Source organism: Pteropus vampyrus, unplaced genomic scaffold, assembly GCF_000151845.1.
Source record: "Pteropus vampyrus isolate Shadow unplaced genomic scaffold, Pvam_2.0 Scaffold1052, whole genome shotgun sequence".
NCBI classification, from domain to species: Eukaryota; Metazoa; Chordata; class Mammalia; order Chiroptera; family Pteropodidae; genus Pteropus; species Pteropus vampyrus.
The window spans coordinates 1-56335 of record NW_011889833.1 but is presented as its reverse complement, the minus strand read 5'-3'; the positions used below and the strand labels follow the sequence as shown (position 1 = coordinate 56335).

General features: G+C 36.1%; 2 protein-coding genes and 2 pseudogenes across 2 annotated transcripts; all 4 read right to left on the bottom strand.

Moving 5' to 3' along the window:
- Positions 1-5144: 5144 nt before the first annotated feature.
- LOC105310078 (cytochrome c oxidase assembly protein COX16 homolog, mitochondrial) lies at positions 5145-20850 on the bottom strand. The gene is made up of 4 exons (XM_011386297.2): positions 20637-20850; positions 18548-18619; positions 8214-8276; positions 5145-5557 (listed from the first exon to the last, which is right to left on the bottom strand). Exons 1-4 carry the CDS (start codon positions 20703-20705, stop codon positions 5441-5443), a joined length of 321 nt encoding a protein of 106 aa, XP_011384599.1. The 5' UTR covers positions 20706-20850; the 3' UTR covers positions 5145-5440.
- On the bottom strand, positions 9552-10187 carry LOC105310080 (annotated as a pseudogene).
- A 7826-nt stretch (positions 20851-28676) lies between the features above and the next one.
- SYNJ2BP (synaptojanin 2 binding protein) lies at positions 28677-45202 on the bottom strand. The gene is made up of 3 exons (XM_011386298.2): positions 44935-45202; positions 35575-35670; positions 28677-34231 (listed from the first exon to the last, which is right to left on the bottom strand). The coding sequence occupies exons 1-3, from the start codon at positions 45082-45084 to the stop codon at positions 34091-34093; spliced, it is 387 nt and encodes a 128-aa protein (XP_011384600.1). The 5' UTR covers positions 45085-45202; the 3' UTR covers positions 28677-34090.
- Positions 37515-37633, bottom strand: LOC111734383 (annotated as a pseudogene).
- Positions 45203-56335: the final 11133 nt, after the last annotated feature.

The window sequence follows — 56335 nt, the reverse complement described above, 5'->3', positions numbered from 1 at the left end:
GACAGTGGGGTATTTAGGTCCCCTACTATGATAGTGTTTTGATCTGTTTTCTTTTAGTTCTGCTAGTAATTGCTTTATATATTTCATGGTTCCCTGACTGGGAGCAAAGATATTAATAATTGTTATGTCTTCTTTGTACATGATTCCCTTTATCGTTATAAAGTGTCCCTCAGTGTCTTTCTTTCCATTTTTTTGGTTTGAAGTCTATTTCGACTGATATTAGTACCGCTACTCTCGCTTTTCTCCGAATGCCATTTGCTTGAAATATCATTTTCCACTCTTTTGCTTTGAGTCTATATTTGTCTTTGGAGCTGAGGTGTGTCTCCTGGAGGCAGCATATGTTTGGGTTTTGTTTTTTGATCCATTCTGAAACTCTGCGCCTTTTTCTTGGTGAGTTCAATCCATTTACATAGAGTGATTATTGAAATATGAGTTATTTTTATAGCTATTGTATCTTTTGCTTTCTGGTAGCTCGGTGTTTCCCTTGCTTCCTTGTCCCTGTGTTTCCGTTTTCTTTATTTTGATTGGCACTTGTGGGTTTTCCCTCTGGTCCTTCTTATTTTATGTTATATACTTCAGTTCTGAATCTTTAGTATATGGTTAACATCATGAATATGTAAAGGATAGTTATATATAGTCGTCCATTTTCTTCTGCGCGTGCCTTATCTCCATTCCCCTTTGCAAATTTGGATCTTTGAATCCTCTTGTTTTCAGTCATTGTTATCTCAATTTGTCCCTATGTATGCTGAACGTTCATTACTATCTTGTTATAATAATTCTCTTATTATTTAAGCTTATAATGCCCTTATAATGTTCTTAGTAAGAGCTGCACTCTTCTGCTTCTATTTGCCTCATAGTCCCTTTACTTCTAATTATGTATTTTTATTTTCATTTTGTTTTAGGTGAACTGACCCCATTCAGTATTTCCTGTAGTGCAGGCCTCGTAGTGGAGAATTCCCTCAATTTTTGTATGTCTGGAAAAGTCTTAATTTCTCCTTCATATGTAAAGAAGAGCTTAGCTGGATACATTATTCTAGGCTGGTAGTTCCTTTCGCTTAATAGTCTAAATATTTCATTCCGTTCCTTTCTGGCTTGGAAGGTTTGCGCTGAGAAGTCCGAGGATAATCTAACGGGTTTACCTTTGTAACTTACCGTTTTCTTCTCCCTGGTTGCCCTGAGAATTCTGTCTTTGTCGTTGATTTTTGATAATTTTAATACAATGTGTCTTGGTGAAGGCCTTTATGGGTTGAGATAATTGGGTGTTCTATTGACTTCTTGAATCCAAGCTCCAGCTCATTCCTTAGATTTGGGAAATTCTCGTCAACTATTTGTCTGAAAATGCTTTCTAGTCCCTGCTCCTTTTCTTCGCCTTCGATAATGCCCATTATTCTTATGTTTCCTCTCCTGATGGTATCAGCTAGTTCTTGAATTTCTCTTTCAGTATCTTTCATTCTTCGGTTTCTCTCTTCTTCCTTCTGATTTATTTCTAGATTTATGTCTTCAATATTACTGATCCTTTCCTCCATTTGGTCGACCACATTTCTCAAACTTGCTATTTCATTTTACAACTCTTGCAGTGTTTTTTTGTTTTTGTTTTTGTTTTTTAATTCCAGATCTATTCTGTTCTTTTTGAGGGTTTCAATCTCTTTGCTCTGCTCATCTAGTTGTTTTTCAATTCCTGAAATCGTTGATATGACGCGTTCCGGAACTCACTGAGTTTTTTCAGAAGTACCATCCTGAATTTTCTATCATTTAAGTTGCATATTTCTATGTCTGTAAACTTATTTTCTGGAGCTTTTTCTCTTTCTTTCTGAGATGCCTTGTCATCTAGTTGGTCATGGTGTTTAATGGACAATTTCTCCGCCTGGGCATTAATGGAAGTATATTCCACTGTTTTTCTAGAAAGATTTTTTTATATAAAGGTCTCTCTTTAGCCTGTTGCAAAGAAGACACTTTTCTTTTGGTTTCCAGTAGGTGGCGTCTAAGCCTCTTGGATCCCTACTTTATACAAAGCCTTAAAAATGCTTTATATATTCTGATATTTAATCACACTTGCTACCCTCAGTTTCAGTCCCTGTCAGTGTTAGCAACAGTTTCGGTAGCGTTTTCTCAGATTCCCCTGGAGTTCTGCGGTGTTCAGCCTTGGAGGGTATGGCGGTACTGGCCCTCTGGGTTGGTGGTTGGGTGTTGGGGGCTGCGATTAAGCCTGTTTTGCAAACACAGTCTGTAAAATTCAATTGTTTCTCTGCCAGCCTCACCTCTGCTTTCTGTCCTAATGACTGGGCCCTGCCACCAGCTGGCCACAGAGAGCTCACAGCTTTCCCAGGCAGGGCTATTCAGGGAACTAGCCACTCTTTCACCCCTCCCCCTCCCCCTGCAGGGAGCTCCAGTGGCTGTAAGAGGCAGCTTCTTTATTTCTCCCAGTCTCCCAATCCACTGCCCGACACCCAGGGTTCTGACCTGTGGTAGCTCTTATGCGCAGATCCCATGCTCAGACGGGCTGGTGTGCAGTTTGGCTGTTTTTTGTTGAGTTTTAGATGTTCAACTTATTGTTGTTTCAAGAAGAGAGATCTGGGTATGTCTCTCACTCTGCCATGTTTCAAAGATCTATAATCTTCAGTAAATTTTACAATGATTACTAATACTTTGTGTCAGATAGCTGAGTTTTCTTTAGGGTGGGGAACTTAAAGGCGATGACAAAACACTACTAATCAACTGCATTGTAAACTGATAGGCTCCCATGGATTCTCAAAGGCAAAAGATATCAATGACTTAGGTAGATATATTCATTTCTTACCAGGAAAGACCAGGAAAAAAACTTTCCACATTAGGTCTGCTCAGAAAGCATTGTCCTTGGTGTGGGGAGAAGAAAGAGAGATTGTGCAGGATAATTAAAAGAAACATTTTCTGCCCTTGAGGCTTATAGTATAACCAAATCCCAAAACCATCCCTGTGTCTCATACACTCATAAGTGCTGAACTCATTTATTATAATAGCTTTAGCGGATTCATAGAATTTTCCATACACAGGATCATGTCATCTACAAATTCAGATAGTTTTACTTAACCTTTTCCAGTCTGGATACTAGCCTTAAAGAATGAGTTGGGAAGTGTTCCATCCTCTTTTATTTTTTGGAAAAGTTTGGGAAAAATTGGTATCAATTCTTCTTTTGAATATTTGATAGATATCACCAATGAAGCCATCTGAATCTGGCTTTTCTTCTGGGTATTTTTTAAATATTAATTTAATTGTTATAGGTCTATTCAGATTTATAGTCCTTATTGAATCAGTTTTGATAGGTTGTGTCTTTCCAGGAATTTATTTCATCTAAATTATCTAATTTATTAGAATACACATGTTCGTAGCATTCTTTTATAGTTATTTCTATAAGGTTGTTACTATCTTTTTCATTTCTGATTTTAGTAATATATTTTTTTTAATTTTGGTAAACCGAGCTAAAGCCTTGTCGATTCTGTTGATCTCTTTAAATAAAAAAACAAGTTTTCATTTCATTGCTTCATGTATTTTGCTACTGTCATTAGATACAAACACATTAAAGACTGTTCTGTCTACTTGGAGAATTGACTCTTTTATCCCTCCTTTATCCCTCTTTATCCCTGACAGTTTCCCTTGCTCTGAAGTCTGCTTTGCCTGAAATAGCTACTCCTTTCTCCCCCTCTCTTTTATTCCTTCTTCCCTTTCCTTCCCTTATTTCCTTTGTCATGTCTACTCTAGTGATGACTCCATCAAAAGCATTCTTCATTTGTGTTTTTGACTTCTAGAATTTCCTTTTGATTCTTAAAAATTCCATCACTCTGCTTACATTACCCACGTGTTCTTTCATGTTGTGTACTTTTCCCATTAGAGCTCTAAGTATATTGATCTAAGCATATTAGTTATTTTAAATTGTTTGATAATTCCAAAATCCATGCCATATATGAATCTGATTCTGATGCCTGCTTTGTCTTTTCAAACTGTTGTCTTTTAGTATGCTTTGTAGTTGTTTAAAGTTGGACATGATACCCAGGTGGACTGGGTAAAAGAAACTCCAGTGAATAGGCCTTAAGGTTTGTGGCAGTATTGGGGGGTGGGGGGCGGGGGACAAGGTTCTGTAGTCTTATGATTGATTAGGTCTCAGCCTTAGTGATCATGGGCCCCTGAGATGTGACCTTCAGAACCGCTTCTGTCGTCCTCCTCCCAACCCCATTCAGTTGAGACACAAAGGCTAGAGGGGGCTGGAATTGGCTATTTCCCTTACCCTATTTGGTTAGGTTCTGGTAAAACTCAGTATGATTTGGCTCTAGCAAAATACTTTCTTTTGAGGCCAGGCTTTTGTTAAGGAGAACAAAATTTGGAGGGCATAGTTCTAAATGGTTACTTTCTCTTTCCCCTGTTGAAAACACAAGAAATTTTCTGATACTCACTGTGAGAATCTGGTTGGGCTCCAGAAAGTAAAACTCAAAAAAGTGTGCTCCCAGCCTGGTCTCTAGTTTTTAACTCTGAAGTCAGTGCTCAGTATCTAGAAATTAGTCAATTACTCTTTAAGTATTTCCACTTGATGCTGGTTCCAGTGGTGGTGTCTAGGTGGTTTTTCTTCCATGTAAACTGTGATTTCCTGTATTTGCTTCATGTTCAGGATGGTGGTTTTGTCTTGTGACCCTCAATTCTCTCATGGATCAAAGAATAGTCATGGATTTTCAGTTTTTCAGCATTTAATTATGCTAAGGCATAAAGCATACTTTAAATCACTGTTTCCCAAACTGAAGTCATCTGTGGATTACCTGAACTAATTTGCCATATCTGTGTATAATGTGTAATGTTTCATGACTTTTGCTTTAACCAGAAACAATATAATTTTCTTAACATGTTTTAATGGTATCAGTACAATCATTAGGTGGTGCTTTGGAGACTGATTAGCATACCATGTGAGATATCAAGATTCTTATTAGACTGTGATCAATATTAGTTTCCTACATAGATTTGACATAAAATCGCTGCTTGATGTTACTGTGGAATTTGGATCCAGAATTTGGATCCAGACCTACTATTCTCATCAAGCATCGGACTGAAGTATCAAAATGTTACCCCATGGCTGGTGGAAAAGGAATATGGGTGGGTAGTTGCTAGTGGAATAAATGACACTCTTTGAGTAGCAGTGTTCCCATTTTTATTGAGTGTGTACGACATATGTGGTCAATACTGTTACTTTCATTTGCAGATGGAAGAAAATATAAAAACCTGTTACTTTCATTTGCAGATGGAAGAAAATATAAAAACCTGTACTTGACATTTTATCAAGATTATCTGTCATCAAAATACTCACATCCAGGCTTCTGCAGGTCTAGAATTTTCTTTCCACTGCATAAGAGTATGTAGTGGGAATTCCAGTTGATAACATGTTATGAACGGAGGGAGGGAGGGAGGAAAAGAATCAACATAGTCAAGTTGTCTTAGTCTTCAGGAATTCTGGATTTCGTCCTTGGAGGAGGTCAGGATCTTCCCATGGCCTGGGTCCTCGAATATTCTTCCAGTTATCAAAAGTAGAGTCCTTTATTTTCTATAGAGCCATAAAAATTAAAGTATATATATTAGTGTAGGAGTCCTGTGGCTTTGATTACGACATCTTTGAATGAATGACTAAACGAGTAGAAAGAATCCAGTAGGTCCTCAATTATAATTTTAACAAATAAATCAACCGTATATCAAGCATAATAATTGAAGCAATGACATATTTCTTAGGATTTGGAATTTTTCTTGCTTGCTATTGATGTTAATACCTATCTTTTCCTCCATTAGAATAAAACTATAAAAATATAAAAAAAGAGTCTACATGCTTTGTTTTTCAGAGCACAGAGAAGGGAAGAAGCTGGAAAATTAAAAGTTCAACTCTGAAGGTTGACCTAGCATGATACTGACTAGCATAGGTTAGCATAGGCAATGGCAGTAAATGAGAGAAAAAGAACAAAGGTGGAGACCTTAAAGTCTACTAGAGGGAAATAAGATGATTTTTCTGTCACTTGAAAAATGAGCCTGAGCTTAAGGATGAAAAGACACTCCCCATAAGCTGCCATAAACAAGGCCCTTTCAGGTAATAAAAACTAGTTTAATTACAGCTGGGTCATTGTACTTGCAGTCAGTGTGAAGCGCCTCTCAAGGAATAAAGGTAGGATAAAAGGGGAAGAACAAAAATGTTTCTTCACCCTTCTGACAATAACTTTCACACATCTGCTTTGACTGTTCTGGAAAAACTGAGTGAATAAGATAGAAAAAGAGGCTCAGAGAACACAGAATAGCTTATATCCAGAGACAGGAAAAATAATATTAAGTTTACCTTGACACATGGATTCTAAGCATTACTCTTTCACTAATGAGCTGTATAACCTTGGGCAAGTGATTGAAGCCAATGGCACTAATTACCTCCTAATAACAAAAAGGCCGGACCAAATGGTCTACATGGTTTCTTCAGTTCTCAAATTCTATGGTTTCTAAAAGAATGAAACAGAAAATCTACTCCTAGACAAACCCTCCACGGCATCACTACTAACAATAATGCTTATGCTGAGAAGCAGCAAGTTACAGGACAAAATAATGGGGAAGTAGTGAATGAAATCATTCTCTAAATTTTACTCATGGTTTACCAGGAATTTGTAATAAATATATATGAATGAACAAAATTCTATTAATTTAATGTGCAAGAAAAAGATAAATTATTTTCAAGTATAGTTATGAAATGATCCAAAGTTATAAAAAGGTCTGAAGAAAGAATGGCCTGCACCCAAATAACATTAAGGCAAACATGTTTAAGAGAATGTAAGAATAATTCCTAGATGGAATTGAAAGTTGGTGGAACAGCTATATGTAAAAATGGTCCAGTCTTCAGAGTTCTTTGGTGAAGGAAAGATTCCCTGTAGAATTCTGCAAAACATGCAGTCGCTAATTCTGTAAAACATGCAGAGTCCTTGAAGAGTAAGCTATACACGAACTGGGCAAGACCACGTAAGGATTACTAGTTAACAGACAACTGCTACAGAATTGAGTGTGGAACCAAGTCAAGAAGTGCTGAGGAAAAGCAGTGTCAATATTGGACTTTCAGCCCTGTCAGAGTGGACTTAATACCTAATTGCTATCTTGACATCCAGCTGAGACACCAAAAAGGCTGCTCTTTAAGAGTAAGGATTATACCAAAAGTAGGACCTACTTTACATTCACCCAATAAAGCTTAAAACCGAACCCTGACAAGATCCTTTGGGGAGACAATTTGGAAAACAAGACCCACAAAGAGAGGTTTGAGAAACACCAAAGCCTTTCCACTGTTCTTGCCTTATAAAGCACAAAACCGAGTTCAAAATGATCAGCCAATAATTGAACTGCCTGCTGAAACTTAAATTCTCTTCAATCTATTATTCACAACGCCCACTTTTCAATCAAAATGACCAAACATATAAAGAAACAAAAAAATACAATCCACGGCCCAAAAAATGAACAAACGAAAAGAGAGAACATCCTCCCTCACCACATTCTATAATACAATGTGCTATTTATAAAACTCTTTGAATTTTGCTAATCAAAAAAAAAATGGTGGGAAATGACGCCTCATTATGATTTTAAGTAACATTCCTACTATAAGTTGAACATTTCTTCATATGTTTAAGAAAGAAATTTATTTCCCTTCCTCTGGACTCTTAACATGCTTTGCCCATGTTCCTACTGACCGAGTGAATTGCTGAACTCCTCCTTCATATTGATTCGCAGATGCTCTTCATAATTAAATAAATTAATTTATTATAGTAAGATAAATAATAGTTTTACAATTTCTCATTTAACTAGTGATTTTAGAGACATTATTTTTTTAGGCCAAACTTTTGAAGTTTTAAGTATGAACTCATCAGTCTTTAAAGTTTCTAGGTTTCTTATCACATTTATATAGGCTTTTCTGACTCAAAAAGAATGCCTATTTTTTTCCTAGTAGTTTTAGCATGTTTTTTTATTTTTAATTCTTGATCCATCTATAATTTACTCATTTATAGTATATGAAATATAGATCCATCTGTATTTTCTTTTCAAATGACTATATAGTTATCCTAATACCATATGTTTAAGGTAGATAATTTTTTTCTGCACTGTTAATAATTTAAGTTTACCTTAAGGCAGACAAAACCAGTCACTGACTAGGAAGACTGTTATAAAAGAGAGACTATATTTACATACTGTACCTCATACTCTGATTCCAATGACATTTTATTCATTTTCAGTTTTTTTTCTAATTCAGGATCAATCTGTAAAAAAAAGAGGAGCTATATGTTATTTAAGTCTGTTGGATTTTAAAAAATTATACGAGAGATAGCTGGGATGGTATGGTAAATTACAAACGTATGGCAAAATCTTCCCCGTCCACCCATCCAACCATATAACGATAACTGATATGGTACTACTATCAACAGCAGCTAATACTTCCTGAGCACTTGGTATGTGCCAGGCATTTAGACATATATTACCTCTTTTAATCCTTACAAAAAGCCTATAAATATTATTATGATCATATCTAAGAATAACAGGACACAGGGAGTTTGAATAACTTGTCAAAGAGGCAGAACTTGGCTCTGAATCTTGCTCCTCTGCCTCAAGAAGTCCATGCTATTAACCACCACCCTAAACTGTTATTACACAGAAACGTTATAAAAAAATACCAATAGAATGCTGCTCTTGAAACAAAAAAGAACATCTTCCATATGCTAGAAACAAAGAAGTTACCCATGAAAAACTTAGGATTCCATAGTGGTAAAGAGGAGCTGATGCCATATTCCCTCTGTGTAGCAAAGTCTTTAGGAAAGAATGTGATTGCTGAAATTAATAAATGAACAACTACAACAAAACCCAAGTTAGATTAAAAGAGATAGCTGAACAGTGACTGAACACAGCTTAAGACCAAATTAGTACACTAGAAATACAACCTGGGGATTCCACTAGAAATGATACACAAAGAGATGAGATGAATGAAAGAAAAGGTATATTATGAAAGCTAGATCCAAAAGTTCTAACATGTCATTAAGGGTTTAGAATTACAGAGTAGAAGAAGGGCAATAATTAATAAATCAGTAATTAAATGAATACCATATAGAAAAGACATGAGTCTTCAGACTAAAAGAACACAATAAAAAGACTGCTCATCAGCAACTTAAACTATATCTTCAGTGTTGATATTGAGAAAGGATTATTTTGAACCTCAGTTTTACTTTTACTATATTCTCATTTCTTCTTTCTTGGCTTCTACTTGATGGAGTTTTTCTCTGTCACTGTTTTGACTGGTAGAAATACCTACACAAATACCAATAATCTCAGTAAATGTTGAACTCAACTATTAGAGATTTTTCTGACTGAAAGTTTTAGAAATCCAGCTATATACTACTTACAAGCAATGTACTTTAGAAAATGAAGGCATAAGGTTGAAGGCAGAGGGTTACAAAAAAGATACAACACAAAAAATACTAGTGGGGGTGGGGGACTCAATACATAGCAATATATATATATATATTTTTCCGGTTTTCCCAAGGAGTTTACTTGGGCAGACCAGGGAACAGGAAGGCCTTGCATCTAAAAGAGGGTGTTAGGCCTGTTGATGGTGAAGCGTGGCTTGTGCTAGTGATGAAGGACCCAGTGGCGAAGCGAGAACTTGACCCTGGAGTCGTGAAACTGCTCAACTTCCGGTGGCAGCACTTGCTGGCTGCAATCTCCTCCAACTTCCTGATCTGGATTGGGTGGGCACCGGCAAGGTGCCTGGCCCCCAGGTCTCGGGAGCACTGGGTGACTGCGCCTGCAGCAGTCAGGTCACGTTATTTCTTGTATATGCTGTGGGTGCTGCTCCGGGAGTCGTAGTGCAGCCAGATAATAAAGTTCTTCACCCACGGGGATTTATCGAACATCTGCCCATAGCAGACAATTTCCCCTGAAGACTTCTTCATCTTCGGCTGAGACACAAAATACCAGAAGCGAGACTTGGTCACATGGTTAGGCGCGAAGATGCGCATGCGGCAGAGGGGCGGCGGGTAGCACTTGGGGGTGGGCAGGCAGCGCCCCACAACCTGTGTTCTCACAGCGCGCAGGAGGCCTTCATAGCTCTCTTGCCACGTTCGCCACCATCCGCAAAAGGCACATGGCAATATTTTTAATGGACAAAATATTTGTGGCAAACAGCATCAAAAAGGTACATTTTATACTGATAAATAAACAGTTTTTCAAGAAGATATTAGGATTATAAAATATTACATGACTACATTGCTTTGAAATTTATATAGCAAAATAGAAATATAAGAAAGAAATACACAGAACATATAAGAGGAGTTTAACATATCTTTCCCAGAAACTAACAGATCAAGCAAATTATAAATAAACATGATTTTTGAAGATATAAGTAAAATAATTAACAAGTTTTTTCTAATAGGTATATACAGAATTTTGAGCCCAGCAAATTTAGATTGCCATTGTCTCCTCAAAAACACACATTAACCTCACATAACTGCCCTGCACCCCGAACATCCTTCTTTTGTCTTTAGCTGAAGATGATATTTAAGGTGATGGCCTGGACTATTTTGTGGAGAGTTTTACTGTTTTTCTGATTATCTCCCATAGATACAGGAGCTATACATGTTATTAAACTTCTGTTTGTTTTTCTCTTGCTAATCTGTCTTTTATTACACAGGGAATATCAACCAAGAAACACAGAAGGGTAAAGAAAAAATTATTTTTCCTCCCCTTTAATTGATTCAATCAATGAATTCGATCTATGAAAAATAGTTTAGAAATTATGCAATAGAGGTGACAAAGGGTACAAATACTCAGTAACCTAGCAATTCTTTTTTAGTACATGTGGAATAAAAGAAATACATAAGAATGTTCGGAGCAGCATTATTTTCACTAAGCAAAATTGCAAATGAATCCAAAAGTCTAACAGTAAAATGGATAAATAAATAATGGTACTATTTAGTGGAATACCACATAGCAATGAATGAATCATAGGATCAACAAGTATGGCCCATGGACCAAATCTAGTGTCAAAATTAACAGAAAGAAACCTCATTTAAAATCAAGTTGGGAGGCTAGGAAGGAGAATTCTCGTGACCTACATTGATCACGGAGCTCAAGAGGAAGAACTCTGTGTTTATAATAGCTCTCCCAATTTCCTCTTCTCTATAAAAGAGTTTTCTCTCCTTTGTTTCTCAGTATTTGCTCATGGTTCACCATTAGATTACATGTCCTGAATTGCAATTCTTTGTTGTTCCTAAATAAACCCACTTTGCTAAAAAAATATCTGGCTGTTTAAAGTGTTTGTTTAAGATAAACACTAGTCTAACAAACATCTGTTTTTGTAAATAAAGTTTTATTTGAACACAGCCATGCTCATTTGTTTATGTTTGTCTATGGCTGTTCTTAAGCTACAATAGTAGAGTTGAATAACTGTGAAAGACTCTATGGCTCACAAAGTCTAAAACAGTTACTATCTAGCTCTATGCAGGAAAAGCTTGCTGACCCTTGAATTTAGAGCTAGAACATAGATGAATTTCATACATGTAATATTAAAAAAAAAGTCAGACAATCAACAAAATGATAAGGCAACCTACTGATTGGGAGAAAATAACTGCAAATCATATATGTGATAAAAGATTAATATCTGAAATATAAACAGAACTCATACAACTCAATAGCAAACAAACAAACAAACATTATGATCTAAAAATGGGCAGAGGATCTGAATAGACATATTCCAAAGAGGACATACAGATAACCAATGTGTACATAAAAAGATGCTCAGTATCACAACCATCAGGGAAATGCATACAAAAACCAAAATGAGATATCACCTCACACTTGAGAAACAGTATGGAGGTTCTTCAGAAAATTTAAAACAGAACTAACATATGATCCACCAATTCCACTTCTGGGTATTTATCTCAAGAAAACAAAAGCACTAACTCAAAAGATATATATACACCCCTCAAGTTCACTGCAGCATTATTCACAATAGCCAAGATGTGGAAACAACTTAAGTGCCCATGGATGGATGAATGGATAAAGAAAATGTGATTATATATAATGAAATATTACTCAACCACAAAAAAAGAATGAAATCCTGACACTTGGCGACAACATGGATGGATTCTGAGGGCATTAAGTTAGACAGAGAAAGACAAATACCATATTATCTCATTTATATGTGGAACCTACCAAAAAAAAAGAAAAAAAGAAAAGAAAGAGAAACCAAATTCATAGATACAGAGAACAGACTGGTGGATGCCAGGGGCCAGGGGCCGGGGGCTGGGGGGGTGGGGGGGGGCTGGGGGCTGGGGAGGCTAGGGGGGTGGGGGAGTTTGGTAGGCAAAATGGGTAAAGGGGGCAAAAAGGTACAAATTTCCAGTTATAAAATAAATAAGTCATGGGATGTAATGTACAGCATGGCAACTACAGTCAATAATAATGCACTGCATATTTTAAAGTTACTAAGAGAGTAAATCTTAAAAGTTCTCATCACAAGAAAAAAAGTTGGTAATTATGCATGGCGATGATGTTAACTAACTTATTGTGGTGATCATTTTGCAATATACACATATATTGAATCATGTTGTACACCTGAAATTAGTATGTTACATATCAATTATACTCCAATTTAAAAAGTCAGACAAAAGGATATATATTATTTTATTGATATAAAATTCAAAGTAAAAAAATTAACCACAGTATTCTGTGATTTATTCTGAAATGGTAAAAGCAAGGAAGTAATTACTACAAAAAGCAAGGTAATATTTATCTTTGGGGCAAGAGAAGGCCATTGGAATCAGGAAGAGGGACTGGAAAGGAACACGTGCCTGCAGTGCTAACAATTTTCTATTTCTTGACATGAACAGTGGTTACCTGGATGTTCAGTTTATAGTAATTCATCAAATTATACATGTATGTTGAATGCACTCCTTGGTTTCTGTGCTATATTTCACACACACACACACACACACACACACACATAAATAAATAAAATAATTAATTACTATATTAATAACTGAATTATGCAAAAGGAATAAATCACAAACTCCCTCAATATGGTTTTGATATAAGGAAGAGGCAGCAAGAGAACTAAATATTAAACCAAGCTATATTCAGAGGCTGCAATGTGCTGCCTGACCATGAGAATCCTACAAAAACAAAGAAAGATTCCAGCTGGGATCATTCACAACCCATTTACCCATAACATGAAAGGAAAACAGTCTTTAAGTAGTACCCTACACAAAATAAACCTAACCATTCATTCCCTACAGCCAGACCATGGGGAATCTATAGAACAAAGGTTGGGATTGCTAGCATGCCTTTAACACTATATACCCATTCTTTTCACCCTGCATACCCATACTATCAAAAGAAAACAGGGAAACAAACTCGTTAAATTATAATTCATAGAAACTAACAATGAGATATGAACTGAATTCCCAGAATATTTGAGGTCCCTCTCATTGTTCAGGTCTCTGTCTCATTCTCTGTCTCTGAATGGAGACCATGCTTTGTCTTTGGAGCATTATTCCTTCTCTAATAAACTATCTTTTTGTCTCTATCTCTGGCATGCACTTGAATTTCTTCCTGCTCGAAGTCAAGAACTCTCTCTTTCTCAATGTAGGACTTGAGTCGTCACTCAGTGGGATTCACCCAATCCTGCATCATTTTCAACTGAGAACATGGCAAATCACATAATGCTGGTGAAGAAAAAAAAAACCTGGCTAAATTATTGAGAGATAACATGACTGTACTTTGAGTGATTTTAAAGAGATTTTCAGTGTTAATTTTGATAGTGTGCAATTGTATAATTTCTGCCTTACTGACAAACATCAAAAACAAACCCCTAACTCAGATGCCACTCTACTGTATAACATTTTGATAAACCATCTTTCTGTGTCTTTATTTTCTAAACAAAATGGGATTAAAATGTATCCAATGGCTTCAAAGTAATTTACAAAATCAAAAATCAATAACAACAAAGAAACTATTATCTGCATTCTCTCAGGATTTCAGAGATTAAAGACCCACCAGGGGCAGGTGAAGTAAAGAGCTGAGAGTTGAAAGGCCATTTTTATCCCTGGGTATACTTGCCAAACCAGAAAGCGCTACAGGATAAGAACAAAGGCTTAAAACCAGGTAGAGAGCTGCCTACTGGGTGTTAGAGAAACCATCACACAGGGATAGTGATGACAAAAATACAGATCAAGGGTCTTACATACCCAACATGGACACACCTCAAAGATAGTTTCTAAATTCTGAACTCATAACACGAGCATACACAGCACGGTTGGAAATCTCTGAAAAGTAGAGCTGAATTTCCTGGAGTCCCAGTTGAAAGTCACATAGGGCCATGCCTTAGGAATAGAGAAGAAGCAGAGTTATTTCAACTGCAGCCAAGCCATGACTTGGCTCACTCCTGGATAGTATCAAAATCAGCTCTCCCACTCTATCTGCATAGCAGAAAAAAGATAAACCTTTTCTGGAGAAAAACAATATTATATGGAACCTCCACAGTTGTCTACAAACAATGTCCAATACTTAATTTTAAAAAATTACAAGGCATGTTCAAAGAGAGAACTATCTAACCCAAAAACCAAGAAAAAAAATTACACAATGAAAGCAGATCTATAGTTGATCTTTGTGTTAGAGGCTTTAAAAGTAACTAATACATGTGTGTTCAAGATACTGAAGGAAAAAATAAAAATATGACTTCATGGAAGATTTCCCCATAGTATTAGAATATATCATTAAGAATTAAATGTGTATTTCAGAACTAAAAAACACTACAAATTAAATTATAAAATCAAGGATGACTTTAATAAGACATTGGACACAGCAAAAAATTCGTTTAATGACTAGAAAATAGAACAATAGAAAATATACAAATTAAAATTTTAAAAAGAATGGAGGAAAATAAAACATTAAAAAGCTAATAAACATCTTGGACATAATTAAAGAGTTTAACATTCATGTGGATTGGAATCTCATAAAGGAAGCAGAGAGAAAACTGGGCAAAATAAACATATGACAAGACAGTAACAATTTTTGATTTATGTTTTCTGTGCTTTTTTTCATTGAAATCTTCAAAGAAATCAGAAGACAATTTGAAACTCCATTTTCAAATCAGAGAACCTAGGAGCTAAGACGAACATTTTACTGTCATGATTCAATTCATCACTTGATACACTATAGAAAGCACAATCCTTGGTAAGATTTAATAGAACTAGCTCTATATTATAAGGGGTCAACACATCTGTGTTACCAAAATTTCCTCTTTCATTTCAGGATTATTTTAGTTCTAATCTCTGGATCATAAAAATGGAACTTTCTCAGTTTCATAGCGCAATCAAGGGCATAGTATGACAACGCATGTTCTCATTAGTGTAGTACATACAAGGTTACTCAGCAACTGCTATTTTCAGCTAAGCATTGGTGTTTTGGGGGGGCAACAAGTAAAGCGGATTTAAAAAGTACTCGCCTGTCTCATCCTGAACTTGTGAGATTCAGTCTTCATATGTGTTTTGACATCCCTGTCTCCACCATGCCCAATCTCAAGTTCTGTTTTGCATATTTTGTGGTATGCTCTATTTTGGTTATTTAACTCCCTAATCCAGTTCTGTGTCCTTCCAACTGTCATTAAAATAAGTCATTTAGCTTTCTTTTTCAGTGTTGTCTGGATCATACTGACATTGGTATTCTAATTGTTCTCATTTCCATTATCTGAATCTTAGAAAACCTGGTCACAATATTTACAGTGTTAAAAATTAAACTATCACTATTTCCTTGCAAAGTACAAAGCCATAAAAGACTGGAAATGCTCAGGATTATAACACACTTCCTTGCCCACTTATATTGTATTACTTGGAGTGATGCAACAATGGATGACCTATTATTGTGGATCCACTGTTGTCGGCATTAGGAGTCAGGAGAAAAAAGAGTAATGGCTACTAAGGAAGGCAGATAAACTATGTCATACCTACTTGTACAAACTGTGTCAAGCTATTGCTTTCAGTTTATTTTCTTACCCCGTCGCATGGTTTCTGTACTTTCCTTTCAACCTTCTATACATATGACCGAAAAGCAGGAATTTTTGTATGCCGAGACGCTGGACTTTCAGTCCTAAAATTAGGACAGTTCCAGGAAAACTAGGATGGCTGGTCACTCTGAATCAATACCATCTTTCTCCACCCTTCTCAAAACTTCTCAACTGAACTAATCTTCTCTCGCTCCTTCTCAACCAAATTTGTCCTCTCAAGCCCAGTCTTGACCTCAGCAATCTCACCCTCTTGACTGCCCCGCCCTGATCTCAATCTCTCAACCCTTAAAACCCCCATCAACTTCAACCAATCTTATCCGCTCGATTCCTCTCAAATTTAGTCTATCTCATCCTCTCTACTCTGTCTGAACTCAACCTCCCCTAAACACTGGCTCTTCACTTCACCTGAGTTTGACTTCTCAACATCAACCAACCTGAACCTCTCAATCTCAGTTGGTCTTGCCCTCTGATCCTTCACACCTGAACTTTGTCCCCTCTGCCTCCTTCCATAGACCTTTACCAACCAGACCTCTAAACTTGCTGTCATGACTTCAACTGACTTTGTCCTCTCAACTTCAACCAACCTCATTCTCTCAATTTTACCCAACTTAGTCCTCTTAACTTTAACCCGATAGACCTCTTCTGTTATCCCAATCACCTCATTCTCTTTCCTTAACTGAATGATTACCACCACCATTTATCCAATCCTCAAAACCGAAACCTCGAGTCATCTGAGATTTATTCATATTTTTACATTATATACATCACATTAGTCATCAAATACTATCAATTCACTGCTAAATATTTTTCTGGAACCCATTTATTTTTCTCTATCTTCACTGCAAATGGTTTATTTCAAATTCTATTATTGTTCAGCTATACTGCTGTCAAAGCATCCTAACAGGTCTCTCCACCACCTATTGAAACAATCTCTTCTCTTCTTTCTTGCTCCTACAATCCTCATCCACCCTGTACTCTGTTGCTAGAGAGATTTTTCTAAAATGAAAATGATCATATGCCTAATACTCCCTCTTTGTTATAAAATATTAACCGTTTCCACCATTTAGTTCCTAGTCATTCTTAAAGCCTTGATTCAAAAGTTGATACTTCTAGGAAACCTTCTCAGATACATACCCCTTTCCCAAGTCTAAACTCTATGCCTCTCCTTGAAATTTTAGTAATGTTTTATACAAAATTCTAATACATTTTACTGGGCACTGTTATATTATATGTTTAGGTACATGTTTATATTAGGTGTCTTCCAGACTCTATTATGCTATAAGCTTTGTAAGAACCAGTTTCTTAAATCTTTACCTGTAGGATCTAACACATGATAAACATGTGACAAATACTCAATTATTTTTCAAATACATACATGTCATCCTACTTCCAAAAGTCAGGTTACTATAACTTTCATCTTAAAGCAAAAGAGAAAGAATTCCTTAATAAAAAAAATTGGCATGCTTACAGAAACTTTTGAACTCAGTTGATAATTGCTCTAGTCCCTCATAGAAACTACATATTTTTTAAAAATGTAATATTTATTCTAATACCTACTGTCTTTAAGACTAGCTGGAGTTTGATGTTTCTCTTAAACCGCAAAATTAACTGAGACAATTGAATAGGTCTTTAATACTTTTTACTTTTCTACCTATATTACAGAGGTCTGCTCATGAAACACACACACACACACACACACACACACACACACACACACACACGCGTAAACTTAGGGAAAAAACCTCCAATAGTAGATGTGTGCCACAAACCAAAGCTACATACTTATGAATGAAATTAACCAAAGTTCTTATGCAACGTCTGGCCTGAATTTGAAGTAATTGTATAATCTATAGGGTGAAAACACCAGCTCTACCCCTAAATAGCCATGTGACCTTAGGCAAGTTACTTAAGCTCTCTGAGCCTTGGTTTCCTTGCCTGTAAAATAAAGACAAATATATATATTTGTCTTTACCTGTAGGTTCTAACATATGAATCAGTACAGTCTCACCACAAAGGCATACTTATAAAAAGGATACCTAAAAGATAGGTACCACTATTTATAATGAAAAATAATTTTCCTTTCTTTTCATATTAGTTACTAAAGATGAACAGCACTTTATAAAATCACTGATATTAATATGAAATACTAACTTATAATTGAAGTAACAAAATAAAGTGAAATTTTTGTCTCATGTTTTTTAGTCTTCTCTAAATCCCAGAAACAACCAGACCAGAGCATATGTTGCAGCAGAAAGCTAACGATATTGAAAATTTTCTAGTGAATGAGAAAGATCACTAAATTCTTTACATTTCATGTTTCATTTTCATGTGATTGTTAATGTTAAGAGCCGAAAGATCATACATCAGCCTTGAAAAACAAAAGAATACTCATACTGCTTAGTATATGAGTATACACATCTCCTAAACCAGAACATGCATATATACAGACACACGTCAAACTCCAATTACAGTTCTTACTTTAGTCTTCACAGCATCATAACGGATTTGTGAAAACTCACGAAGACCAAAAGAACCTCCAACAATCAACAACTGAAACAAAGAAAGAAAAAAAATTAAAACAGAAGGGGAGAATTCAGTCTACCTATAGATTATTTATCTAAATGCCAACAGTGACAGATAATACAAAATCCTATATAGATTATTGTTACTGGTTACCATCATCTTTCAGAGTAGATGCAGTATATATACTGTCACTGGGAAACATTTTAGTACATTACCAAATACCAAAATCAGTACCTCATACCTGTATTTGACCTTATGCTTTAAATAACATCATCACAAGCTTTATATTAGTTGATTCTTACAAAAGATCTATGAGCTAAGGGGAAAAAAATCAATTTAATAGATGAGAAAATAAAAGTCAACTAAATGACTTGTCCATGATTACAATGGGTAAAGCCAGGAATAAAATTCTGGCCTTGTTTCTTCATGACCAAAATTCTTTCAATTTTATGATTTTACAAAATAAGCCTATTGAAGAGCATTTTTCTTCATTTTATTACCAAGTGATAAAATAATCTCGTGAATATACTTCTAAGGATGTGGTAAATCTTAAAAGAGTCCTCGAATTGTCATTGCTGCTTTATCATCTCCTCCAATAACCTAATGGGCTTTAATTCTTCATCCTAAAGCTGCAAAAGTCCAGCAATATGGAAAAATATTAAGTATCATCCCTACTTTCCTTTTTATATCGATATATTAATATTACCAATTAAGGAATACAAAAAGGTATAAAACATTATAAAATAGAAAAATTTATAATTATGAAGTTGACACACTTTGAAGTTACAAAACCTTGAGGGTATAAATTTCAAAACCCAATAAATCTGACAACATAAGATTTAAAACATCTATCCCAACAAATAAATGAAGTAAAAACAACATAAAATCTAAAGACAATAAATCAGGTAAATATCTGTTACATATAAGCAATTAATACTTGCAATGTCAATGTGTAAGAATTCTTTGTAAAGTGAAATAACTTGTCTCTTAGTTTCAATAAAAAGATACACCCCTGGTTTTCCTAACTCTTCAGTTTCCCTCTATCCATTCTTTCTCACCTTTTCAACCTCGAAATGATGGAGTACCCTCAAAAGACTATCCTCAAACCTCTTCCTCCTATTTACAACCAACACTGAGACCCTTGGTGATGCCCACTTATTTAGATATGGCCTCTATAACCTAACAACCTCCAAATGCACATTTTCAATGAGAAATATCCCACTTAAGATCTGCTTTCCTATTTAACATCTCCACTTGAAAGGTATACACAAATTAACATTTAACCAAAAAAAAAAAAAAACCAAAACAAAACAAAACAAAACAAAACCCCTCTACTTTCAAAATATTTCTTGAATCTGAAATTTTTAACTATATCCTCTTCTAATACTGTAGTTAATAATGTAGTCCAGGCCACTATCATCGCTATTCCGGGCTACTGCCATCATAGAAGTTACAATCACATGTTACAATCACATTTTAAAAATCATTTGGTCTTTGTCCTGGGTTTCTGGTAGAGACTACCATGTAATTTCCTGAGTGCTTTAAAAATATAAACTATAATACATCGACCTCTCTGAAAGGCTGCTACAGTGTGGCAGGAGCTGTGCTAAACACTCAATTCACAAGGTTTTATTTAACTCGACAACGACCCTGGAAGAACTGAGCCAGTTCACAAACTAGGAAGCTAAAGTATGGAGATGACCGAAAATGTACAGTTAAATTAAGTAAATACATCTAGTTCCAACGATCCAGAGTATCTTCAAGCTGTAGGGGAAGAGGGTGGGGGGAGCTAGTTTAGTAATCATCCACACTTGGGTTAAAATCTGGTTCTGACATCACTCTCTGAAGCAGCAGGGATGGTAATAGGGGACCCTCGAGAACCCACTAATGGCTGGAGACTAAAACAGCCTAAAAGCTCTCAGCCTATCGCCAGCTCCTTCCTAACCCAGGTTGCCGTCCGGGCCTTACATATCCAACCAGCCGAACTTGAGGTCCAACCTCTTCCGCAATCCCGCCCCCACACCTTTTTCCTCAATGCACTCACCAACATGGGGACTCCGTAGCGAAGGGTCTTGTTCTTGCGCAACGTGCGCGTCACCCAGTGTATAAACATGACTGAACTCTCAGATCCGCCGAGACGCCCCGCCAAACAGGCCCGGCGCGGCCTCGCGAATCTCAGCGGCTCAAGCTCCCTCCCAGACCAAGGACGTCTTAGACTCAGCTCCTTAACTTAGCCTTCGGCAGCATGGTCCGCTCCTGATAGGCCTCCGCCAGGCAAAACCAATCGATCCATCGTAACATACTCGCTCCTCCGTTCGGAAATTCGCGTGTCGGAGCTTTGGTTCCCGCAGGCTGGCTTGCAATAGAAACTTAGGGATTTAAATCATATTGATACTCATCGTCAAATGGTGCGGTACCTCCCATGTTCTGGGGCTTGACCAACATCTTGTTAGAACATCCCTGACTGCTCAAGTCAGCTAAGGGGGCCGCGGGGCGGGTGGAGCTATCCTCTATGGCTATTCGTGGGACGGAGAGTTTACCAGATTAATAAAGATTTTTTAGAAATAAATCGCCACGAAAGGCTAGGTTGAATGGTAATCAGAGTAACGTCTTGCTGTCACTGAACCTTTAATGTTAATGCTTTTACTGTGAAATAGTCTGTAATCTTCAGTCTTTTATGAATGTTGATTTTTCACTCACTCAGCACACCTTTTTTGTGGGTAATTAGAATGCTCCAGGAACACAAGAGATGAAAAGATATGACCCCCCCCCCCCCCTTTAAGCTGGCAATCTAATGGGCACGCAAAAGGTAATTCACAGATAGCATCACCTACCAAGTACTACATAGTCACTCCAACTTTCTTAGCAAGGAATTTAAGGCAATTTGTAAAAATACTTTCGTCTGCCTTTTCTGCCACTTCTCCTCATTCACTCCATACTCCCTCCTGGAGGAGATATTATTCCCTGAGTATTCCACGAACTTCCACATCTTCAAAATGCAGCTTCAGAGACACCAGGTTCTTGAAGCCTCCCTTACTGGAGAGGCAATGTAAATTATTCCCTGCTGGGAGTCCCAGTAGCCTTTGACTAATATGTGCAACATAGCGCTATTATATAGTTCTGATGCAGGACATGGCGAATCCCCAAGTGGGAACTCAAGTCCTACACAGAGACAGAGACAGAGGCCTTGACTTCCTGCAGGAAAGAATTCAAGCATAAGCCAGAGTTAGAGACAAAAGGAAAGTTTGTTAGAGAAGGAATAATGTTCCACAGACAGATGTGGTTTCCTCTCAAAGAGAATGCGAGAGACCCCTAGTATTCAGTTTTATATCTGTTTTTTTCCTTTCAGGATATGGCCATGCAGCATTGAAAGCACGAGAAGTAGTTAGTTATCTCAGCAGGAATCTTCCTGTAGGTTCCCTGTGGTCTGGCTGTATGGTTGATCAGCCAGGCTCCCATGTCTAGCAGCTTGTAGCAGGCTATGAATACAACCCGATTTAATATTTAGTCAATTTGTGTAGTTCTCATGCCTCTTCCCCGTATCAGTGTTAGTGTATAGTCATTGTTCACCAAATAACATATAAGCAAAATGAAAATAGGAGAGTGGAAAGAATATTTCTGTTTAAATTTGAAACAGAGTTTTCTTTTGGCTTCTACAGCTAAATAAATGAGTTGCCCTCCCATGCAAAAAAAAAAAAAAAAGCATCACCTAAGCTGAACCAACAGAGATTTTGAAGAGATCAGGACAAGGCTACTAATACTTCCCATACACTTATTTCTCCAATCTTCCCTCACCCCAGTCTCTTCAGGGAAGAGACACCTTGCAAACCTACAGACTAGATCAGTAAGAAAGGTAGGAGAACTTAACCTGAGAAGTGAAGTCAAACTATATAGTTGGGAGTGCTGGGAGAAAATTATGTAGCAGTATGGGAAAGAGTCTGGAGCATTTGTAGAATTCAAGAGGAATTTAGGATTAGAGAGATGGGTTTTTAAACAGGGTTGCTATCATTTACAAATAGTCTCCTTTATTGTTGTGATTCTTTTGTATTTTATTTTGGATTGTTTGACTTCTGCTTTTTGTTGTGTGTTTGTTTAGTTAATCTTTGAGCAGAGAATCATATAGGGCCATAGGGTTTATTAGAAAATGTATTGTGAAGTATGCAAAATCTGTATTTGGCATTGCCTCTCTCCTTATTCTTATGCTTTGGATATTTCAGAACTCATACAGCATCCAGGTTAGTTAAGTGAATTATTTTTCTCAATTCCCTTTCAGATCCTGGGTGCCAAGGGCACGATTCTAAAAGTCTAGACCTTTTCCTACCTTTTAACTACATAAAACATGACCTTACTGGGTCTGACTCCAATAAAGCTCTATACTCAGCTAGTAGTTAATAATGGATTAAATAATATACCTATATTCTAGGTAATGCTATAGCTGATAATCTGTTAACCTTTTCTGATCAAGCATGTATTCGATTTAAATGAACACGGATCTTCAGGCTCTCATTGGTTCAATAATTCAAATAAGCATTTGAGAACCTTGAGATGGTCTGTCTATATGTGTATTTTGTTTTGTTTAAAGCACTTGAGTAACATCTGTTGTCCACCACTGGTTTAAAAAAAAATGTCAAATATCATTGTACATATAAAGTTTTCTATAAATCAAAACATAATGCATCCTTCCACAGATAATTAAATAAAAAAGATATGGTACATGTATACAATGGAATACTACTCAGCCATAAAAAGGATTAAATATTGCCACTTGCAACAATATGAATGGATCCTGAGAGTATTATGCTAAGTGGAATAAGTCAGATGGAGAAGGACAAGAACTCATATGTGGTATATAAACCAAAAAGCAACAAACGAGCAAGCAAAACAAATAAACAAAAAAATCATAGACACAGAAAATAGAATGGTGGTTACCAAGGAGGAAGAAAGGTGGGGGGAGGAGGAAGAGGGTAAAGGGGGTCCAATATATGATGATGGAAGGAGACTAGATTTCGGATGGTGAGCATACAGTAGAGTATACAGATGTCATAAAGTTGTACACCTGAAATTTATATAATGTTATCCCAACAAATTTAATTTAAAAAAAAACACACACACATCCAATAAAACTAGAACATGACACCTAAAAAGTGAATCTATTTCTTAAAGTAACCACTTCAAAATCAAGTAACACTATTTTACAAACTAAAAAAGTTTTTTAGTTTTATTGAGATATAATTGACATACAACATTGTATAAGGTTAATGTGTACAACATAATGATTTGACATATGTATATATTGTGAAATGATTGCTACAATGTTTAGTTAACATCTATCATCTCACATAGTTACAAAATATTTTTTCCTTGCCATGAGAAATTTCAAGATTTACTATAACACTATTAGTAACACTATCTTGAATACCTCCCAAATCAAGGATATAAAAATATAAATTATAAGTTATATATTAAAAAGGAAAGAACTTCATATGAAATCCTATGACTTAGGATGACAGAAAATAAATTTTCAACTTAGAAAAAAAGAAAAAGACCCCCTCAAAAGAACCCAAAGAAAGTATATGGAATGAGTCGAAACGAAAGCTAAAATAAAAGAAATGGAAAACAAACAAAATCAGAAGGCTGATTAATATAAAACCAAAAGCTGGTTATTAGAATCAATATATTAAGAAAAAAATCAATTTATTAGGAACAACACTAAAAACAAAGCCATATATAAGAAAGTAAAAAGGATTATATAAAAATTTGAATTTTTATTCTATTACTTTGGCTAAGCTAGAGAAATGCAGGGTTTTGTGATAAAACAAATGATGATTTAAAAGTCAAACGTAGCAATTACTAAGGAAATTGGAAATTTACCATTAAAAAGAACTACGCCCAGTGCTTGTGACAGAAGGAAATATTCATCTTAATTGAGCCAAACCATAACTATCTTTCAAAAATCCAATGAAAAACTGGTCTTTTTAACAAACAGGGTGGAAAAATTGGGCAAAGTTTAACAACAGTGGAAATAAAATACATTTTACTTATTTCTCAACATCAATCACAGCACAAGTTCCCTTGGAAAGATACTTTGTGATCTTACACTCATTATCGAAAAGAATTAACCTTTACTTAGCACATCCACAGAAAAGCCATATTTATTTAAAGTCTAAAATAAATTTCCTGACCCCCTAAAATACTCAGAGAAAGAAAAGCTTTTTACACTTTTCTTATCTCAGCAATCTGTCATTCACTTTGTTCTGGCCAAGACAATCATTAAATGACACTTGTAGTGATGCTGTTAAATTTCCTTAAATTTGTACACCAGCACCCCTAGAGCCAGATTAAAATACACTTGTTTCCTATACCCCCAATCTCATGCAAAATTTGATTACTCCTCCACTAAGATTTTATTGGAGATCATTATATAGGTGCTTTTACTGGTAAAGGAATTTACAATTTCATGAATTGAAGGGCCTTTTCCCTCTGATTTTCTGTGTGAACACAGAGTTATTATCAACCTCCTTTGGCAGTTGTTTTTAGGTTTCTGGAAGCATTTTAGTTCTTACGTCTTGTCCTGTATGTCTTCTCTAGGCACAAAGTTCTTCACTGTCTATATATGTTGAATATTTCTCAAACAAACAAACAAAAAATGATCACTTTCTGTGTAGCCCCAGAGAGAAATTTAGAAACCCAAGGGAAAGGATTGGAATCTAGAGCAGTAATGAGAGAGAGAGAGAGAGAGAGAGAGAGAGAGAGAGAGAGAGAGAGAAAAGCAATTTTGAAAACAAAAGTAAATGTGAACGTAGTTGGTATTAGGGCGAATTTATGGATGGAGAAGCTAAAGGATTAGTTTGTGGATTGTTTTGTGAGAGGCAGATTGGGCTATTGGGAGGAAGTACCTGAAGTGCATTGTGACCGGGAAAGGGGTGTGGAGACTGTATCTAGGGAAACTGAGTCCAGGGTGCCCTCAGGACTAAATAAGCTTGAAAATAAAGCTTCTAAGGAAATTACACCAAGTTGAGAATTTATCCAGAAAACAAGTCAGGGGAGGGGATGTAGAACACACAAACTTTAAAGTCTGTAGGAAGACACTGAGAGTCTGGCATTTCTAAGTGAAAGGCTGGGGAGGAGAGGGATCAGAGAGAAAGGGTGGAGTGTGGAGTGTAATGAGTTTGCAGAAGTAGGCAGGAAGCATATCATATGGTCCCTTACAGGTTATGCCAAGTATTTTGGACTGAATCTGAAAGGCAATGAGAAACTTTGGGGGATTTTTAAGCAGAGGAGTGACATCACTGATTCTGTTTTACCAGGATCTCTAGCCTATAGAGGACAAATTGGAGGGAGACTCAGTAGTGGATAGTAAAGAGAATAGTTAGGAAGCTAATGTCGTAGTCCAAGAGAAATTGGATGGTGGTTTGGACTAAGATTCAGGGAACAATGTGAGAGATTGAGAATAGTGGGAAACAGAATAAAACGCTTAAAGCAACATGTCATTGAAGTTAATAGACCCAAGGACTACTGGGTACCCAAGGTCATTTGATGTGGCCGGAGACAAACAAATAGCCCTTGCTTTAGATAATAATTGCTGTCCAGAAAAGTTGGCTTAAAACTTTTATTTCTGTAGAGATATAACTTTTATTTCTGTAGTGGTTCCTTATTAACCACTGACATCATGGACAGAGTTTGAAGTGCAATTCCACTGTGGCTGAGGATGGATGAAAGTTGTGATATGGAAGAATTGCTCCCCATTAACTGCTTGGGGCCCTGGCAGGTACATTGCCAGACCCTATCGTGCAGTAAAGCTAGCTACTATTTTAACTGGTAATTCATTACCAGTCCTGCTTCTGGTTTCAAATCTTGACTATCAAAACCCAGTGGCATTAACTAGAAAGAAAAATTTTACATCTCTAAAGTTCTACTTTTCTATCTTTAAAATGGGGAAATAATTTTAACCTAATAAGTTTATTCAGCATTATGTGATTTTTACTACATGCCTGGAGAGTATTTAATATCACTAGTATTTTTATGTGCATTCTTGAATTTTGGGTGGTGTCCTGGCCATGATGGGTGCTCCGTCGAGTCTGACAGTGGTCACTCTTCACCTCATTTCCAAAATTGCACCAGGGGAAATTTTTGTTGGCCTTTTTCTGGCTTCTCTTTCATGGAGGATACATTTTTTTGTTGTTTTGTTGTTGTTGTTGTTGTTTTTTTTTTTAAACCATTCCTAGGAAATGTGTCAATGCTCTTCAATCTGAGACTCAAGGAGATCAACATTTGGGAGTTTTCTCCTCTCAATTTTACTCCCAAAAGTCCCATTTCAACCTGCAATATTCTTTGTTAGTGGTCCTCACACTACAGTCCAGCAGAGCCTCTTGTTTTTGTAAATAAAATTTTACTGGAACACAGCCACACTTTTGCTTATAGTCTATTAAAACTGCAAAGAACCAAGGCCTGTAAAACCTAAAATATTTACTATCTGGTCCTTTCCCCAAAAAAGTTTGCTGCACCCTGGTCTTTTCTGTTTAAATTCTGGTTTCTTTCTGTGACAGATTAAGAATAACCATACATTCTTTGTGCTACTCCAATCAAGGGGTGGAGTTCAGGTGCCCTTCCAAAATGACTCTAGGGTTGGCCATGGCTTTGTCTGACTGGTAAGACATCAGCGAATGTGACCAATGCAAAGGTTTGATCAGTGCTTAAGAAACACTTTACTAAGAGCCCCACCTCCTCCATGCCGTGAAATGTCCAGTTTAATCCACCAGAAGATGAGAGGCCATGTGGAGAACAAAAGCACCCTTGCCAATAACCAGCACTAACTTCCAGACAGGTAAGAGAGGCCATCTAAGGACTACATACCCGTTTTGCCATCACATGAATGCAGATGCATGTGACCCCGGGTGGTATCAGGAGAATGAGTCAATCCATGGGATCTTTTTAAAAATTATTAAAATATTATTGTTTTAAGCCACTAAGTTTTGCAGTGGCTTATTATATAATTGATAACTAACATATTTTTCTTTGGCCACCAGGGAGAAAATGGCCATTTTGTATACACTACAGTTACAGACTGGCACTTTTGACTCCAGATCTGAACTTTGCTGAAGCTGTGTGACAGAGCAATGATGACCAACGTAAACTGCCTTTTCTTTTCATATCAAAGTCAGCTATATGCACGGTAACTTTGGCAAAAGGTCAACATTCAGTTTTGACAGGTCTATCATGTGGCACAAATCCATTTCTACCTTCTATGTATCTTGTAAAGCTTTGGGGGATGAAGGGGCCACAAGTAAGATATTAAAGGTTGGCAACTGCTTTCCAACTTTGTGTATAAATATAGAATGGTACTGCTACTGCTATTGTTGTACCTAGTGTAGTCAGTTCCCTATTATCCATAATGGAAGGCTGGGCTAGCAAGGTTGAACCAAATTCAGTATTATAAACTTTAATTTTCTGAAATGGTGGACTCCTCATTGGCTTGAAGTAAATTTCCAGGTCTAGAACTAGCTATGTATCTTGAAGAAGTTATTCACCTCTTTAAACCTTGAGTTACCTTATCTATAAAAATGGGATTATTCATACTGCCTTGCATATGTGAAAATTTGTTGGTATTAGTTATACAAAAGGGTGCACCAATGTAGTGCCTGGCACAGTGGAGAATAGGGACAGTATAGTGTGATCGTTATGCATGCAGATTCTGGAGCTAGACTACCTGGGTTAAAAATCCCAACTCTGGCATTTAATAGCTGTGTAACGGGCAAATTACTTCATCTCTCTCATCTCACTTAGCTTAGCTCATCTGTAAAATGGGGATAAAGACAGCAGCTGTTGTGAGGCTTAAATGAACACATGCTTAGAACAGTAGCTGAAATACTGATGAGCTCAATGAATGTAACTGTTAGCCAATTAGTACTAGTAAAGTAGTATGATAGTGCTCTTATCCTTATTTCCGTATCTCTGTCAAAGCTAAGCCTCAAATTGATCAGATTTCTTTCCTTTGTCCATTGTTCTCAGAGGTACTACTCTAAGAAGTTGACAAGAAAAATTTATTCAACAATCTTCAAAATAAGGTGGAGAAAAATTGTGAAGATTCATTGACAAATGCAACAAGTTTTTATTCAACGCCAATACTGAGCTTGGAACCGTGATACACACTGTTATCTCATTTGCTGTATGTGGTATCAAATAGAAAACCTTAGGAGATGGTCATCTACTTTGATGGTCTCATTAACATATTTAATCTGTAGTGATATTCCCTACAGGATACAGTTTTATGCCCATGTATCTTCCAAGTTGCTATAGGGCATCTATTTGACCCGAGAAACTGAATGCTGTTAAAATCCAGGCTGTTTAGAATCAAAGCAAAAAGGAAGCAAAATAAAATAAGGTACATAAGGAAAATAAGCTTATAAAAACTAACATGGTCTGGGGGTAAAATGCACATATATCCAGGAATAAAAATTCATATTCAAATCAGAACTGCAAAGACAGAATTAAAGTGGGATTCAATTCTGTGATTCCATTTGCAAATCTGCAAAATAAGGATCATCCCAGTTCCTGTGACTGATCAACAAATTTAATTATAGTAAATACAAAGTTCTTTTGTAATTGATAGTGACTTGCATTTAAAAACATACTTCACTCTCTCCCTTTCCCCTGTGCAAAAAGGAGAACATGAACAGTGAAGGACATTTAGAAACAAGACATAGTGTTTGCTACAATTTGGTTTAGACACAGCCATGCTTTCTTATAATGTTATTACAGTATCATTAAGTGCAACAAGTAAGCAGCTCAAGTGCTTTGTCTATATATAAATATCAACATCAAGAGAGAGTATATGGCAATTAAGAACCTGGTTCTGATAAGAATTCCTTAAAATTATCTTCCTTTTGATCACAATCGCCCTTTTGAATGTGAGTGCTGGTCTCAAAGATTTGCAGATAAGAGAAATAGCAAAGGGGCTTACCCCAAGATTAGTAACCAACTCTAAACTTATTATAGGTGAGGGAGAGTGCTTCATAATTCAATCTTCTATTTCTAGGTGATGTTAGAAAAGTACTTTAACATCAAGATCACCAACAAATACTCTGCCACTTTCTGATAATGAGCTATTTAAATTTACAGTAGCTGTATCTTATTTATCTTTGTATCTTCAATACCTAGCATCTAGTAGACACTCATTTTTTGAAGAAAAAACCCTTGCCTGTCCAAAGATAAATTTTGACAAAAATTGACTAGAATAAAATCTTTATTGGCTCCATTTGAAATTATATAAACTCCACTCCCTTACATACTTGACAGCTTAAGTTCCTTATGTTGTTCCATTTCTTTAAATATACCTTAAGTTGCTTATTTACACAATAAAAACAATGTCCAACATCAAAAAACATACTTCTCTACAACTATTGGAAGTAATCTCAGGAAAGCTCATTTAATTGAACTTGATGTTAGGTCTTTCTCAGATTATTCTGTGGCATCCCCTAATTTTGCACGATGCTTGAAATATCCTTAAATTGTCAATCAGTGTTTCTGGTCTTTACTTATTATGGTCCAAAGAGAGAAGATGGAAGTGGATTGAGATAAAAGAAATAGTTTCACATATGTTCATGTAGTGTATACATTCACAGACGTAAATATGAGACAGAAAGACCGTCTCTGCAACAAACTCTTTAAACTGGGCTATTAGCTCACCTCTCTGAGCCTTGATTTTCTCATTTCTAGGATGATGTTTTCATCCTAGAATCTTTCTGCTTCCCTTTTTGCTCCAACATCCTACAATTTGGTTCCAATTTAACAGATGCATAACCTGCAACACTCACTAATACATTTTGCTGGAAGTTGGTCAGTCCTTAGCAAATCAGAGGCCAAAGAATGTTCCACTTCTTATTCTACATCTGTTCTTGGGGCAGAAACTTATGGAGAGCTGGGCTCAAAGAAGTCCCATGTGAAATTCTCATTCTTGGCTGGAGCAATGCCTGTATGTAACTTAAATAGCGTCTAGGTTTAAATGCCATAGAGCATTTTTTACTGACAATGCACACTGGAATCACCTGACGAACTTTATTTTATTGGTGCCTGAGTCTTACCCCACAGAAACTGTATTAAATTAATCTAGGCACAGACTGGGCATCAGAATTTTTATAAGCACCCTGGGTAATTCCAACCAGAGAAAAAGGAGACAATTATTGGCATAGAGCAGTGATTCTCAAACTTTAGCTCAATCAGTCACCTGGAGGGATTATTAAGACACAGATTGTTGGGTGCCCTATTCAAATTTGATTCAGTAGGTCTGGGGTAAAGCCCAAGAATTTGCTTTTCTAGCAAGTTCTCAGGTAATGCTGATGCTTTTGTCCAGAGACCTCACTTTGAGAACCACTGGCAATGAGGAAATAACATTGATGGGTACATGTGAAGTCCTGAGTTTAAATCCTGATTCTATTATTACCACCTATGCAATCTTAGGAAAATAATTTTATTCTCTTTTCTTTAGTGTCTTTATAACAATACTTAGATCTCAGAGTTGTGAAGCATGAACAAATAGTGTTACCAATTAAGGTTTAGTACAGTACCTGGCACAGAATGCAGTAACGAATGTTAATTTCTCTTTTCCATTATGTGGCTAGATGGTGTGATTAAGTTAAATCAATAGCACAGATTAAAACTTGGCAAGAAAAGAGAATTGAAGCAAACAATGTCTTTTTAGAATTAAATGTATAATACACAATGATAAACGTAGAGAAGTGTTTTAAGAATATGGTCTTAAAAATACTTTCATTTAAAAAATTTTGAACATAGTAATTCAGGTGGTAGGAATATTAGATACAACCTATAAAGTGACAGCAACATTAGATTGAATTTATAAAGAGCATGAATTTTTAAATGATCTATAATGGACTCTGATACCTTATCAAAGTCTTCTACAGAAACAGAAATAATTGAATAGCGTATCTGCCTAAAACTTTGGTATATGGATCTTTAAATGCTATTTAATTACAAAGAAAACCTAAATTATTAAAGTGCATCAGAATTCCTATTATCAACCAAAGCAAAGCTCCCACCAACGATGGGATAGGTGTTCTTTTAGTGTACACATACCTACAAATAAACTCGCTTTCCTTCCTGTTTGCTGTTTTGTTTCACTTTGTATGTCTCGGGTCCTCTCAGGTATTAATGTCCAGCCCAGCCCTGAGATGAATCCTGGGAGGAAGCAGGCCCACTGCAGAAGCTGTCACACATTCCTCCAGATACAGGGAAGGCATCAGAGGTTGTGTCTTCAAAGTGGGGTGGGTTGAAGTGAGAACTGGAATACTTGTCAGTGTTTCTCTGTGAAACCTACAAGTGCAATTGTCTAAGTGAGTCTCAAAGGTGCGGCCTAAATCACATCGGGATTGTTCAAAGCAAATTTCTCCCTATATGAATAGTTAACCCAGAGGCAAGATCTTACTGGGGTTTTTATTTTTAAAAGGCTTCCCTTTACACTCTGGCCTCATGTCATTATGTAACATCTTTCTTTTTCTGAATTCCTAAAAGTGATGGTTGTCTGCACATCTTTGTTACTGCATCGTGTTCTCAATAGTATCATTTATTTTTGTTTTCAGCTTTTACCTAACCTGATCATATACTTTTAACTTATTTATGAATTCTCCTAACTACACTGTGAGCTCAAGAGTCCTTAACTTGTCCCCTTCTTCCATGGAACTTTCTCAATTGTCTCAATTCTCAGTAACTGTTTGTGTTCCCTTTTGCTGTCTGCAATATAAATTCGACACCAACTTACATTGCCCTGCCTATATAGCTAATTCCATTTTTATACATATAGGTGTTCTCTTCCCAACTGGAACTCCCCCCAAAAAAACCCTTTGGGGTGAAGGCTATACGTGTTTCACTTCTTTGTAAAAGTATCTTAACAAAGCTGATGTCCAATCAACATTTGTAAAATACTAGATCATCCATGCTAAAAATCAGACACAACTGGTTGCCTGAGGGAAAATGCTCGCACTCTTGCTGTCAAGATTATATAAGGCCTACAGTCTAATCAGTATCTTTGTAGGATGGAAATGATTTTTTTTTTTTAATGATTTTCTTAAAGCCAGAAAATTAGCCTTGGTTTAGTCCTCTTTAGTGCTTTAAAATCAACCTTCAATACCACATGAACATGATGGTTCTTACCTCATTAATAACCTTAGTATTCCCTAGCATCTATTCACTTATATCCTTTTCTCAAGGTTTCCCTAAGAAACATCCACCAGACTTCCTTACCCCCTGAAAAAACGAAACTCTTTTTTTCCCCATCCCTGCAAAATGGTTTATTCACTAAAAGCCATAACCAGTGTGTAGAGGCTTTCTAAAAGACTAGCAATCCAAACTCTCTAAACTTAACTGAATCAAAAACAAAGCTGTTTCCTGCCCATTGTGACAGGAAGCAGTTCCTTCTCGTAAATTTTGCCTGTTACTAGAAACCAAAAAGACTGGTGGATAGTCTGAAAGGGCTCAGGTGCCACCTTGGAGGCACTATCCTTTTTCTTTTGAGTTTTTCTTCCACTGGGTTGGTTTGGCCCCATCACTACAGCTCTGACCACAATCATTCCAGCTGATCCTTTAACAGGACTATGAGGTATCAAAAAAGTCACTAAGGTAGACCAGACAGTGGTAAAATTTATCTTAAAATCTGTTTTCGAACAGATTGACTTGCACAAAGCAGGATTATGGCATTTTTACCTCAATTTCACCTTAGTTATTTTGAAAAGAAATAAGATTTCTAAGATTTTCAATTAGTTGCTTCAGTTTTTTCCTTTTCTTTTTTAAAAAAAATTATTTAGATTGGGTGTCCCATAAGACTCACTCTCTCACTTCCACTGTATATGAAATTCTTCAATTAAGATCATTGCTTACGTCGGAAACCTAGAAACCAGAGTAGCTTCCTACCTCTTTAATTCTCCATATGGCATTACTATTATACTATCATATATGCATATAAACGTACATATGTGTGTGTGTGTGTTTTAAAATATGAAAATGCTCTCTTCATTATCTTTTGTTTGATATAGGCACCCAAGTATGTAGTCAGAAAGTAAATAAAGGCCACGAAAACTTCCCAAGGAAGATCATTAAAAAGAAAAATCCTCTCTTCCTCTTATATTACACAGCTGGCCTTTGAGGTATGCCAGCTAAGAAAATAGTTATCACCCAAGGTGATGGGAAGACTGGACCTTTCCCTCTTTGGGTTGTAGCTGAATTTCTATTGGCGGTCATAGTAAAATATGTAACTCGTCATTTGTGCTGAATCTTTTCTTCAGCTTTCCTTCAAACAATGCCTTTACTCTCCCATAAGAATACGAAGACTTGGAGACTTTGAAGAGCAAGGTTCTGGCTGGGAAGCAGTCTCTTTAAATCATGTGTTACCTATGCAGAGAGGGGGAAAGATATGGGAAATGGCAGGGGAGGAAAGTGAGAGAAAGGAAGAAATGTATCTCCACTGGGCGCACTAGAGGAAAAGCAAGCTTTTCAAAATTTTTGCCGGTATCTCATGAAGACCCAAGCTGCTACCATGGTGAGGGCAAAAACTGGCACCAGGACCATAGCTATGGGAATACCACTTGGCTCTCCTTCACCTCGATGTCCGATAGGCCCATTCTGCACCTGTAACTGGAAAGGAAAGAAAAATGTGAACTCTAGTGATCAATGTGTGTTTAAAACTGAAATGTCTGGTTGACACATTATCTGGGTGTACAGTCTCTAGATTACCCAAAGCTGCAAACACAAGAACTATCTAGCAGTAGGTGTCTTCACTGTTTGTCCTCAATTGACAACATCAGTGTCATCGATTCTTTAGAAATAAAATAAGTTTGATGCGGAGGCATTTAACCTTGATGTGCTACTGATCTAAAAAGAGACCCCTGAGAGCAAGTCAGATAACCTCCTTCTGTTTTTGTACTGCCTCCACCAAGCTCTATGTGTATCATATCAGGAATATGAAGACATGTGATAAAGCTTATTGATCCTATAGGAAACCTGGAAGTTATTAGGCAGAGTTGGGGACATCCATCTTCCTAAAAATGTTGACTTAGAAAGATCATCAGTCATTGGAGTGCAATAAAAGCAGGTGTGGACAATGTTATTTAAATTATCTGTTATCTAAGCATAAACTGCACCCAGGTAATGCCATTATTTAGAAATACTTTCCATATCTCAAAAGGCACACACTCCCTCCTAAGATGGGGTCATGTCCTTCATCTCTTATTTTGTAGTACTAGACACAGCTAAAGGTGAAACCTGTATGGAACAGGTAAATAAGCATAAAGAAATCACATCCAAGCATCAATTTAAGAGGGAATAACTTTAAAGGCACATTGAACCTGTTTTGCAAACACGTTCCAAAATCCTTCCTATGGGAAGAATTACGTCTACCCAGGAATCTTTTCCCATCATCCAAATTATAAAACACTGGGAACTAAGAAGTGGATATAGGGATAGGTGCTGCCTTGACTGAATTCTGAATTCCATTTCTGTTTTCCTGGAGCTCACCTTTGAGCATTAGAGCTTTGGTCAGGAGAGTCACCAAGTTGATAAGTAAAGGGTTCATGGCAGTGATAGGGAAAAACACATAGTGAGTGGGTATGAGAAAACCCACCTTTGTACTTAGAGTTTTATAAGTAAGAATGTTGAACGGCAACATGTTTCCGTCCATACTGAAAAAAAAAAAAGATTCTGGTTGTAACTTTTCCCCATTTATTTTAATTTGGTTGTCAAGCTTTATTTTGAAGGCACATTACCTTGAAGCTAGGACCTGGTTTGCAAAAATACAGTTATGAATTCCCTTTGATGATAAGTATAAGTCCCAGAAGACCCCTGCCTATGCCAGTCAAACACTTCAAAAGAGAGTGAAAGAAAAAAAACCCAAACAGATCACTGAAGATTATACCACAGGGTTTATTCACAGAACAGTACAAAAACCTGATGCCAGGTTTCTGGCTGCGGATGACACTTACCCTGTGCTGCACTCTCAGGGACACGGCATAGCCTGCATTACGAAAGAGGTCTACAGCATCCTGGTGTAGCAGATTCTTTAGGTCTTGGCCATTTACCTGTCAAAAACAGCAAGGAAAAGTAGTAAGAGGCAGAATACAAACTCTCTTAAGTCAAAGATTTACTCTCATGTGACCAAACATTTAAAAAACAAACTCCTACAGAGTAAATCCCAAGGGTTAGGAGAATGGGTAAAGTTACTCAGAACTCAGTATAACTTTTCATTTTCAAAGCTATGTTCTCCTAGAACTTAGGTTCCATGGGCCATTTGAAGAGCATCTAAGAAAAACAAAAAAGTGGTTGCTCTTTCATCTTAGCTCCTATAGCCCATCTTGACACTTGGGAGTCTGTTCTTGTATTTATATGTCTTCCATGAGCATCGGCCTGGCTCCTGATGGATAACATGGTCTAAGTTTATTCCTAATTCATGGTATTGCCAGCTACAACTCTAGAAATATAACTATGAAACTCTCCCACTGTTTATTTTGATGTGGTACAAATCTATTATCCCATTCTATCATTGTTGTTCTATTATGAACAATTGCCCTTGATTCCATGGATTCTCCTATCCTCCTTGAGTTTACTAAAAACCATATTCCTGTGATAATACAAACTCCTAAAAAAATGTTTCAGTGTAGGTCAGTCCTACTATTTAGAGGTGAGAGATGTGAAGGACTATTGGTATTAACACTTTTTTAGTGCCAGGGCTGACACTGGCCACAAGTGATATCTATCCTATACGGCACTCAGTGACAGAGCATAGCCCACTTTATGCCAGATCTACATATCTTTTATACGTGTCAATGTCATCAGCAACGACAGCGGCAAGAACATCTATTTATTTGGTAGGTCTGTGCTATATGTTTTACATTAGGAACTATCTAATTTAATTCTCACAATAATCCTATGAGGTAGACATTATCATCTTGTTTTCACAGATGAAGAAACTGAAGCTTAGCAAGTTTAGGTAATTTACCAAAAGGCATAATAAATGTAGGAGCTAGGGTTAGGGTTTTTAAATACCAGAAGGAAGATCAAAGTGGCCTGCGTTTTACTGTTCCTTCTGCACTATTCCTCCACCATGGCTCATTATTCCCTGCTCAGCTGAAACTCGAGCTGTTGACTTATTCAACCCTCTCACCTTCCTTGCCACAGTCTTCCTTCTCCTAGAGGTTCATAATAGCCCCTCCACTCTATCTCCTGCCAGTATCCTTGGTGAATTAATCTAACAACACTGTGGCCTTGTAGACTGTCTACCTTCCCAAATTAATAGTTTCTAGCTCTATTCTGTTAGTCACCAACTACCATAAGCCTTGGATTTCAATATTAGGCTTGGTTCAACTTCAATATCTCAGACTCTTAAAAACTGACCATAATTTCTACTCCCCTCACACTTCTTATTCCTCTCCTGAGGAGCCTCTTTATCCTCATCAATGCCTTTAACCTTTTCAGATTTTACTTGCATCCTTACCTATCTAGGAGTTCCTGTTGTTATTTCAACAAAGCACTTGGTAAAATATAAAAATTCCTTGTCCCCATGATCTTCTGCCATCTTTCCAGTACTGGGCAACACACTGCATTTACCTTCTTTGTTATCGAGTTTAATAATCCTAGAGAAAAACAGACAGTCACACACTCCACTACAGATCTATGCTAGATGACTTCTGCTATACTCTTACAACCCTTCCATCATCTGGTGAACTCTCTTATAAATACCCAGTGGTAGCTGTTCCACACCTTTTCTACCATCAAACTCCAATTCCAATTCCATCTCTCTCTAGGCAGATTCCTTTGCCTTTTCTTTCTTTTTTTTTTTTTTTGATTTTTAGGTGAGGCAACCCTTGGTTGACCTCACAGATTGCAAGGACCTTGTCAGCTTACAATCCCTTATTTTTCATTTTTTACGCTACAGCACCTGGTCTTCCTAGGTGGTCTCCCATCCAAGTACTAACCAGGCCCGATCCTGCTTAGCTTCCAAGATCAGACAGCATTGGGCTTGTTCAGGGTGGCATGGCTGTAGACTGCCTTATCTTTCTTGAGAATATTGAGAACTTCTTACAAACACTTTCTCAATTTTCTTTCCTTCCCCCTAAAAGTATGATATCTTCTCACTGCTACTTCCTCTTTGTGTCTGAATTATTTCCTTTATGAGGCTAAACCATCTACTAGTGCTCTAGATCATATTCCTTCTAGCCTCCACACAGAACTTAGTCACTTACTCCTCTCGATTCCTTAATTATTATCACCCTCTGCTCCTTCTCAACTAAATTTATCCTCATCTATAAAGAAAATACAAATATTTCTTGGAATCCACTATCACCTTCTTCTCATCTTCTCTCCTCTTTCATTGCAAAACTTGTTTAAAAAACTGTTTGTATGCACTGCCTCCACTTCCTCAGCATCCCCTCACTCCATTCTCTTGTAATCTCATAATATATGAAATGAGAGAGAAGAACATGCTGTCCCGCAGGACAGCAGTGAATTCCAATCGCCAGATCCTATAGCCCTTTTTCAGTCTTCAGACCACCTCCTCCCTTCTGCAGTTCTCTCCTGTCTTAGCTTATGAATACTGAGCCCTCTTAGGTCTTGAACTATTCCTTTCCCGATTCTTTTTTACTTCTTTCTTAAGGTAAGTAAATATTCCTTAATGGCAGTTGTCCTTTGTCCTCTTTAGTTTTTCTCCCATGTGATCTTTCACAATTTCAACCGTAGTCTGCAAAACAACCCTCAAATTTTTATCCTTACTTCTGGATTTGCCAATTTCCTCCTGGTTGCCTGTACTTGAATATTCTGCTATATCCTAATTCAACATATCCAAAGTCTCTTTATTATTTCCCACAAAACCAGACTATCCCAACTTCCTTCTTAGTCCTCAGACTAAAATTTCGATATTTTAAAACTGTCTCCACTCTGTCAATCTTCACACACAATATACTGCCAAATCCTGTAGTCTAATAACAATGACTTTCCTCATATGCTATTTAATTTTTATTACCTCTCTCTTTAGGCTGTGGATATTTTTAGCTGAACTTCTGTAATCACCTCTCTGACTTACTTTCCTTTAAGTCCTCCTCCATTCGAACCTATTCAAACACTATATCTCCAGACCAATCTTCCCCAAGTACAATTCTGTTTATGTCACTTTATGACTCAAAACAAAAATAGGAACAGGAGAAGAAAGAGTGCATGCCTAATTTCTCATTCTGGTACACGAAGTCCTAAAGGAAATAGCTTGAAATTATCTTCTCAGTTTAGTCTCTCACTACTCCCTTTCATATATCTTCTGCTCTAGCTAAATCATATAACTCATAATCCTGGGATATAAAACATATATTCTTACTTTCATACCTGTGCTTAAGTGATATCCAGCATCTGAATACCTTTCCCTTTTAAAAAATTCTATTTATCTTTCAAGATTGATCTTAAATTGGTTCAGTCCTGCTACCCACAGTGTAGGAATGAATACAGGGTTTTCTAGTTAATGGGCTTTGATTTCGTGCTATCAAGCCATATTCTGCTTATGTCTTTCTTTTCTTTTTTGGTAGATGTGTCACAGAGAAAGAACTTTAGGATTTCTCAATTGCGTCATTCTCAGTGACTCAATTTTCTAGTTAATTCCTGGGGGAGAGAATAGGTGTGAGACCACTGATTGTAGTGACAATATTCAACTAATCTAACCCATGGGAAAACTGTATTTCTCATTGTAAAAAAAAAAAGAAAAAAAAAAAAGAGGTATTTCTTTTCCTACAGAGACAAAAAAGGTAATGATGCATTCATGTCAATGAATGCCAAAGATGTCATAGCTCAATATCGGAGCCAGGTTTCATAGTAATATGAATGCAAATGGGAGAACTGAGTCACTAATACGACACTCAATGGCAGGAATACTGAGTTCAAAATCATCTTTGCCATAGTAGTGAGTAATAATTGCCAGCAACCACTGCATATTTATTATCATCTCTGGAGTTGTCTATTCATTTTACATGTATTAACTTATTTAGTCTTCACAATGGTCCTCCTATAAGTTAGGAGCCCCATTTTATAGGTGATAAAACTAGAGAGGCTATGCAACTTGTACGTGGGCATACAGAATGGAAGAAACAAAGCCAGGATTCAAACTCAAGCTGCTCAGCCCAAAACCTTCATTTCAAAACACTGAACTATAGAAATTTACATTGTAAGCAAAGATTTTATTTTTGTAACATATTACTATCTATCATTAATGCTGTAAATTGAATTTTTATTGTTTTTGCAGTTTTATTTGTATCTATTAAATACATTAAAATTTTGAGTTGTAAAAATTATAAGGTGTTTATATACTAATATTTTTATTCATTTGTATATATTGAAGTAGCATTAAAAATTAAAAAGCAATTTAGTTAATTGTCACTTCACTGAGAAGGCCTTTCTAGATAACTCTATTAGATGTGATTAATTTGTCTTTAAATCTCCATACTATATAGCCATCTTAAAGCTTGAACTGAACTCCACCTTATATAATATCACTTTATATTCTACTGTAAATAACTTGGAGAGATTGTATCTCAACTCATCATTATAACACCTATAATACCTGAATAGTGCTTCAACAACACTCGAGTATAATAAATGTCACATGATCTCCCGTAAGAGTATACCCCGCAAGCCATAACTACACAAAGCCTGACTGACATAGTCTCAATATTACACAAAGCTGAAAGGCCTGTAGTCTATTAGCAGCTTTATCCACCAATGACCCAGTGTGTAATCTTGGTCATCACCTGAGCTTCCTTCTGCTAAGGAAAGAAAGATATTTGGTGACATCAGGCAAAAGAAGGTGCTATACAGGGCATAGGCAAATTATGCCAATTATGCCTTCTGATCCTCCTAGTTAAGCCTAAAGGTATTCTAACATAAGAGGACTGTTACCCTAATTGCTTTTTTAAAAAAATAAAACTCCCAAACAAGGGGCCTTTTAAAAATGCAAATGGAATTTCATTTTTAAAGAACCATTTCTCACTCTTTTTTGATGTAAACCAGCCCCATAAAACAAATCATGATTCTTTCTTTCTTGACAATGTCATCTCGCTCCAGAGCCAAATTTGCTTTCCAACATCCACCTCTTCTTAGCATTTTCACACATTCCAGGTCATATTGACTAACTATCACGTTCTGTAGGCTTTACCCCTAAATACATGTAGAATCCATTCTCTTTATCACCATCTTTCTTAATAGAGACCAGAGGGTCTCAAAGTGTGGTCTCAGACTTAGCGGCATTAGCACTAACCTGGAAACTTGTTAAAAGTGAAAATTATTAGGCCCCATCCTACCAATCTATGCTTTCACAAGCCCTCCAGGGGATTCTGAAGTTTGAGTTAGCTCAACCTAAACTGCCTGAAATGGCCTTCTAACTGGTCTCCACACCCAGCCTACTTAATCTATTTAATACATATTCTATGCATCCACAAATTTCATCTGTGATTTTCCATTTACTGGAGTTGTGATTTTTCAAATATGGGTCTATTGACCCATTACAGAAGATAGTGAAGTCAATTCAGTGGGTCAAGACCAGTATTTAATTTTTAGAAAGTGAACTCAGAAGAAAACACAACATATCAGAGAGTATCACATGTAGAAGAATTATTATTTTGTTAAACTCTGCTTCGAGTGTGTGTAAACATCTACTTCCTTTTACAGGTCATAATTTAAAAGGTCTGAAAGACAGTAGCCTTCAGTAGTGCTTCTCAAACTTTATTCACACTTACTCAGATCTGGTTATAATGCAAGCTGAGGAAGGTTCCTGAGACTGCATTTCTAACAAGTTCCCGGGTGATGGCCAGATGGTCCTTGGACCTCACTTTTAGGATTAAAAACTACTGAGAAATCTTAGAACACTACTAAACTTGCTACTTCAGCTTCCTTAATGTATGGCACAGTAAGTTCTATTGAACTTAAGCTACGGCAGATTTGTGATATGCTAGAAAATTTTGCTGACTAAAATGTTCAGAGACCTGGGCTGGTAATGTTCTAGTTAACTGAAGGGGAAACTCATAATTTTTTTTGCCTTAACTATGGCTGTTAGCAGTCTTTAGAAATTAGTTTTCTATTTCTTGCCTTAGGTAATGAGTAAACTGAGTTAAAATTTGTTTTCTTTAATGATTAGTAATTTTGAATTGCCTCAGGATAATCTAACATTATCTCAAGATAATGTTAAGAGTTACAGCAGCTCTAAATATAGGATAATATAAATGTAGATGTATAAGATGTGAAGAATGGGCTCAATTTAAGAAGCAATAACCTCAGATTTCACTCCGGATATTTTAATTTTTTACCAAGATCCTGAAATGAACTGCAGTTTTGGGGAAGAGGGTCTCTTTCATTTAACAAAGTTGAAAGAAGAAAAAAAAATTATCCAGTTCCAATTAATCATCAGGCCCAACCAAAAAAGTCAGTTATGCTATAATTCATTCACAGAGCAACTAACTTACTAGATGCTCACTCTTCATAAAAATGTATAGTTCACTGAGGATTGACTATTCTTGACTATCCACCTCCCTTCATTTAGGCAGACACATGGGGAAAGTAAGAAACCTAGACAGCTTACTTTTTTTTTCCCCACAAAAATAAAATTTCCCCAGGTTCCCTGATAATCTATACAATATTATACCATCCTCACCATCAAACACAATGAACTCTGAGTGAGAAATCCTCAGCTCTCATCTCAATTTCAGGTCTGTTCTGCTATATGTAACATCTGTGTTTGTTTCATGGTTATCAGATGTAACAGGGCCTTAAATATCATTTACAGTCATTAAGGAAATTTCTTTCTTTTTTTTTAGTTTAAACCACCCAGTGTTCACAGAAATTTAAATTTCACGTTGGATGTGAAAGGGAAAACTACATAATAAATCATACAGTTATTTAATTTTAGAACTTGAAATTAAGACAAAACATGGGCATTTAGGGAGAAATAAAAAGATTAGTCAATAATAACGCCCAAGAAATCTAGATCACTTAATGCTACTTCTATTAGTTATCTAAATGGATATGTGCTAAGGAAGGGATATAGTTTGATTATCTAACAAAAGTTAAAAGATATATTTACATATCTTTTAAATATATGGGGCATATTTTATAACATGGAAAAATAACCTGTGTGAGAATAGGAAAGCTCATAAAGAATCAATGGAAATATAAGCTAATAAATAATTTAGCATCACTTTAGAGAGACTCCAAAGCCAATAATAAGTGAATACTCAAGTATATCAAAGGGATAAAGTGAGTTAAACATGGATGCAATCATTTAATGGTTAATGTCTAACAAGTTCACTTAAGAATAAAGAGGGAACAGGATGATGAGACAAGAGAGGCATTATTTCTTAAGGATCTAAGAAGAATAATTTTGGAGCAAACTCTTGGAAAGGAAACTGGAGTCAAAGAATATAGACCTGGATAGAATAGAGAGAATATGCTGGCCTTTTCCTTATACATGCTTCATCTTATTCTCTTTCTGTCTTCTTTATTTCTCTCCATATCTGACTTGCATTTTTCCCTCTTCTTTCACATGTCTTTACCTTAATTGGCCAGAACATAAACTTAAATCATTTTTTATGTTATATATATATTTGTAATAGTAAATATCTTGTATAGACCTTTGTAATACTTCTTGTATTTTGATAAAGTGAAATTCTCTTTGCTATAAATTTTAAAGTCAAGTGAGATGAGCTTTTTAGACATCTACTTTTCTCCTCATTGGCATTTATCTCCTACCCTTTTTAAAAACTTGAGTGGTCTTCCAATTATTTTTTTCTCTATGAGACAATAACCCACATAAGAAAGGCTTCTCGTCTCAGCTAATATCTAATAAATTCTCTCACATTGAGGTTTGTCTTTTTTCTCTCTAATTCTACCCTTTATAGAAAGATTAATTTCAGTTTTTATATAAAACCATACATAAAATCTACTAATTCACCATGTAACTTTCTCTTTAGGATAACTAATACTAGCTCCTCATTTACCTTTTTGGAGGTTGTATAGAATACTGTATAAGCGTACAGGTTCCAAATTCAGACAGACCAAAGTTTTAGTCCTCTGCCACTTACTACTTGTGTGACCTTGGGCAAGCTGCCCGATCTTACCAAGACTCAGCTTCCTTAGCTGCAAAACAGGCATAATAATTGTACCCACCTCATAGGGTTACTACAATATTAAATCAGTTTAAAGTTCTCCGCATATTGCTTAGCATATAGTGCTCAAAAACTTCTAACCATTCTCATTTTTCAATAACCTACCTTTAACCAAAGCTTTTTGAATAATACTGCTATTTTTAACCCTGATACTTTTTAAGTCTCTCTTGTGTCAAAATATTAGAATGCATAGTTCCTAAATACATGCTATATCTTACTTTAACAAACTACTCTCAAGTTTTCCTTAACGTACCACTCAATTTGACTTCATGTTTTTAGAATGTCCTTCTCCTGGGAGCTATAGGAAATAATCTGCTTCTTAACTTCTCAATGTCCTTTCAGATAAAAGGTAGATTATCATTGTCTCTATCTCAATGGATTAATAAATACGGTCTAGAAGCTTATTGTACTGAGAGCAGCAAAAGGGTCAGTGAGAAGGACTAAAATGTGATATTACCATCCATGATACTCTATATTCTGGATCGGCCAACCTTGCTGGGTTTGCCTTAATTTGTAATTTGTTAAATATACACTGAGTACTGTGCTAGAATGTAAAAGGTTAAAAAAAGATCTGGTCCCTGCCCTTGAGGGACTTCCAGATAATAATAAAATTAATGGTTACCGTGTAATAAGGGTATTACTACATACATTAGCAGAGTAAAATGGGAGCACAGTGGACAGACATCCAAATCAGATTACATTTTAATTTTTTACCTTAATAATGGGTGAAAAGGGGCTCTGAGTCTAAAAAGACCTTCCTTTTTTGCTGCTTATGGCATAAAGGAATACATATTAGTATTTTAATCAACAAAAGACAAGTGATAAGTATAATGAAAGAATGACAAAAATTGTGGGTTTTAAATGCCTCCCCCATCTGCAAGTCCCTTACCTCTCACTGTTTCACAGTTTTCGAACTTGGGTAAGTAACTTCACATTCTGGACTTAATTTGCTTTGTCTATCAAGTGAGGTAATATCCTCCATACATTATGGTAGGGCTGGAAAAGATGACTGATCAAGGTCCCTCCCATTGAACTCTATAATTTGGATAGTTCCAGATCCAAAAAGGCAGGCAGGAATCTTCCCAAGGAAAGGACTAGAAGTAGGAACTAGGGTCTAGGGAGCAAGGGACAGTGAAGGAGGCCGAAGCCAGTTCTCACCGAAAGGATCTTATCACCCTCCTGGAGCCGCCCATCCAGGGCCGCAGCCCCATTCTCTTTGATGCGGCTGACGTAGATGCCACTGTCATTGGAGATATACTGCTGATCTGTCCCACCGACGATGTTGAAGCCCAGCCCTGAGAAAATCATGGAGGAGTTGTGAAGGAGATAGGGATGAAGAAAAAGAAAGGGATTAAAGAAGAAGAAGAAAAAGAAAGGAGAAAGGCCTGGTGGAGAGGGGAGGCTGGTGAGTCAGTGAATAGTACCATCATAGAGGTCCAGAGTACCTAGAGTTGCCCATTCAGACCAGGTAGAACTAAAAATACAAACATGGCAATCAATATGGTTTGTTGAATATAAAAAGAAAGATCTATACTAACTCAGAGAAAGAATAATGGTGATTCTAAGACGAGCGTCTGCTCACACTTAATTCTGATTCTGTTTGTGGGATTCAGAGGACCCAGTTCTTGACCTTCCTGCCAATAATGTAATAGGGTTAGCTGTGTTCATGAGAAAAAACCATGCTTTCAACTAATTAGCAAATGAACTACTCCTAATCAAACTTTCTCCTCCATACTTCTCTTCCTCCAACCTTTCGGAGAATTTGTGTATGATGGTGTTTCGGAAGAAACAGTCTTGGAAGTTTCATTTATTCTTTTTTCTATTTTGAGTTGAGGGGGTAGTCTTATAGGTGCTGGCAGGAATCTTGGGAAACAGAAAAGTATGATGCTTCATAATAGGACTAAATCATCAAATTCACTCCTCTTTCCTTTTCTACCTCAAGTGCAAACCACATTCTTGGGTATAGTAATTGCCAAGTTTTATTTACGGTAGCAAACTGACTACTCAGTGATTAGCAACTCCCCATTTTCCCCTCTCCCTAGCTCCTCACAATCACCATTATATTCTTTGCTTCTAGGGGTGACTATTTTAAACAAGCATAAAATTTCAGTTACACAAGATTAGTAAGTTCTAGAGATCTGATGTACAACATTGTGCCCATATATAATAATAATGTATTATAATATACTTAAAAATCAGTCAAGAGAGTAGATATCATTTAAGAGCTCTTACCACAATGAAATAAAATATTTTTAAAGAAGAAAACCGACCACCAAAATACTATTTCCATGTACTAACCACTACATTGTAGGAGGGATTTCACTTTACGAAAACCATTGTTATGAAGAGATTTTACCTATGCACTGACAAAAAAAAAAAAAAAAAGAAAAGAAAGAAAGAAAAAGGAATTTCCCTAGGGTTTCCTAGGATTTTATGTCTGGTAATGTAGAATTCAGAGCCACAGTGCAAAAAAAGAAAGAGATAGTTTGGAAAAAATTAAAAAACAAAAATCTGGTTGCACAACCGGAAAGAAGAGCCATAATCACTAGCCTATTACTGGTTTCAGTATATCTCTGATCCTCAGCTTCCTTTTCTGTAACATAAGGGTTATAAATGCTGCCCTATCTCAAAAGGTAATTGTTACATGAAATCTGAAAAAATCCTTATAAACTACATAGTGGTTGCTGTATTTAGTAGCTGTACGAAGAATAGTTGTCAATAAACTAGTAATACTTTCTACAGATCCAAAACAGTTAGCTGGATGGAGAAAGGATGAATAAATATACAGTATAAATGTGAAAAGTCCTGAAATATAAAAAGACAGATTAAAAAGTCTGTCTCTCTACTAATAGGACAAGACTGAACTAGAACTCAAACTTATTGCAATTAAGTATGTCTATAACCTGTGCCCCAGACATCCCCCTTCATGAGTAGTTTCTAGCAAGGGTAATATTTAAAATAAGCATCAATCAGTCCAGAATATGCACCAACCAACTGTAACAGGCAGCAGCTGGAAACAACTAGAGGGAAAAGGGGGTATCTCAGTACATATCTGCTGACTATCGGCTGTGTCCTAGGACAATCTTCCAAAAACAGGGTGGACCACATATCTTGGTTTGTCTGGGAGTCTTGATATACACCTGTTGTCCCAGTGTAATCAAAATATTCCACTTCAATTTCAAAAGCATCTCAGTTTGAATCACTGTGATTATCCTATCTATAAAGGGTAATGTAAAAACATGTTAATTGCATATGTTTTGTAACAGTATGGAGCTGATGATAATTTAGGTGTCCATCCTTTGAGGAATAGATAACTAAAATATAGTTAAAAGTTAGAAGCATTGAAAAATCATATATAAAGTAACAATTTTAAAACGTAATGCTGGCATTAATAGTACACTATCTTCTTACAAATTAAAAACACATGTACACAAAATAATACCTATTTACAAAAATGCATGCATATTTAAGGACATGTAAATAAGGCAGGATAAGTAGCCTAGGGAAGTTCCCCTTCCCCTCAAGGATGCCGCTCTAGAATTTTGCCTTAGTCTCTTACTGAGCCCTTTCCCTGTGGCTCTGGAATTTCTCCGTTGCCCCTTACCCAGGCCTCCCCCAGTTTTGATTTCAAGTGCCATGGTCGGGAGACAACATAGATGTCCTTGGGCCACACTCTCCCTTCCAAGTGGCATGAGAAACAAGATAAGACCTGGAGGCAGGATGGATTGCCTTGGGACACCCACACCTACAGGAAAACAAATAAAAGCCCATAAACAAAAAACAAGAAAACAAAAGCCCATAATTCAGACAGCTTAGGGGAAACCTCTGAGTTGTCCTCACTTTTCTCTTAAGTGTGTACTTTCACTTTAGTAAAACTTGCGGTCTGCTGTATCCTTGAATTCTTTCTTGCAGCATAAGACAAGGACCTGGTCACTGGAGCTCCAGGTCAGGGTCCCCTGGACACCTGACCCGTGGAGCAATCCCGCATCAACTGTTTTAGTGGTAAAATATATGTAACATAAAATTTAACATTTTAACCATTTTTAAGTGTGTGACATTAATTCAGTAGCATTAAGTACCCTCATAATGTTGTACAACCATTACCACTATACATATCCAGAACTTTTTTTATCATACCAAACAAAAATTCTGTACCCATTAAAAAATAACTCTTCACCCCTTCTTTCCCCTAGCCTCTGGTAACCTCTATTTCACTTTCTGTTTCTATGAGTTTGCTATTCTATGTATCTCATATAAGTGGAATCATACAATATTTGTTCTTTTGTGTTTTGCTTATTTCACTTTGCATGTCTTCCAGGTTCATCTTTGTTGCAACATGTATCAGAACTATTTCATTCCACTTAAAGACTGAATAATATTCCATTGTATGTATATACTACATTTTGTTAATCTAGTTATCTGTCAATCTACATTTGACTGTTTCCACATTTGGCTATTGTGAATAGTGCTGCTATAACACTGGTGTACACGTATCTGCTAGAGTCCCTGCTTTCAAATCTTCGGAGTTAATATCTCAGGACTGAACTGCTGGATCACATAGTAATTTCATGTTTAACAATTTAAGGAACTGTCCACACTGTTGAGGAACGGTTTTCCAAACAGCTGTACCATTTTACATTCGAACAAGCAATGTCTAGGGTTCCAATTACTCTCCATCCTTACATCATTTATTTATTTTTCTTTTTTGGATTTTTTGGATAATAGTTATTTTAATGTTGTTGTGTCCTTGAATTATTCCTCTCAATGGTTTTGATTTGCATTTTCCTAACACTAGTGATATTGAATTCACCTTTTCATGAGCTTATTGGCCATTTGTATACCTTCTTTGGAGAAAAATCTATTCAAGTCCTTTGCTTATTTTTGAATTGTTTGTGTACTTGTTGTTGAGTGGTAAGAGTTCTTTATATGTTCTGGATATAAATCCACTAGCAGATATGTGATTTACAAATATTTTTTCCCATTCTGTGGGTTATCTTTCACTCTCTTTATAGTATCTTTTGATACACAAAACTTTTAATTTTGCTAAAACCCAATTTTTTTCTTTTGTTGCCTGTACATTTGGTGTCATATTCAAGAAATCACCACAAAATCCAATGTCATGAAAAAAATTTTCCCTATCTTTTCTTCTAAGTTTTATACTTTAGCTCTTAAATTTAGGTGTTTGATGGATTTTTAATTTCTATAAATGACGTAGAGCAAAGATCCAACTTCAATCTTTTGCATGTGGATATCCAGTTTTCTCAACACCATTTGTTCAAAATATGGTCCTTCCTCCCACCCTTGTTAAAAATCATCTGACAATACATAAGAGGGTTTATTTCTGGGCTCTCTATTCTATTCCATTGCTCTTACGTCAATACCACACCTTTTAAAATACTTTAGCTTTGTAGTATATTTTGAAATCAGGAAGTTGAGAGTCCTTCAACTTTGTTCTTTCTTTTCAAGATTGCTCTGGCTATTAGGAGGCCCTTTGAGATTTCATATGAATTTAGACTGGGGTTTTTATTTCTGCTAAAAGGCTGATAAAATTTTGAGAGAGATTACATTGAGTATGCAGATCATTTTGGATAGCATTGTTACAATATTAAGTCTGCCAATCCACGAATGTGAGATGTTATTTTCATTTATTTATGTCTTTAATTTCTTTTAGCCAAATTCTGTAGTTTTCAAGGTACAAATTATTGCCTCCTTGCTTAAATTTACCTATAAGTATTTTATTCTCGTTGATGCTATTGTTAATGGAATTGTTTAATTTCCTTTTCAGACTGTTCATTGTTAACACACAGAAACAACTGATTTTGTGTTTTTTGTATTCTGCAACTTTGCTGGATTTGTTATTAATTCTAATAGTATGGTTATATGTACGTGTAAAATCTTTATATAGTAGAGTTTTCTACATATAAGAAGATTGTGTCATCTGTGAATAGAGACCATTTTATTTCTTCTGTATCTATATGCTTTTCCATTTCTTTTTTCTTTTTTGGCTTAACTGTTCTGGTTAGAACTTTCAACAGCATGCAGAAATAATGAAAGCAGGCAGTCTTGTTTCTGATCTTAGGAGAAAAGCTTTCATTCCTGCATCATTGAGTATGATGTTAGCTGTGGATTCTTCATATATGGCCTTTATCATGTTGAAGAAGTTCCCTTCTATCTCTAGTTTTTTGTGTTTTTTGGTTTTTTTTACATGGAAAGAGTTGAATTTCCTCAAATGCTTCTGTATCTGTTGAGATGATTATGTGGGGTTTTTTTCTTCATTCTATTAATACTGTATTACACTGATTGATTTTATTCTATTGGATCATCTTTGCATTCTTGGAATAAATCCCACTTTGTCATGGTATCTAGTCCTTTTAATATGCTGCTGAATTAAAACAATGTAGCTCTATGATCATCCTAGCTTTTGGTATGGAAGCAATTTCTGGATCTTGACCACACGAAGCAGAACCCAAGTAGAATCTAATAGCTTCACTGAGTTGATGAAATGGGGATCAAAGTTTGGGGAGGGTAAGATTGCTAGAACTTATAGGGCAAAATTCTGGAAAAGAGGAAATTAGACAGAAAAAAAGAGCTCCAGTTACCTATATATGTCTTCACCAAGGACTAGGCCATGCATATGTGGAATGAAACTCCACAAGACTAGAGAAACAAAAACTAGGAACTTTTATGCTAAATAATTCTCAGAGCTCACACAAGCCAAGGAGACCTTCACGTTCTGACCAGCCAGAATGGAAATCTTCAATGATCTACTTGGAAATTCAGTAGAGACTCATTTAAAACATACCTCATTTGTAGGGCTGAACTATTCCTGAAGTGAATGGTACTTTAGAACCACCCTAGAAAAATTTACAAAGGGGCCTTAAAGAGGTTAAACTAACCTGCAAGTTACTTTACTGCCTACCAACACAAAGTTCAATAATGTAATATTAACAATGTTAATGTAAGAAAACAAAAATGCAGACACTCAACAATGTAATGTGACATCGAATCTAATTAAAAAATGTTAACATGCTAAGAAGCAAGAAAACATGACCATAATAAACAAGAGAAAACTCAGTCAATAGAAATAGAACTAGAAATAATAAAGGATGAAACTAGCAGACGAGGATGTTTAAAAGGTTATTATAACTCGGTGGAAATAATTAAAGAAAGTCAAGCAGAATGGGAAAATGGAAAATTTTTTTCAAGTCTTTATTCTATCTTGAGTTGATTTTGTGTATGGTGCAAGACAATAGTCCAGCTTCATTCTTTTGCATGTGGCTGTCCAGTTTTCCCAACACCGTATGTTGAAGAGACTATCCTTTCCCCACTGTATATTCTTGGCAGCTGAATTGGCTCTACTGAGATCATAAAAAGTAGACTTCAGAATAATGAATATTACAAGAGATAAAAAGGGACAATTCTTATGTTGCAAAAGTGGAAAACAATCTTTTAGAGGAAAATCTCCTTTCTTAGGATGCCTGTAACCTGACAATTTGTTTTCTCTTCTGATTTTGTTGTTTTCTTAAGAAGCTATGTGCTAATGTACACTCAATCATTTCATGTACCTTGATATTTAGGTAGTTCTGGGAGTAAAAGTTTAAAATATTTCCTGTGGAAAGTGTAACACTGCTGACCTTTGAAAAAGTTTTTAAGAAATAAAAATTTGTATAATCTCTTCATCTTCAAAAATAAGGGACATTTCTTAACGAAAAAGGGGTCAATTCATTAAGAGACATTAAAACACTAAGTATGAATGCATCCAATAACAGAACTTGAATATCAATGAAGCAAAATAAAATGAGAAAAGGGCAAATCAAAAATGACAGTTACATATTTCAACACTTTGCTCTCAGTAATAGAACAAATAAACAGAAAAATCAGTAAAAATACAGAATACTTGAACAACACTAAGAACCAACTTGATCTAATTTACCTTTTACAGAACACACTCAACAACTATACACATTTTTTTCTAGTGCACAAGTAATGTTCACAGAGACTGACTATAGGCTGTTCCATACAAGTAAGTCTCAATAAATTTCAAAACATAAAATTAAATTAGAAATCAGCAAAAATAACTGTTTGAGTCTTCTTGGGCTATCAAAAGAAAATACCACAACTGGGTGGTTTAAACAGAAATTCTGTTCTGGAGGCTTAGGAAGCCCAATATCAAGGTTCCAGCAACACAGATCTCATCCCAAGGCCTCTTCTCTTGACTTGTAGGAGGCCATAATCTCCTTGTGTGCTCATATGATTTCTTTGTACATGTATATAGAGAGAGCAAGCTCTTTGGGTCTCTTTCTATAAGGATAGTGATTCTATAGGATCAGGGTCCCATCCTTATACTTTAATTTCATCATAATTACTTTCGTAAAGGCCCTATCTTCAAATACAGTCACATTAGGGGTTAGGGTTTCAATATATGAATTCTGGGAAGACAAAAATTTTAAAGTCTCTAAATGTTTGGAAAACAACCCATTAGTTAAAGATAAAATTACAAAGGAAAATACAAAATCTTTTAAATGACAATGAAATCACAATATATTAAAACGTGTGAGATACAGCTAAAGCAGTGTTTAGAGGGAAGTTTACAGCTTCAAATTCTCATGACAGAAAAGAAATAAAAAGGTATAATATCAACTATCTAAAATTCTATCCTAAGAAGCAAAAAAAAAAAGCAAATTAAGCCCAAAGGGAGGAGGAGGTAAAAAATAATAAAATAAGTACAAAATCAATGAAATAGAAAAAATAACTAAGAGTCAAAATACGGTTCTTTGAAAGGATTAATAAAGTTGATGACCAGACCAGTTAGCATGACTAATCCAGAAAAAAATGAAATTTACAAAATTACCAATATTAGAATTACAAAATAGATTATCACTATATCAGCTAAAATAAACTTAACTTCATTGCAATTCCTTGTTTTATTATCTCCTTGCCAATTATGAATAAAGGTGCTATAAACATCCATGCACAGGCAGATGTCTGTTCATTGGTTCATTTTTATATTCCCTGTGTCCATATAGTACCTAGTACATATACAGACCTCAGCTGGTGTCAAGTGACTGTTAATGCCTTTGGAAATAACACCTAGGCCAGGAATTCCTAACATTTCTAGTTCTGCAGAAATCTAACAAGGTTAAAAACATTTCTCTGAGCCTCTAGCAGACTTTTTCATAACCTAAAAAAGAAGGCATAAAAAAAAGAAAGAAAATATAGAAGCCCAATATCCTTAAAATTCCTGACATAGGTTACCCTATCTTTCCTAGATGACTCAACTCCTGCCCCACTAAAGTTTATTACTTACACAACAGCAGTAATGACAGGCACCATTCAAACACTTTTTAAATTAATTTTAATTTTCAATTAAAATTGGCATTCAATATAATTTTATATTAGTTTCAGGTGTGCAGTATAGTAGACATTTATATAACTTACAAAGTGATCCCTCCCCCAAATCTAGTATGCCCCTAGCACCATACATAGTTATTACAATATTACTGATAATATTCCCTATGCTGTACTTCACATCCCCATGAGTATTCTGTAACTACCGATTTGTACTTCCTAATCCCTTCACCTTTTTCACCCAGCTCCCCACTCCCCTACCATTTGGCAGCCATCAGTTTGTTCTCTGTATCTTATGAGTGTTTGTTTTTGTTTGTTTATTTTGTTCTTTAGGTTCTATGTATAAGTGAAATTACATGGAATTTGTCTTTTTGTCTGACTTATTTCACTTAGCATGATTCTTTCAAGATGCATCCAGGTTGTTGCAAATGGCAATTTTATCTTTTTTATACCTGAGTAGTATTCCTCTGTATATATGTACCACCTCTTCTTTATCTAATCGCAAAAGATGCTTAGGTTGTTTCCATGTCTTGACTATGGAGAATAATGCTTCAATGAACATAGGAGTATATGTAGTCTTACAAATAAGAGCTTTCAAATTTTGGGTGTAGATACCCGGAAGAGAAATTGCTGGGTCATACAGTAGCTTCATTCTTAATTTTTTGAGGAACCTCTATACTGTTTTCCATAGTGGCTGCACCAATTTGCAATCCCACCGAAAGTGCACTAGGGTTCCTTTTTCTCCATATCTTTGCCAGCACATGTTGTTTGTTGACAATGACCATTCTGACAAATGTGACATAATATCTAAATGTGGTTTTAATTTGCATTTCTCTGATGATTGGTGACATTGAGAATCTTTTCATATGCCTGTTGGCCATCTGTATGTCTTCTTTGGTGAAATGTCTATTTAGGTCTTCTGCCCATTTTTAAATTGGGATTGTTTGGGTTTTTGGTGTTGAGTTCTTCATAAATTTTGGATATTAACCCCTTATCTGATGTATCAATGGTAAATATCTTCTCTCATTCACTAGGCTATCTATTTGTTTTGTTGGTTTCCTTCACTGTGTTGAAATTTTTGTTTGGTGTAGTCTCATTTGTTTATCTTTTGTTTCCCTTGGAGGTATATTGGAAAAAAATATTGCTAAGAGCTATGTCAGAGAGTTTACTGCATATGTTTTCTTCCAGGAGTTTTTTGGTTTCAGGTCTCACATTTAAGTTCTTAATCCATTTTGGGTTTATTCTTATATATGGTGTAAGGAGGTGGTCTGGTTTTTTTTTCTTCTTCTTCTTCTTTTTTTTTTTTTTTTGCATGTGCCTGTCCTGTTGTCCCAACACTATTTATTGAATACGGAACATGCAGGCATGAGATTACTTCTGGGCTTTCTATTCTGTTTTGTTGATCCATATGTCTGTTTTTACCAATATCATGCTGTTTGATTACTTTAACTTTGAAGTATAGACTGAGATAAGGTAATGTGATACTTTCTTCTTTGTTCTTAAGATTGCTGTGGCTATTCAGGGTCTTTGTGGTTCCATATAAATTGTAGGATTATTTGTTCTACTTCTGTTAAGAATGCCACTAATATTTTGATAGGGATTGCACTGAATCTACAGATTGCTTGGGTAGTATGGACATTTTCATGATGTTAAATCTTCCTACCCATGAGCATGGTGTATCCTTCTACTTATTTGTATCTTCAATTTCTTTCTTCAATGTCTTATAATTTTCCGAGTACAAGTCTTTTACCTCCTTGGTTAAATTTACTCGTAGGTAAGTTGTTCTTTTTGATGCAACTGTAAATGGGATTGTTTCCTTAAGTTCTCTGAGAGAAATTACTGGTATATAAAAATGCAACCAATTTCTGAATATTCATTTTTTATCATGTAACTTCATTGAATTCATTTATCAGTTCTAATAGTTTTTTGGTGGATTCTTTAGGGTTCTCCATATGTAGTACCATGTCATCTGCAAATAATGACAGTTTTACTTCTTCCTTTCCAATATGAATGCCTTTTCTTTCTTTTTCTAGTCTGACTGCTGTGGCTGGGACTTCAATGCTATGTTGAATAAAAGTGGTGAAAGTGGACATCCTTTTCTTGTTCCTGATATTAAAAAAAAAGTGTTTTACTTTTCCCCAATGAGTATGATGTTAGCCGTGCATTTGTCATATATGGCCTTTATTATGTTGAGGTATATTCCTTCTATTCCCATAAATGCACATTGGATTTTGTCAAATGCTTTTTATGCATCTATTGATATGATATAATTTTTCTCCTTCATTTTATGTAGTCTATCATGTTAACTGATTTGCAGACATTGAACCATGCTTGCATCGAAAGAAATAAATCCCACTTGATCATGGTGTATGATCTTCTTAATGTATTGCTGAATTTGGTTTGCTAATGTTTTGTGGAGGATTACTGCATCTATGTTCAACAGGGACAGTGACCTATAATATTCTTTATTGTAAAGTCTGTCTGATTTTGGATTCAGGGTAATGGTGGACTCATAAAATGAGCTTGGGAGCCTTCCCTCCTCTTGAACTTTTTAGAATAGTTTGAGAAGGACAGGTGTGGAATCTTTGAATATTTGGTGAAATTCACCTGTGAAGCTATCCAGTCTAGAACTTGTTTGTTCGGAGTTTTTTGATTACTAATTTCAATTTCGTTAGTAGTCATAGATCTGTTCATATTTTGTTTCTTATTGATTCAGTATTAGAAGATTGTATGTACATGGGAGAGGCCACACTTTGAACTGAGACAGGCTGCCACCAGTACCAAGCCTGGGTCTGCCTAGCCAAAGGCACAAGGGACCCTGAGGCCTACCACTACCTGCCAGCTGTCTGTAAGTCTCAGCTGCTGGAAAAGCCTGTTGAAATACATAAGTTGAGTGACAGGGTCTCAGGGAGTCACCAGGGTTGGGTAAGTATTGTTCACCTGGTTAGTGCAGATTCAATGTTGAACCTGGGATCCACTCAGAGGAACATGGCACACTGAGGTCAGCCGCCCACCAATCAAGAGTCTCCAGTGATGCACGGGCTAAGGATGGCTGCTTGTCACTGAAAGTGCCTCTAGCAGTATGAATTGGGGGGGAGGAGTCTCAGAGAGTCATCAGGGTGGGTCAGGTGGTGTTTATCAGGCCAATCCAGATTCAGATTTGGCTGTGTGGGGGTGGGGCTCCACATAGCAAAGATGGCACCAACATGCC

Coding starts and splice junctions, on each gene's coding strand:
- LOC105310078 (XM_011386297.2), bottom strand. CDS start 20,705: ATGTTTATACACTGGGTGACGCGCACGTTGCGCAAGAACAAGACCCTT. Junction 8,277..18,547: donor ATGATGCTGTGAAGACTAAA/GTAAGAACTGTA, acceptor TTTTTTTTACAG/ATTGATCCTGAATTAGAAAA. Junction 5,558..8,213: donor CATTGGAATCAGAGTATGAG/GTACAGTATGTA, acceptor ATGGCTCTATAG/AAAATAAAGGACTCTACTTT.
- SYNJ2BP (XM_011386298.2), bottom strand. CDS start 45,084: ATGATTTTCTCAGGGCTGGGCTTCAACATCGTCGGTGGGACAGATCAG. Junction 35,671..44,934: donor AGGGTGATAAGATCCTTTCG/GTGAGAACTGGC, acceptor TGTTTTTGACAG/GTAAATGGCCAAGACCTAAA. Junction 34,232..35,574: donor CCCTGAGAGTGCAGCACAGG/GTAAGTGTCATC, acceptor TTTCCTTTCCAG/TTACAGGTGCAGAATGGGCC.